This window comes from Enhydra lutris, unplaced genomic scaffold (assembly GCF_002288905.1).
Source record: "Enhydra lutris kenyoni isolate GAN:26980312 unplaced genomic scaffold, ASM228890v2 scaffoldscaffold2, whole genome shotgun sequence".
Lineage (NCBI taxonomy): Eukaryota > Metazoa > Chordata > Mammalia > Carnivora > Mustelidae > Enhydra > Enhydra lutris.
In genome coordinates this window covers 64,265,011-64,337,099 of record NW_019154086.1, presented here as the reverse complement: position 1 = coordinate 64,337,099, position 72,089 = coordinate 64,265,011, and positions in this window count along the sequence as shown.

Sequence of the window (72,089 nt, the reverse complement as noted above, 5' to 3'; positions counted from 1 at the left end):
AAATGCTGGTGAGATTTAAAAGGAAGCAGAAAAGCCAAATCCTTGATTGGGGAAGGCTGGCCCTCATACAGGTAGAGGAACATCTTTATATAAATTTCTAGGAAAGATATACACTTTTACAAAAATAAGTCTTTCCATTCTAAATGCAATTTCTCATCTCCTTCTCTAGTTGCTTTCTATCTCCCTCCTTTTCAATTCCTCTGGTCAAAGATTTTACAAACCAATGTGCATTTTATAAGCTTTAGTCCAAGCAGATTGAAAGCAGCTAAAAATTATTGCTTAACAAGTATTTACCTAATCTGATCAATTCCATATCACATAACCATAGTTATTAAAGTTGGCATGGTTTTGCCACTACAAGAAGTTTGAGAATGAGGGATCTTCTAATTCTAGCCTAGACTAAGTACTGACCAACTATATTGCCTCTCATGTCAATTATTTAAAAAAGGAATCCAAACCAAGGAAGTAAAAATGATTATACAAATCAAAAAGTCATGGGGCGCCTGGGTGGCTCAGTGGGTTAAAGCCTCTGCCTTCGGCTCAGGTCATGATCCCGGGGTCCTGGAATCGAGCCCCGCATCGGTCTCTCTGCTCAGCAGGGAGCCTGCTTCCCTTCCTCTCTCTCTGCCTGCCTCTCTGCCTACCTGTGATCTCTGTCTGTCAAATAAACAAATAAATAAACTTAGAAAAAAATCAAAAAGTCATTTTAGAAGTGAGTTGGGGGAAATTGGAAGGTAAGACAAACCATGAGAGACTGTGAACACTGAGAAACAAATTGAGGGTTTTGGAGGGGAGGGGGGTGGGACATTGGGTGAGCCTGGTGGTAGGTATCAAGGAGGGCACATATAACATGAAGCACTGGGTGTAATGCCTAAACAATGAATCTTGGAACACTGAAAAAAAAAAAGGAAAATGAATGAATCATTCAAAAAAAAAAAAAAAAGAAAGAAAAAAAAATCATTTGAGGAAAAGTTAACCTCTGGTGAGAAGAACCCTAAGGGCAAACTTGATTACTATCTTTGAGCATCTGTAGGACGTTTTGTCAGGGAATGTTGATCAGTTATACTCTGTCCACAAGGAAATGGTCAAGAGAAAATAATCTTAAATTAATGGCAAGAGAGAGCTCTATTGGACATGGGAGGTACTTCTTGATCATCCAGGTGATAAAACACTGAAATTGCCTGCAGAGGAAAGCACTGCTGTCTTTATCCCTAGACATCTGATATACTTGATAATAGTCATAGTTGAATGAGAAATTTCTCTGAGATAGGAGGCTGGACCACATGTACCTTCAAACTCCCATGCAACTCATGATATTGGGCTGACCCTTTTATGTAAAGGGCAAGCATTTATTGAGTATCTACTATATTAGTTTCCTGTGCTGCCATAACAAATGACCACAAGCTTAGTGGCTTAAAATAACAAATTTGTTACCTTACAGTTCTATTGGTCAGAAATCCAGAGGCATCTCACTTATTGGTAGACTGTGTTCTTTTCCAAGGCTCTAGGAGAGGCTCTGTTTCCTTTGTCTCCTGAGATTTTGGTAGACTTGGATTCCTTGTGCCTGTCACCTGAGGGCTATTCCCACCTATTTTTTTTCCTCCATCTCCAAAACCATCTACACAGGATTGAGTTCTCCTCACATTTTCTCTCTCTGACATTCCTCTGCTTTCTTCTACTTCTAAGACCTTCTTTGATGAGATTGGACCAACCTTAATAATCCAGAATAATTTCCCTATTTTAAAGTAATTGAGGTATTAGATACAAGGTTAATTATGGAAGTAAGGTAATAGGACCTTAATTTTATTTGTAAACTTAATTCTCTTTTCCCATGTAACCTAACATATTTATAAGATATAGGGATTAGAACATGGACATCTTTCAGGGGAGGGGCATTATTCTGCATATCACAACTACTATGATATCAGCACTGACTGGTTTTTGCATTGGAGAAGAATGAACCTTTAAGAAGTTATCCTACCATACTTGGAGTTTACAAATAATTAATTCAAAATATCGGTGAGTACCGAGCATGCCAGACACTGTTTTAGGGGATGCTGTCCTTGCCCTAAAGATAATATAGGCTACTAGAGATATCTCTATATAAAGAAATGAATGGTAACACTTAATGAGCACTATAATAGAATATAATAGAGTGGTGAAACAATCAACTATTTTTTAAAGTTGAAGTCTGGGAAAGCACAGAGATGTTTAAGTTAAATCATTTAGGATGAATAGAGGAAAGTATTCTAAACCAAGGGAACAACATGGAGAAGGGAAGTGCATGGCATAGCCAGGACTATAAATATAGAGGGCATGTGTGAGTGTAGCAGGAAATTCTAGAGCGATCTGAGGAACTCGGAGTTTATACTCTTGGCACTGGGAAAAATTTGAGAAGTTCTAAACTAGGATGTGATGATCTGACTTTCATTCCAGAGACATCATTGAAGTAACACAAGTTATAGCAGTAGAGATAAGAATATCTGTCTCTCTTACATAACTAATCTTCACTTATTTTACTTCCTAATCATTTATGTACATGCCCTAGCTTCCTTATAGATTGAAAATCCTTTAAGGCAAAAATATGCATTTGATTCATCTTTGCATTCAGTCAATGCTCATAAAATTATCTTTAAAAAGAAATGTAGATAAATATTTGTTTGATAAATAATGCCAAACATATAATGAATGAATGTAAACTCTCATAAAGTATTTCAATAATTATAATATAAATAAATAAAACATTCTTCTAAGACAAATACTATCATAATATTTGATTAGGATAAAGGCCAACATTCATATTCAGGAAGGCACTATGCTAAGTGCTGAATAGTCAATGAGGTACAGAGCAAAGTTCCTTTAATCTAGGAGTTTTTAGATATACCTGGATGACAAGACATGCACATAAATTACCTCACAGTAGTCAGGAATATATGCTAAACCACAATAGAACGTTATACTCAATGAACGTTTCTAGAAGTAAATTTTTGGACAATTATCATGAGATGGTTATAGGTTTGGGACATAGACTTTCCCTTTAGACAGATCTGGGTTTGAGCTTTGACTCTGTCTAGTTCTGTGACCTTGGGCAAATTATTTAATTTGTCTGTTACTTAATTTTCTGATCTATGAATTAAGATAATTAGGATACTTCTTACTTCACTGGGAGGTTGTGAAGATTAAACAAGATGTATATGTATCTTATATCTAATAATATATATTTATATATAATATGCATCTTATATCTAATATATATATATATAAGCTAAAATATTTATTTCTTTAAGATTTTATTTAATTTGTCAGAGAGAGAGAGAAAGAGCATGAAAACACAAGCAGGGGGAGTGGCAGGCAGAGGGAAAAGCAGGTTCCCAGCTGAGCAGAGAGCCCAGTGTGGGGATCTCAGGGATCATGACCTGAGCTGAAGGCAGATGCTATAAGACTGAGCCACCCAGGCATACTTAAGTTAAAATACTTATATACAATAAATGTATTTACTAAAACATAAATAAGATTATGATCTTATTTAATTAAAGATTATCTACTGATTTACCTTTAAAGGATAGTGTTTGGCTCATAGTAAAATCTTATAAAAATTTTTTTAATCTTTTTTTTTAATTTATTTTCGGCATAACAGTATTCATTGTTTTTGTACCACACCCAGTGCTCCATGCAATCCATGCACTCTCTAATACCCACCACCTGGTTCCCCCAACCTCCCACCCCCCCACCTCTTCAAACCCTTCAGATTGTTTTTCAGAGTCCATAGTCTCTCATTGTTCACCTCCCCTTCTTATAAAATTTTATCATTATTTATGTACAAAGAAGATTGGAAACTCTTCCTGGAGAAGATGAGATTTGGGTTGAACAAGGGAGAATAAGGGAGACTTTTGTGGAAAGGGAAAGGCAGGGAGAGGAGAGGAACTGAATTATAAAAGTAGAAATTCAGCCTTCAGTGCTCTTCTTTCTTTCTTTCTTTCTTCCTGACAACCTTCAAAAAGTAAAGTGCTTTTAGTTCGGGAAGGCTAAGGAAATGTAAGAGAATACCTGAAATTATTCTTCTAATATGACTGGTAATGTATTTAAAGATGGCTTTAGCTGTGTCATAGGACTTTTAACAAGAGCAATAGCCATCAGAAAATGGATATCAATAGAATTAGAAGGTCTTTTTTTAGAAGAAATCCATAGCGTATGAAGAGCATTCGGATCTTGTAGGTTGACCCATTCTGAAATAAAGTGCTGAGGTTGAGTCACGGTAGCAGACCAGGTGACTTAGCTAACCTGTCACTTCTGACTCTACACTCCAAGACTTTAGTAAGTTCTATGTCCTGTTTCAGGAGAGGAGCCCGTGCGGAAACATGAATTTTCCCCTTATTCCCTGGAACCACCTGGGCAAATGAAAACCCCCTCCAGCTATGAGAAGTGGTGCAGAGAAAGGTGGGTGGGGGGAAGTGCATCTTGCTGCCACATTTCTTAGGAGAAAACGGAAGGATAACTTCCATTCTATGAATGCAAAGTGAAACTTCTGACAAATGCCTGGGGCTGTGAGGTCAGAGATGTAGTGTGCTACAGCATTACAAAGCATACACTTTGCACCAGTCATGGGTGAATCAAATCATGTCATGCCTTACCACCTAAATGACAATGATTGAAATGGAAGGTATGGGCTGAAGTCATTTAAAAAACTATCTATATATCATATTGCTTGGATTCAAAAACTGGGATAGTATTAGCAAATTGGTGTAATTGGTAACCATAAAGCCCTAGCCGTGTGATCTTGATTCAATCTTTCTTTTGTGCTGAGTTTCCCCTTCTATGAAATGTAATTATAATATTGCTCACCTTTTATGCTGTATAATATTTTTTACCAGATCCCAGGACATAGTAAAGCACTAATAATTATCAACTAGGTGCATGGGTTAGTTTCCTATGACTGCTGAAACAAATTACCACACACAAGGTGGCTTAAAACAATAAGCAAAGGTTGGGGTGCACAGGAAGTCCAAAATGAATTTTATTGGGCTCAAATCAAGATATTGGCAGGGATGCACTCCCTTTGGAGGTTCTTCCAGCTTGTAGTGGCCACTGGCATTCCTTGCCTTGTGGCTACATCACTCCTATCTCTGCCTAGCCTATATATCATCTCGTATCTACGTGGTATAGCCTCTCTCTGCCTTTCTTATAAGGACACTTGTGATTGCATCAAGGGCCAACCTGAATAATGCGAGACACAATCTCCTCATTTTAAGATTCCTAACCACATATGCAAAGAAGCTCTTTCCAGATAAGGTAAGGTTTAAAGGTTCCTGGGATTAAGACCTACTGATAATTTTGTGGGCCAGTATTTAGCCTACAACAGTGTATTATTAACTTTCTGACCTTCATCACTTTTTTTTTTTTTTTTTGTAAAATAGGCCCAAATATCTGCCTCACAGTCTTGTAGCAGTGATCAAAGGAGATAAGAGCTGAGCATATAGTAGGTGCTCACTACAGATTAAGTTTTTTTTCCTTATTCCTTTCTCCAGTGGGTGGCTGAAAACAACTTTACTGCCTCACAGTTTTGGAGACTAAATGTCTGAAATTAATGTGTCAGCAGGACCATGGTTTCTTTGAAAACGTCAGGAAGAATCATTTCTTAACCCTTCTACCTTCTGGTGTTTACTTGCACTCCTTGCTGTTCCTTGTTTGTAAATGCATCACTGCAGTCTCTGGCCACCTTCTCTGTGTGTCTGTGTCCAGATTTCACTCTTATTAGGAAGACATGAGTCATGTTGGATTAGGGTCCATCCCAATGACCTCATTTTAATTTGGTCACATCTTTAAAAAAGCTTATTTCCATTTAAGATTGCATTCACGGGTTCTGGGGGCTAAAGCTTCAACAAATTTTTGGGGGAGACACAACATATGTTTGTGGGTAGACAATATACATTCTTGGGGGAGAAACCAAATACAATCTCTTGATTTTCTTTGGAGGAACCATTATACTCTCAGTTCTCAGGCCTGAGTTTTGAACAGGATTGAACTGACCAAGTCTCAGTTTCAAGGAAGAACTATAACTGGTTTAGGCAGAGAATCCTGCCTCATCTCTCTGGTCCCTCTGCTTGGTTCTGGGTGTGTTTATCTTTCATTCATAACTGTTGAGACACTAGGAGACATTTGCTAGCATTCTTGGAAAAGAAAGAGGCTTGTTTCTTTGTTTAATTTTTGGATACTAAGTACGATATAAGGATTTGAAGTCCACTAAAGCCATCTCACTACCATTAGGGGCATTAAAAATCAGATAAAGCCACCTTCAGAAGGAAGGATACCAAGAGATAAAGAGAGGTGTGCCCTGATGACTTGTATCTCAGCCAATCAGTACCTGAAACCATTCCATTGTTAGAGTTTGCTAAGAGGAAAGAAAAAACAAACAAGCAAAAAACAACTTTGTTTCTTTTCATCTAAGCTAGTATGTTGGAGTTTCTATTCTTGCAGCAAAAGTATCCTAACTCTACTGTGCTGAGATTAGAGAGATAGCCCTTCTATTTATGGCAAGAATTTGAACAATAATAATAGTTAAGATAACAGATTTGAATGATTACTGTGTTCCCAGCTTGGCTCTTTGTATAGCTTAGGTCATTTAATAGCTACAATGACCCTAGGAACTTTTATTATCTTTATTTTATAAATGAGGAAGCTGAGACACAAATACTTTAATTTTCTTATTTGAGCTCAGTGATTAAGGGACAAAATAAGAATTTAAACTTTATAGCTTGACTCCAGGGTCCCTTCTCTTAGCCACTTTGATACTGCATTCTCTTTGCTATCAGGGTCTGTGCAAAGGCAGCTTACACAAACCCCAAATATTTCATATATATAAAACAGGGAGCTCATTAACACTGTAGAAGATCCCAACCATTCTCCCCCCACTCTGTATTAGTTTGCTATTGCTGTGTAGCAAATTAATGCAAACTTAGCAACTTAAAACAGTGTCCATTTATTATCTTCTGAGTAGAGTCCCAACTGGGATCTCAGGGTCTCACGAGGTTAAAATCAAGATGTTAGCTGAGCTGTGTTTCTTTCTGGAGCTTGAGATTCTCTGCTGAATTAATGTGATTATTGTCAGAATTCAGTTCCTTGCAATTGTAGGCTGAGGCCCTCAGCTCCTAGAGATCATCCATCTTTCCCTGCCTTGTGACCTTCTCCCCAACATGCCAGCTTGGCTCTTTAAGTCCAGCAGGAGTGACAGTCCCACCACTATTCGAGGGAGAAACTGTGTCATCATATTCACAGGCATCACTGGCACTCAAGTGGAAAGAATTACACAAGGTATGTACACTTTAGGGTGGAAATCTTGGAAGTCACTTAGAATTCAGGCTTCTGTAGCCCCTGCCTTCATCCATAGTGCAAGGAGCCATACACAGTGTAGCATGCCACGAGAGCTACCACATGTGCTTTTTGCCTTAGGCTTGTAAATGGTCTTCCAAAGAGAATAGAACACAAATTTCCTCTTCCTCATTGACATGTTGTAGGGAAACATGACAATCACCTAGAGCCTTATGAGATTAGAAGACCTGAAAAATGATTGAGTGTTTTTAAAATGAAAGAAGACTTCTCAGGGTCACCTGTCCTAAAAGTATTACCTCCATGAATGTGGTTAAATTGGGCAGAAACTACCTTGCAAAATGGTTATTACACTTAGTTGCAGTTCATTAGGACTGTTCTGTGAGTAACTCTTAGTGTTTCTGAATCCCCATTGCTTGTGGGGTCTGTCCCACTAAATTTGCCCCACCACAATAATAAATCTTTCAGTAAAAATCTATTTGGACTACCACTACTTAGAATCAACCTGATTTATTAGACTGAATTCAAAGAGGATTCTTAATTTGAAATCTGTTTAAAAATGAATATTAGTTAAAATGGTTTATTTTTCATTAAGAGAACATTTCCATGAAAGACTAACCTTAAATTACCATTCTTATTTAGCTAGAGTCTGCCTAAGAGAATGGGAGGTAAATAAACATATTGGGTTATTGAGCAATTTTTATCTTCTTTTATATTAAGTAGGCGCAGCAAGACTATCATTACTGCAAAGAAAACGTGTTATTCTATTGCTCGCTTTTAAGCTTTGAAAGAGAAACTAATGTAAGCTTTTAAGCTATGATATTCAAACATACATTTCTGAAGAAAACTGATTGGTCATTTAGGGTTTTTTCAATCACTAACTATGGTCATTTTTTTCCCCCCTGTTTTGATTTTCTTTCATCTCTTCTGTATGGAATGAAGCCTCTAGGAGTTGTGTGAAGTTGATCTTATGAAAAAGTCTTAAAATTACTATTGATCATTTTTAGTGGACTTAATTTATTTAAATGTAATTTCAGATATCCAGTTATGCTGACTTTCTTTTGATGTTGATTACATTGCTATAGATTAAAAACTGAGTGCCTACCTCCCTCCTTCTGCCTTCTTCATTTCCCATTCTACCTCTGCCAAGGCTCTGATTTTCTCACTCATTCTAGTTGACTATAGTTGCTTGCACTGAGAACCCTGTTTGTAGCTTCTTCAAGCTTCCCTGACTTCACATAGAAAGGAATTGTTATCATAGTAATGATTCTGGCTCCAGAAATCACTGGGGGGAGAGGCATTATGATAATGGAAATGGCCTTTTATTTTTTATTTTATTTTTTTTTTACTGCCGTATACACCCTCAACAACATCCTTGTGAGTTTCTGAGGACCACCCCCTTTTTTGTGGCAGATACTCAGAATTCTTTTCATTTGTTGTTGACCTTTTTTTTTTTTTTTTCCCAATCCAAACCTTTCAAATATTTTTGCCTGTATAATTCAAACGTTAAACCTCTTTCTGGCAATCTTTGATTCAGTGATCCTTTTTGATCAGCTCTCTTTAAAGACTGATTTGTTTTACTCCTCAGAGTCCTAACAAGCTGGCTGCCTCAGGTAGGAACCCACTAATTTGGTTCCATGGGGCCGACCTACTGTAACAGGAAAGGTTAGCCATAATCCCTGAAAGAAGGGAGAACAGATGCCAGAAACCAGGAGAGATGATTCGGGAGATACCACTAGCTGGCATAATGCAAGTGTTCACCCACCTAGTCCCTGATGGAAGACAATTTCTTAGGGACTGAAGTCATTCTTTGAGGGCACTTAGTAAAAACAGCTCTGACACTGGAAGGATTGTACTCAGTGATAGCTGCACTAATGGCTACAGTAAGTTTTCTCGTGAAATTCTACAGGATCATTTGATTCTTGTAGTTACAGTCTAAGTATTTTTCGATTTGGGGAATTTAGTTATATTCTACTGCTAACTCAGGTCCAGGCTGAGCCCAGTTATCTCATGACTTAGATTAGATTCCCTGGAGACAGTCCCAGAAACTGAGAATTGCATACATATTTATTTGGGGCTGCTCTCAGGAGATATACCTGCAAGACTGGGCAGAAAGAAAAGCTGACCCATAATGAAGTAACTAATGAGACATTAGCCAGCCAATTTGTTGCAAACTCTGGAATGGGGATGGTCCTTAGAGTCATCCTAAATGGAGGCAAAGGGTAAGGACTTCTTACCTCTTTGTAATCTAATCATTCACATCTTTGAGTGCAGCAGCACAGTATCCACTATAGTGCATTGTTACATAAAGAAACAGTGCACAGTTAACTGATATAGCAATATTTGACTTATAGTCAAGCAACATGCTTGCAAATATCTCCTATCCTTAAGTATCATCAAGTGCACAGGCTGTTAGCACTTATTGCCAGTGTCTTGGAAAAAGACAGCTCATCATTTGAACCATCTGGAGTGACTTCTGTCTATTAGAGTAGAACTTCAAAGATGTAGGTGGGTCAGGGGATATATAGGGATAATGGGGCACACAGAGACTAACAACGGTAGAGTGCTATTAATTCCCCTGAAGTTGAAAGGACAAGAGAAGTAATGAGACATATAGAAACCCAGTGAAAGTTGGAGAGACAGAGGAAGGTCTACACTAGAAAGAGCCCTAGTCCTGGAGATACACAACTACTAACACAGAGGTGGTGCTTGAAGCCCTTAATTACACATTGGTGACTTCCTATTGGCCAACCCATCTGGAAGTCACCTAACAAGTAAGTCTCAGAAATGCAGTGCACAAAGGGTAGTCTCCTGTGGCAAAGAATAGGATGAGAAGAGCAAAGAATGGTAAGAACCGGCAAACGGAGAATAGTCAGCACAATTTCCAAATAAAACAGATTGCTTTTCTATCCAAAAAGCAAGCCATTTTCTCTAACATATTTGACAAGTAATCCCTAGGTAAAGCACTTAATAAAAAGACTCTTTAGGCTAAAATTCCCAAGTCTAAAGACAGAACTTCATCTACTCATTTAATTTTTTCTCTTTAGAAGAAACCCTCAGTAATGAAATGTTGAAAGAAATTTCTGTTGTAACCACCAGTCCATTTTACTTGTTGGGCAGATGCCATACAACAAATGCTGTTTTTGAGAATGTGGCAATTATAGATACTAGAGAAGCCACCAGGAGAATAACTAAGAGAAATAATTATTACTGAATGCTCACTGTGGTATATGTGGCTTTTGCAGTACCATGCCCATTAAGTGAGAGTCACATGGTTCAACCTTATACATATTTTTTCCCCAAATTTACCCCCTAAGGGGCAAATTACCAGCACAGTTCTGAATAACATTATTGTAGCTGTTAGTCTTTGTGTGCATAATTCCCCATCCATGATGTTTACAATTTTCTCCTCAGTGTTGCTTTGAAAAGTGGTACAATTACAATACTCTCATTATACTATAGCTTACACAGATAATTAAACAAATAAATATGCTCTTACACAATTCATTTTAAACATTCCCAGTCCTTATAAAACACCCTCATTTTGAAAGAATAAAGACATTAGAGTATGTGTGATTTTTATTTTCTTTTAAAAAGACATCACCTGAAAATTTAATAAAACTCATCAACTTAAGGTAAAACCTTAACTCTCCTTATAATCAGAAACTAAACTAGTGTAAAATAGTAACCACCTTACAGCTTTTGCATGAGAATAGTAAGAATAGTATATTTCCATGTTGAAGAGATTAAAAATGTATTTCTTACAGCTCATTGACTTTATCATTGAGGTAGTAGTTCAGTAAATTATGTGTTTAGTACATTTACTAAGATAAATTAAAATCTTGAAATTTGGGGGTTTTAGCATATACCATTTGTTGAAGTGCTAAATCTAATAAAAAATGGTACTTAGCTACAGTAAACAACTTTCAAAAAAAAAAATCTAGACCTTATTTTCCAAGTAATAGAGTAATTTGGATAAATGGGCTTATTTTGCCAATAAAGAAACCAAGTCTCAGAAATATTAAATGGCTTTCCAAGGTCTCACAGCTGGTTACTGCCAGAAGCAGAATTATAAGAGGCAGTCTCCTCAGTAAGACCACTGTGTCCTTTCTCCTGTTCAGCATGTCCCTTCCAAAGGTCTTTATAGTTTCTCTTTCAATAAACATTTATGGGCCTTTACTCTAAGCCAAGTCCCACTTGTGATGTCAGAGACTGGCAGGTGAATAAGACATGGTTCCAGCCCTTATAGAAACTCACAAATTAATGAGGGAGACAGGTAAGTAGATGCATAATTATTGTATCTATCATAATTATTGTAACTCTGCATTGTAATACATGTTTTGACATCACATAGGAAGGAGTGTTTAGTTCTGTCTTAACCTGGCTTTGAGAGTTAATTTCTTGGTTTCAGTTGATACAGTCCTTGGATCTTTGAACACATCAAGTTCTTAATAGGCATGGTCCTAGTTTCTTGCACACTGCTTCTGTTGGCCTTTGTGTCTTCCTGCCATTCTCACTGTCCTTCCTTCTGACTTATTACTCATGCAATAGTTGCTGCTTTTGTGCTATTGTTTCTGATTTTGAAAGTTTGAAACCATCTGCAGCAGATGGTTTCCTGAAGAAAACCATCTTCTGCTCTCCTGAAGAAAAGGGAATACTCACAGTGATTTCTACTTCTTCATTTTGCTTCTTGAATGCTTGCCTTGTTCTTTGTATTTCTTCTTTTCCCCCTACCTCTAGTACCTCTTACCCCCAAACTGGAGAATGGACTTTCAGTGACACTGTCTGAGCGTTATATCCTAATTGACTCACTGCACTTGACTGGTGATATTCATAAGCATGACATGCCTCATGGCTGTACCAAGGATTGTGTACTCCAGACACACAAGGCATATACTTTTTTTTTTTTTCTTTTTCACATTCATAGGAAAGCCCATAGGGGGAAAAAGGAATGGGATTGTTGTAAAAGAAATGAATACCTCTTAAATGTTGATGTAAAGTTATGAAGTCAACTATGAGCAAAACCACTGTTCTAAAACCTGCTTCCTCAGTAATAATTAGTATCCAGGATCAAGCCTAGAGCACTGAATGCTCTCTTCCTCAATAAGGTTTCTCCTTTCCAAAACGATTTCATTTCTTCTCTCTGTCCTTCATAAGTCTATAATCCTAGGGCTGATCTTAGGAGGCTAAATCATTTTCCCGGTTTCTCCAGGAAATCTCTCATATACCCAATCACTCAGTGGGGATCAAAAGGGAGGCATAGAAAGTGAGCTAGTCGCAGCATCCTGGCTATAAAGAACTACTTTGCAATGTCTGCACTACCTGGCCAGACCATTAGGCTAGGTCCTACCTTCTGTGCTATTCCAAGAGGCAGATATTGTCTTTGTGCAAGTATCCTATTGATTCTGTAGCTCCATACTACTTGGTATGTTGCCCAAATAAAGCTTAAATTGCCCACTATTACCAGCCAAGTACTTTCTGGTTAACTCCTAGTATGTGATTAACATTTGCCCTAAAAATTAACACTAATGCCCCTGAAAACTTTAAATTTTACTTCTCTCAATTAATTATGGTTATGTACACTTTCACATAGTGATATTTACTGATGGCTATTGAAATATCTACCATGTGATTTCATGTTTGATTCGTTAGAAGTATGTGAAAGAAATAAATGTGCATTTTTTTGGCAGAAAGGTGGAATTTTTAAGTATTATATGTGATTGTATAAGATTGTGGAATATGGGGTGCCTGGGTGGCTCAGTGGGTTAAAGCCTCTGCCTCCGGCTCAGGTTATGATCCCGGGGTCCTGGGATTGAGCCCCACATCGGGCTCTCTGCTCAGTGGGGAGCCTGCTTCCTTTTCTCTCTCTCTGCCTGCCTCTGTCCCTACTTGTGATCTCTGTCAAATAAATAAATAAAATCTTAAAAAAAAAAAGATTGTGGAATATACACTTTAGAAGATTTATTATAAATAACTTCAATTCTAATTTTGAGCCTAAGGGAAAATGTTGTGTGTTTGAAATGACAGACATTGGGCTTCACTTGCGAAATCTCTGTGTCTTACTGCCACAGGTTCATGCAATAGAAATGCTAAGATCTGTCTAATAGGTTCAATGCTCTCCTCACTGAGGATGGGATGTAAATCTATGCTAAGTAAGTGATCCATGGCTTTTCCTATTTCAAAACCCTTTTCTATTGAGGATGGATGTCTTAGAAGAAGTCCCATCTGTGTCCTGACTTCCTTAATACCAGCATGCTGCTTCTACCAGCATGCTGCTATGCACCCAGTCCTATTTGCTCACTCAAGGGAGAATGCAGCAGCTTTTTGGTCATGCCTGAACTCCCTATGAAGATAATAGGATTTATATGTACATACAGAAGGATAAATCAGCCTTTTGTTAAACTGTTACATAAACTGTTCTCTCATTTTCCCTGAAATTAAATTCTGTGATCATCCCCTCCAGTTCTGTGACTTTACACTGTTGGCCTAATTTAACTATCTTTGCTTTTGGATAGAAGTCCCCTATGATGCCTAAATGTAAAATAAATGTTTGATGATAGAAACTTTGTGTTCATTTAATATGTGCATTATATTCCTCCTTACCTTTTTAATAGATGAGCTCTGTGCCATCTGGAGCATCTTCATTTCTAGTTTCACCCACTGATGTTCTCCTTTCTTCCTTCTTGGTCTCTTGCCTTCCTGATATTAGAAATACTTTGTGAAGTTGCATTTAGTATTATTTTGTATGTTTAGTGTCTTCCTCTGACATTAGTTAGTATTTTGGTTGTTCTTCTGAATATATTTCTTTACATAAGATTTTTTTTAAATTTAAGAAAGTTTCAAACTCATTTCCTTTTTAATTTCTTATTTCCCCTTTCTTCACTTATAAGCAGCTTTCATTATACACAGTAGAAAATTTAAATTAATTGCAATTCCATAATTATTTCCTTTGACATCTGAATCTACTCGATTTAAAATTTTTGTCTTAAGGCAGGGCAGAAAAGGATAATCTTGACCTTTTAAAAAATGACTAATTCACAAATTATACTTAAGTGGCCTCATGCAGGGCAAATATTGGGTATCAGGAGACCCAATCTCAAGTCATAGCTTTACTTCTAACAAGCGTGTATCTTGTTGGGCAAGTTACTTATACTCTGAGTTTGTCCTTTATATGGGCTGGGGGTGGGGGAGGAGGGTGATGAATTGATTTTCAGTTCTTTTCAGCTTTTTAATTTTGTGAGATAAGGCCTCTTTGGTTTTACTCTAATGTACCAACTGAGAAGGCAGGGGAGAGGAAAAAGTTAAGAATTTTTTTGGATATAATATTGAATTGTAAGTCGTATGAATGCTTTGATCAAGATGCCACCTCCCTGAAGGTTGTGTTTGAGATAAAGAGAATAAATCTCCACGAGCTCTATATAGTTCTTTCCTCTTTCACTTCATTCTCTGTACTTCCAACAGGAGTGAAAATCCATTACATCATTTGAAAGGTCTGCAGTGAGGGTGAGGAGGGAAGATTAGCAAAGTCCTTTGCTGCATATTGGGAAGAAGGGATAACTAAATAATGGTGTATTTCTCCCACTAAAATTGCCTCCATAACCTTCACCAGAAATAGCATTTGAGACTGGAAGAGAATTAATGTTCAGTAATTTTTGGATCCTTATTTAAATGTGACTTTCAAACATCTTTCCCAAGAGGAGCACTTAAAAAGATCCATCAAAGCACTCATGGCAATAATCTGCCATGGGACCTGGGCAGTAGGTTAAGAGAATAACCTCTCATTAATTAAGTGAAAGATTCACAAAATGTTAGGAGTGCACCTGAGCCCAGTATTCATTTTCAGAAGAGTGATCTATCCATGAATGAAATTATATTGGAATTATCAAACATTTAAGCCAAAGGGAGGAGAGGGGAGCAATATATATATATATATATATTAATCTAGAAGTCATAAATGGGAAGATGTGATGTTGTTTTCCATGTAATTGGATTAAAAGGGTATTTGCAATGGAATCATTTTGGCATTCACTAGAAAACAGAGAATGTCTTTGTGTTTAATTGTGTGTATGTGCATTGGAAATGGAAATCCAAGTGGGAATAAGGGATCAGTTCCTGAGGGAACATGGTCCCAGCAGACCAGGACTTCCATTTCCAGGCCCCACACCACCACTTCAACTTTGCTCTGCAACACCCATGAGTCACCAATAAAATCTTCCAAAGTTACCTTGCAAAGGTGGTCCTCCAAGCAATTCAAGCACTTCAGCGAGGTAATGGGAATTATTTAAGCCTATGGCTTAATCTATTGATTCATTCAATCACTTGTAGAGGTGGAGGGAAGGGGAGGGGTAGCATGGGGAGCAGCTAAAAACAATAGGACTCCTGTTCTTGGGCCCTGAGGAAGTCAGGCCTTATCTTTTTCAGGATCAAAACTATTTGTCAGAGACATTATCATCTTTCACAGTGAGCTGGAGCAAAATGATTAACCCACCATACCCAAACCCCCGAACTTTTGTTTTTGGCTATTCCATTACTGACAGATGTAGAGAAGAATAAATTCTGGCTTTGCAGAAATTACTCTTCGTAGACTCTGAAAAATACATAGGATAGAGTGAAGGGCTAAGTTCAACAACATTATTTTGAAAGATATTTATGAATAAGTCACGTATAAAACTTTGGTCATTAAAAAGAAGGTATGTAATGGAGACTGAATGCAATAAGAAATGAAATGACCCAAATTGCATTTCTTCTCTGATGAAGTTCTAGAACCTAGGTGAGGTTCAGTGGGCTGAGGTCTGGAGCCGATGACCAAGAAAGAATTCTTGAGACATCTTTGGTGCAAAATGGTGGTTTATTAAAGCACGGGGACAGGACCCGTGGGCAGAAAGAGCTACTGCCCCAGGTTGTGAGGGATGGCAGGTTTTGTACCCTGCGGTTCAACGGAGCTTTCATATGCTAAAGAAGGCCTACAAGGTGCAGGGATACCAGAGGTCTCATGGCTTGATCAATGTTGTCTTTTGGCAAGTCATTAACATCAAGATAGTTGGGAGATTCCTGGTGGGATGTCACAATCCTGCTATCAAGCGTCTTTGTTAGTGAGATTTAGGTATAGAAGATACTTAACTTTATTTACATTTCCTTCTACCTCAGCCTCCTTTAGTTTTGTTTATGGAGGGGAGGGTGACATTACGGCTTGAGGGACTGAGTTGTTCCTCTCTGGGAATTGGGCTATTGATAAGATAGCTTCTTTGTTTGTAGATCTCTAGGACATTTGTAAACTAAAGGAGACTCCTGTCTTGCAGGATTGTGATCTCTGCAAGTTAACTATTAGTTTTTCATTTATGGCAGTCAGGGGGGCCTGAGGAATGTCACATATATTACCGAGGGGAGGGGAGCGGGTGGAGAGGGGGTGCAAGGTGCCATCTTTTGCTTTGTCCTCAGCCAGCCTCCTGCTCCCTCATCATTCTCCACTCTAAGAATTGTTCCACTTTGTTGAGAGCCTCCACTCTTCCTTCCCAAATCCCCTTCCTCTTCACTGTGTCACCTCCAGTTACCTGAGACTCTTTAAGTACACAAAGGGCCTTTATTTTAGCAGGAAGGAATGAAAGAATACATTAAGGTCATTTGGGTACTTTTAATGTTCCTTATGTTCTGTGGAGAGATCAGATCAGTGTGAAACTAGAAGATAAGAGTAACACAAGTGACACCAGTAACCACAACAAATAACCTCAATTATCTAACAAGACAGTGTGGCCATGATGATGGAGGTGTCTCTGAGTAAGAAGTCAGCGGGTCTGCAGCAGTGGTTTCCTATGTCAATTTAAACTGGCTTGTGTTCATGCAAAATCAATTCACACTTCTCCCAAAGAACCAGCCTTTGTGGTGGTCTGTGATCTTAATTAGCAATCACAGGATCCTTCTACTTTTTGTCAAATACATCTAAAATAGGATTGTACTGACTTTAAGGATTTTACAGTGAACATGGCTTGGGAACCTTTAATTTCTTTTGTATTCCTACAGCCAGACTTGCCTGTTAACATTTTGAGACTGAGGCAGAAATGGACATGAGAATAAATAAGAGGTTCATCACCTTGTTTATAAAAGATAAGAAATCTTACCCTTGACCTCTCAAAACCCCAACAATCTCTTCTGTGTCAAGTCAGCAACACTAGACACCAGGAATCCAAGTTGAGCAATTCTTCTAGCCATATTATATATCTTCACATAAAAATGACAGTGTTGAATTTTCCCCAAACCCTGTGCTTCTGGTAAATAGTGAAGTTGATAGGAATCCCTATCCTTATCTGCAATGAAAAAAAAAAATCCTCCCCCCCAAAAAAACAAAAAACCCATACAACAACTTACTGAAAAGAACCACTCTTCCCCATACTTAGATATATTTAGATAAAGCTCTGAGATGCCTCCACCTCCCCTGTTTACCTGTGACAAGTCCAGACCCTCCAAATTCCCTTTCCTTTCCTCATAAATAATTACCTGCCCTGCTTGTCCCCACAAGTCAGAACAAAGTGCATCCTAACCAAATTTTGGTTAGAGTTCTTTCCTTCCCTCAAGTCCCTGAACTCTGCCCCACCCTCAGCCTGATCCTGCCTAGAATCCTTCCGAAGGACTCCTCCTGGGAAACAGGAAAATGGGCCGGCTAAAGAAAGAAGCCAATGACATTTTCTCTGATCCACTATCTGATCCACTTTTCACCACTTTCCCACATCTCATCCTCTATCTTGTCATTTCCTCTCTACAAAAGAAAAGTCCTTTCTGCCTAATTCTTGAGACTCTTGCAGATCTTATGGTCCCAGATTATTCCTGTGGCAATACCTCCCTTTTCCTATTCTGATAGTCCCTCTCACAGCTTACAATTATCCTTTTGAATAAGGTCTCTCCTTACCAAGGTCCAGAAATTTTTTTTTTTTGATGAAGGTTTACAACTTTGTTCCAGAAATATTTTTTTATTATTTTTATTTGTGGTTTGTAAGGGAGATTGCTTTCTCTATGCTCCAAGTGCCGTTGTAAATACCTGTTTCATAGATCAATGAACTCTGTGTTGATGTTGAGAAAAGAGACCATGGCGTAGGTCCCTCTGGGATTTGCCTGTTTCCTGTAATAGGAACTGCCTTCTGAAGTGACTGGGCAAGAGAAGGAGCACGTGTTCTTTAAAAGACTCTTCAGAGCTTTGGAAAACCAGACAAAGGCCTCGCTAAAAGTGGGCAGACTGCTCAATATATTTCTAAATCTTTTGAACACCAGACATGACTTTGGGTTGAGAGATGATCTGTGATTACATTGCTGGATATGGGATACCATTCCCTCCTAAAGAAAGAGGAAGAAAACATTACTTATTTAGGTCATTCAGAACCAGGGATTTTGAGGAGAGAAAATGACACAGGAGTACTTCCTGAGACAGTTGCCAAGTTTTGGTAAATTTTACAGTAGTGAGGTTTCATTTGTAACTGTTTTCATTAAACAGCAAGAGACTCTTTGAGTCTTGGCTCGGAGTAATTCTAAGATAAAAGACTGAAGAGAACATGATATGTAAATGCATAGTGGCTTGGCTCCTTAACTCAATCACCAAGTATCTTTTTTGCTGTTGAGTACAATTACTGCCTAGAAAAACCAGCATTCCCACCAAGTCGCAGTCCTTGAGTTTTTAGTCAACATGTTAAATCCTAGTGATTGGCTGTTTTTACTGTTGGCCTCCCTACTGAGTCCCCAGAGAAACAGAAGTTGAGTGTCCAGCTATGCCTGGAGCAAGACGTTGATTATTGCACAGTCAGAAGCAAAATAAACTATCTGAAGATGGATCAGAGAACAAAAAGTTTGGCTTTGGAACAATGGGGAAAAATTGCAATTAGGTTTTTTTCTTCCTTTTTTCAAAGGTATACTTTGGCTTGCATTATGTATTTTGTATCTTTGTCTATTGGCCTTTTGGCTAATCACAGTGCTTTCTACATTTTGATAGAGTGGTAATACAAGGACAAACTTATTTATTACTTTTGTCTCTTAATTGAATGTCAATCATTTCCATTCAAAAAGAAATGACCTTCTTTGTAATTGAGAACCTCACTGATCTTTTCCTATTCTGCTCTAATATTTTAGTACATACATTTCCTTTTATTTTACTATTTATAAAGTCATTATAAATCAAACCAATTGCAGTATAACAGGAGATGGTTGGCATTTTCTATCTCAAAGACTCATTCATAATTTCCCAATTACATGTAGTTTAAATACATAGTATCCAATCTGCAGTCTTTGAAATGGTGCCAAATTCCATCTGCTTTCCTGAATATTGTTACAGTTATTTCTGAGCATGACATGAGAGGGGGCTTCTGAGAACTCTCACTTGAACACAAACTTCCCTCAATAGAACCTTACTGTTAATCTTGCAATTTTCTGTTCAATACCCTTCTCTTACATAAATGCATAGTTTTATTGATTTCCATATCCGGCCGCTTAATGACCTCCACTAGCAACCTATCAGCATTTCTTTTCCATTCGGACCAGGGGGAGCTGATACCTCTTCCAGCATTGCCTCAAATTCATAAAAGGTCGATTCTAATGGAATGCAAATAGAATTGCCATATGTAAACGCTGCCGGAAGGCTAGATTTTTTCCGATGCAATTCTTAGGTTTCATCTCCAAATTCTACCCAAAAGTTTAAAGAATTTAAATTACCCTTTGAGAGGGCAAGTTCAAAATTTGTTCTACATAGTGTCACTAGTCAACTATCTTTTATTATTTTAGCTTTTCCTTAAGATTCCTTGTTTTCTTTCCTAGTGATACCATTTAGTTTACTGAGTACTTGTGGCATTATACATAATGTATGCATAAGTTTTTAAAAATCGGCACATTGAGTTGACAGAATTTAACATTCCTCTGGAAAATTATAAATATCCCAGTGCTAAAGTCTGCTATCCCACAGGCACACTGAACAGCTGAAACAAATGGAAAAAAAAAAAAAAATCTTGTTCTTTATGCATTAGGCTGACGTCATGATAGATTTATTACATAATCTCTAACACATTCTATCTTGGATTCCCAGCAAAAGTACTGTCATTCCTCTAAAAATTAGGCATGTTGTTGCAGAAGTACTTCAGTATTTTCTCATTCTTTTTTTTTTTTAAATTTTGTTTACTTTGTACTAATTTTTATTAAAATACTGAAAGAAATATTAAATTTTGATAGCACATACTGCCTGTGTGATTATTTCCATTTTTAGATGAACTCTCAAATGTTGGCTCATTCAGTTGGGTCTCTGTTATTCTTCTGCTTGGATGAGTATTTTTATGGCTTCTACAAGTCGTTTGGACTTGCCAGAACATTTTCTGTCTCTCATTTCTCTAGCAATATCAAGCTCTCTCCACTGCAGTGTTTTCTGTGGCAGACTGAAACTTTCTGTCCATCAGTGTTAGCAACAATTTTTATTCTTTTTAAAGATTTATTTATTTATTTGAGAGAGAGAGAAAGAGAGTGAGAGAGAACATGAGCAGGGGGAGGGGCAGAGTCAGACTTCCCTGCTGAGGAGAGAGCCCAATGTGGGACTCAATCCCAGGAGCCTGGGATCATGACCTGAGCCTAAGGCAAATTCTATGGGTGCCACCCAGGCACCCATAGAAACAATTTTTTTTTTTAAGATTTTATTTATTTATTTGACAGAAAGAGAGATCACAAGTAGGCAGAGAGGCAGGCAGAGAGAGGGGGAAGCAGGCTCACCGCTGAGCAGAGAGCCTGATGTGGGGCTCAATCCCAGGACCTTGGGATCATGACCTGAGCTGAAGGCAGAGGTTTAACCCACTGAGCCACCCAGGCGCCCCCCATAGAAACAATTTTTAAATATGGTGTGAAAGTTTCTTGGTGTATTCCATACTGGTGAGAGAGGTTACACAGTAACAACTTTCCATTTCTTAGCTAGTCTCACGTAGATGTCAACCAGGTATAGACCGGAGGCCAGAAACATAGATTTATAGGAAATACTGTATTTATCCATTGTCCGTGACTTAACATCATTTTGATGCCAAGCCCTCATCCTGCAGGCTGGTGAGATATTCAGGTTTTGCTATACTTTGGGCTTTCCTCCCTGCCAAGGGAGTATTTGATGCAGTGCCACTGATTCTTAGTGGAGTGTGAGGGGGAACCCTCTGGTAATGGTTGTGTGATTACACTAGTAACTACCAGTATGTCCCCTGTACTTGCCTACACAGCCCACTCAGATCCCACTCCTCACCAGACAGAGTTATTTTCATGGGACTGGGTACTCTGACATCTGTGTTCCCTCTTTTTAGAAATACCACATAGATTCTTCTCTTGCTGTCTTCCAAGGCCAGCTCCATACTGATCTAGGATCTACAGTCCTCTTCCTTGCCATTCTAAAACCCTGGTCTCCACATCAGACTAAGATTTAAGAAATTAAGATTTAGAAATCTTAATTCTGGAAGTTCCATTGACTATTTCTGCTGCCCACCTTGCCAGAAATTCCCTTGCTGGCACAGAGAAACAGTGGGCAGATGGGGATGGGGAAAAATCTGTATCTCAAAACCCACCCAAACCCACATTAAATATCTTCTGCCTCTGTTTCTGCAGTAAATGCTGTGCTGGTAAGCCAGATCTGCCTCTGGCACTGAGAAACCTCTTTCAGTTACTGGGATTGCTTCCCACAAATAGTCCTCAGCTGTCTAATATTTCCAGGAATTTGTCTTAGCTGAAGAGACCCATATTGCCCAAGGTCACACACCTTCCCAGGGTCAGTCTGCAGCCCAGTTAGGGTCTCAGACCTAGACTTTTTTGCTCCAACTCAGAGCAACTTTGAAGGGTTAGTCCATTTTAGAGGTGCTAGGGAATTGGCTGAGCCCTTTCTGTGACTGCATGGGGCCTTACAGCTCCCTCTACCCAGTCCTGTTTCCTTCCATTTCATGCAGATATTGATCCTAAAAAAATTCCCCATTAAACTTGCAGGAGGGAGATTTCCTCTCACCCTGCTTTCAAGGAACTACACTGAAAAAACTTTGCCCCTCCTGGATCAGTATCCTGCCTATTACCTCCCATTAAAGGTATAGGGTATGAAAGCATAGAATGCCTGAGAGAGTGATTGCAGGTAATCTAAAGATTTATTACTCACTTAGACATAGACAAAATAAGGGAGGACCCCGGCTAAGGTAGTCCATTGGCAAAGAGTTTCCTGAAATCCACGTAGCAAGAGACAAAGAAAGAGATAAAAAGAGGGTGATTGGGGGGGCAGTGCAGGGATAAGGGGAAAGGGAGCAGGAAAGCACACAAGCCTCGTTCTTGGTATAAATAATATAGATATAGGTGATACCAGCCCATCTATATCTATACGTAAAATAGAGAAGCCTACTGGCAGGATTTTTTAAAAAATGAATTTATTTATTTATTTGAGAGAGAAAGATTGAGTGACTGAATGTGAGAGAGCACAAACCAGAGGGAGCAGCAGCAGAGGGAGAGGGAGAAGCAGACTCGCCACTGAGCCGAGAGCCAGATGCAGGGTTTGATTCCAGGGCTCTGAGATCGTGACTTGAGCCAAAGGCAGATGCTGAACAGACTGAGCCACCCAGGCACCCTAGGATTTTTTTTTTTTTTAATGCCACAGGCAAATTTTGAGTGAGTAGTCTTGGTGGGAGGAATTAAAGGATAGGATAGGTTGCCTTGCATGTAGGGATTTATGGAGCAGAAGTGAGTAGAACAAGACATCTGATGGTTTCCCTCCTGGCAGGGCTTAAAAAGATTTAGTTAAATGGTGGGACTTAATTCTGGTTAACTTTATTTCTCTATGCAACTTCTCTTTCTCTTTTCAGACTTTTCAAAGTCTTGATACTTGAACCCTTTAGAGTTTCTGGCGAATACGATACCCTAGTTAGTTTGGGCTGCTATAATAAAATAACATAAACAGGGCAGTTTATCAACAAGAAACATTTATTTGTTACAGTTCTGGAGGTAGAAATCCAAGATCATGGTGCCGGCATGGTTGGGTTCTGGTAAATTTCCTCTTCCAGGTTGCAGACAGCTCCATTTATTGAGCTCGCTCTCTGCTCTCTTCTTATAAGGGCACTAAACCCATTCCTGAGAGTTTTTCCCCTGTGACCTAATTACCTCCCCAAGGCTCCATTTCAAATTCATGACATTGGGATTGGATTTCCAACATATGAATTTTGGGGAGAAAATAAACATTCAAGTCCATAACATATAAATACCTTCATTCCCTAATCCATTTAGAAGTCTCTAATTATTTCTAAAAAAAAAAAGAGAGCTCTTTTTTTCCCCTCTACTTCAGTGTTTTTTACTTATTTTCAAGTCACCATACCTTACATGCCTATTCAACTGATGTCTTTTGTGTTCTCCTCCTTGGTTCTCCCTATCCTTCAGCAGTCTTTTCCTGGTCATGGGCTCCTGTGGAACATTCATCATGGGTCTGTGTGTCTGGCCAGCAACATGGAGCAAATGAAATGAGGGTCTCATTCTTATGAAAATAGACTTGGCTGTTGAATTTGATGATAGAAGTGTACCTAAGAAGGCAAGGTGTGTCAATAAGTTTCAAGGAACCTGGGGGTCAGTTTGCCAAGACAAAATAAAACAAGAAATGAAACAGAAACCATGTCATAATGGAAAAAAAAATGAGAGAAAGTCAGTTTCTCAAGCCTATGGGCATCTCTGAAACACACTGATCTGGTACCTGATTACCTGATTATAAGTCTTAGGGTGACATCAGAGTCTTCTTCAGAGTAGGGAAGTCCTGAGGTAGAAGCATGATCTATGTTTAAAGTCTGACTCATAGGGTAGTCTGAGAAATGTCTGTCAGATTTGGCTCAGGACTTAGGACATGACTTGTTTTCAGGAAGGAGATTATAGATTGTATTCTCCTAGTGGTAGAACAAGGGCCCCAAACCATATATATGGTTCATATGAAGACTGGCACAAAATTCTTGAATTTATTCCCATTCTCTTCTTGTGTCAAGGAATGTATTAGAGTTGACTGGTTCATGATGGTTTCCATATTGGTAGGCCAGTTGCTTAGAACAGAAGTTTACAAAATCAAGGACTGGTTGTAATTTCTTCTCAGTTTCAAATCCTCCAGCCCCACTTATGCCCCCATTCAGTCACAGAAGCATTCCAATAGCAAATTCTAGTTCTTACTTCCCTTCAGCTTTCTGATGTGTGCCAGTGTCTTAAACACAACCTATATTGTTCTTTTCCAGCTACTTCTAGCTTAGATGACACTTGGTCTCCCTCTGTCTGCACTGTTTCCTTCTAGATTTTTACAACCAATTCTATTTTTCTTTTTCCTGGGCATTGACATCTTCCTCCAGTGAATTCATAGGATTATACTTCTCAAGTAATTTCACCTATTTAAGATAGTCTGCATTTTTTTTTTACCAAAAGTAAAATTTCTCTTACAAGACTGCAATGTTCCATTGTGGGAGAAAAATTTGAATGTGGCAAAGTGGGGTGGGATTTCTTTTAAAACAAACAGAAGTTCCTGAGTCTTTATAACCATCTTTGCAGGTTATTGATTTATAGGAGACAAAAACTGGTAGGCAGATGAAGAATCATGAGAGGGAAAAGTTGGGGATTTTGCAAAACGAGATTTAGAACACCTTAGGGAAGTAGAACTTGGGAGAGTTGTTCGCCTTAAAGTATTCTTAAGGAATGATCACAGAATCCAAGACGTAAGTCTTGATTAGTAAAATTTCAGGGTCTTTTGGGGAGAAACCTGTAGGCATGGTGCTTCTTAATATCACCTAAATCAAAATCTACTCCCTACGTGCATGTGACTAACTCAGAAAGGCTACTGTAGTTAAAAATTTATTTGATTCAGTGTCTACTGTTCTTTAGTACTTGTAAGGTACTTCATTCAACACCTGACCTTGCATACGTTATCAGCACAATAAATGGTAACTATTGCTTCACTTTTTTTATTCTCTTAGATGAACTTTAATATAATTTGATCACATTTGAAAAAAAAGGTCATTGCTGATATATTCAAATGAATTGCTGATTCAGCACATATAACAAGGTAAGTCTCTCAATCAAGCATGATAAAGAGAGAAATAACTGGCCTGGAAACGAACAATATGGAAAATAGAGACAAATAATATACTAAACTAGAAAACATTGTTTTTGAGGAAATCAATAGTATCGTCATGTAGCCTTCCCACATGAAAAAATATCTGAAAGGAACCTCAGACTCCTTCATGCCCAGGTTTTAAGGGCTGTTCCTTGAAACTGCAGTCCCATGGTTGCGGCAGACATGTAGGGTATTGTAGAGACACAAGGGAGAGATTTGGAGTAACACAATTTATCGTTGCACAGTGAACATGTGCAGGGTCACTTGTATGTGGATATTTTTCAACAAATACAGAGCAGTCCTGCAAACGTATTTTTTCTTATGATTTTCTCAATGACATTTTCTTTTCTTTAGCCTTACTTCATTGTAAGAATACAGTATGTAATACATACAACATACAAAATGTGTGTTAGTTATTTCTGTTTTTTTTTTTTTAAGATTTTATTTATTTATTTCACAGACAGAGATCACAAGTAGGCAGAGATGCAGGCAGAGAGAGAGGGAGGAAGCAGGCTCCCCGATAAGCAGAGAGCCCGATGCGGGGCTTGATCCCAGGACCCTGGGATCATAACCTGAGCCGAAGGCAGAGGCTTTAACCCACTGAGCCACCCAGGCACCCCAGTTATTCCTGTTTTTGATAAAGCTTTCAGTCAAGATTAGGCTATTAGAAGTTTGTGGGGAGTCAAAAGTTATATGTGGATTTTTGGGTGCACAGGGTGGGGGAAGTGAGTCTACACCCCCATGTTGTTTAAGGGTCCAGTATACCATTAGCTCTTCTTTTCAGACAAATTTGACAAATTAACATTCACAGATCAATTGACTCATTTGGACAAAACATGATGGTTTTCTAATTCAAGTGGAATAGAGGTGAATTACAGGCTTGGCAGAGTTAGGTGAGAGACATTTTATAACTGACCATGGGTACCAACTCCTGATTTTTTGTTTCTTTGTTTTGTTTCTTCTTTTAGTTCTTTTTTAAAATTCAATTCAATTTAATTTATTTATTTGATGGACAGAGATCACAAGTAGGCAGAGGCAGGCAGAGAGATAGAGAGGAGGAAGCAGGTTCTATCCCAAGACCCCGGGATCATGACCTGAGCCGAAGGCAGAGGCTTTAACCCATTGAGCCACCCAGGCGCCCCTCTTCTTTAGTTCTGATCCAACATAATCCATTAGACTGTCACATTCACACTTGCTTGTTACTTATTTAGTGAGCTCTATTGAGTGCTTGAAGACTTGTGGGCAAAGCTTCTTTACTTGAAGAACTGTGTTACTAAGGGCAGAGGTGTTAATATAGATTTTGGCCCCTCAACCAGGAAAGCACTTAACGAGAAGCCACCACTAAATGATTCAATTAGTCTAACCTCTCACCTGGCCTTTCTAAGGCGAGAGACTCTTCTGCCACAGCAATAGCCCAAGACCATCCCCTCTGTCATTACTCTGCAAGGAATGGAGTTGTTTTTCTAAGTCAAAAGCTTTTGTGGGACAGATCTAAGGATACAAGAAAGAATAAAGTGTTGTTGGTAATCTGAGGCCAGTATTTCATGAAATGACTTGAACTATCTGTTCCTACAGTACTAGTTTATAAAGTGTTAACTACAACAACAACAAAGCTGGCATGAGTATAAGTGATTTGACAGCTTTCATGATAAGAATTGGGTTTACTAACAAATTGTAGATTTCTAGTCCTCTATACTACACAGTAATTTCCAGGCATTTTAAAACCACTTCTGGCCTGCCCGCTCTACTTGAATGTACTGCTGATCTAAAAGCCTTCTTGATTCTCTTGTGCTTTTTACAGATTCTTTTGCCATTTGAAGAATCAATACTAAATGCAGGCATACAAAGACAGCATTTTATACTTGGTATTTGGAACAACAGTAGGGTGTCATTTATCAGTACTTTTTCAGGCACCAGAAAATTATAGGGCAAAATAAATTTATAGAATAAACAGTTTTCCAGTCATAGAGATTATGGTACATCAGTTTCTAATGAGATATCCATACTCAGGTAGACATAGAAAGCCTTCATGGAAGTGTAGAAACCCTTTGAAATGAATGAGCATTGTTAGTATTGTAAAACTGGGGAAAATATTTTGCCTGCTTTACTCAAAAACTTTTAAAGAAACCTAGCAGCAAGAGATGCTTGAAAAGTAACACTATGGGATGCCATTTCCAAATTTTCTTGTTGAAAAGAAGAGTGGGATAGTGATTTACCCTCTTAAAGTTTTATATTTGGGGCACATTTTGGGAAATTCACTTTCGTACTGAATATGAGACACTGATAAGACTTATAAAATGTTTCCATTTTTATACTCTCGACTCAAACAATATTTATCTATACTTTCCATAACCTGTCACTCAGCAAGGCACTGGAAACACAAATGATCTCATTAAAATACTCCTTTCAAAATGTTTTCCTGAATAGAAGTTGGAAGAGGTTTCCAGCTGAACTGAAAAAAGAATAAAGAGATGGAATAACAAAACATTGAACTTGGAAATGTCTTATTGTAGTTTTAATTTTGGATTTACTGTATCCATTAGATGTCAATCGAATCTGCTTTCTGTATGTTTCTAAATCATGTCTGTTAAGTATATCCTAAATGAAAAATTACTTTTTTAAAAACAATCATCTAGGTCTTGTTCTTGCACCTATATAGAGATTAAATTTAAGATGAAAGGATCTGAAATTGTATGTTTTATCCCCACTCTACACCAATGTATTGTATATTCCTTTGATCAAATGTTCTAAAAAATAGTTACAGATTTAAGAAGGGGAAATGAGAATTTCATAAAGTCGTGCCATGTACTAGGCCACATGTGAAGTCCTTTCAGTATTTTATATTATTTAAATCTTTAGCCACATGAATTAGTTTGAACTGCTCATTTTGCAGTGAGGACACTAAGGCCCAGAGTCATGAGGTAACCTGCTCCAGGTCCTACGCTAAGAGATGAAGTAGATAGCCAAGGCCAGGATTTTGATACTAAATACTTCCTTGGATTCAAAATGCATTTTTGAGAAACAAGTTGTACTGTGTCCTTAAGTGGATAGCCAACCAGGAGGATAAGCATCATTTATTCAGAAAGTGCACTTTTATTTGTATTACAGGTTATTTTATAAATACAATTTAGCAAAAAACAGTGCCCATCTAATAAGTGCCTTGATGTTGTTGGAGCATCACACTGATTCTTTCAATCCAATCACTGTTTCCTCTACCATAGACCTTTCAAGTCTCTCTAGATAGCTTAGACAACATTTAAGAGATTTAGCTTTTTCAGTGTGTTTCCTCAATTGCCTTGTGGGGTTAAAAGAAGAGTATTCTCATTCAAGGAAAATCAAATGACATCTTAGCAGGAGATGCTACTGTGAGCACTGAATAATACCTACACAGTCAGCTCTAGGATTGCTGATCTACACTAAATTATACAAACATGTATTCCTAAAACCCCAGTAAACCAATTTTCTCTCCCATGTGATATGAATAATTTCTGTACTTAAACCTGTGTTTCATAACTAAATAAGGTGAATACGATTTTACTTTAACCATATACCAGGCACTAAACATCTATGAAGACAACTATGACTACCACTGCTAATTATTAACACATCATCACTTTACTACTGCTACCAGTCTGAGGACTTAGCATACAACAGACACTGTCGAAAAGACTCTACCTGACTCAATCTCATTGTGTCTTCATAATAACTCTAGAGAGAAATTAGGACCCTTATTTTATAAATGAAGCCAAGCCTTAGAAGGTTTGGAAAATGTGTCTCTGGTAAAGGAGGTATAATTGTCTACCCGTATATAAAATAGTTTTTCTCAAGAAAATTAACCAGGGGATGCTTGTTAATGATTTCAGTTCTGTATGGATCTTCTTATACTGGAATACCCCTTTTACTGTAGACTCTCCAAGGCATATTTAAATGTCAGAGATAATTCCTACTGCAAGGCCTCACCTGATTTTACTAATTCTACACAAAATCTCAGCAAAACCTATAGTTACATTTCAATTGCCCTTAGGGAGTGACCCTTACAGTAATTCTGTGGCAGTTACACTAAAATATTATTTTTATTTTAAAAGGAGAAGCATAATATAACCACATTTTTATTATCCTGAAAAGTAGAATGTGAGACTGTTATCTATAATTTTTATATTTTTACCCCATGTTTCCCTGAGTTTTACTTGTATCGTAATGAATCTATAATTTTGCATTTGGCTCTTTCACTTAATAGTATGTAAAAAATTTCAATTCATTATTTAGTTCTCTATATTTTACCTCCTAAATATATTTTGCCTGTGGTCCTTTCCTCTCCAGCTTTTCTGACACCATCTAATCCAAGCTACCAGCTTCTCTCTCCTGGACTTTAATAATATCTTTCTTAGCAGTTCTACATTCTGGTTCACCTCCCTTCTTCAGTTAAGATGTTCTCAGAAAATGTGAATTTAATCATATGATCATTCTTAAAACATTTCACAAGTTTTTTTTACTGATCTTGATATAAAGGCAAATCTTCTGCAGAGTGATGGCCATCTGCTCTTACAGCTTCATCCAGGACCAAATTCTACATCTTTCTATTGATTTTAGTCACATTGCTTGGGCTGCCATAATGAAATACAACAAACTAATGTCTTTAAAAAAGGAAATTATGGACTCCTGGGTGGCTCAGTTGGTTAAGCCACAGACTCTTGATTTTGGCACAGATCATGATCTCAGGGTCGTGGGATTGAACCCTAAATTGGGCTCTGCACTCAGCTTGGAGTCTGCTTGAGATTCTTTTTCCCTCTCCTTCTCCCAGCACATGTGTGTGAGTGTGTATGCATGTATGCTCAAGCACATTGTCTCTCTAAATAAAATTTAAATAAAATCTTTAATTTTTTAAAAGATTTTGTTTAAATTCTAGTTAGTTAACATATAGTGTGATATTAGTTTCAGGTGTATAATATAAGGATTCAACACTTGCATACAACACCCAGGGCTCATCACAGCAGGTATACTTATTCCCCATCACATATGTAACCCATGTCCCACCCACTTTCTCACTGGTAATCATCTGTTTGTTATAGTTAAAAGTCTGTTTTAGAGTTTGTCTCTTTTTTTCTTTCTTCATTTGTTTGTTTTTTAAAAATTCCACATATGAGTGAAATCAGGGCACCAGGGTGCCTCAGTCAGTTAAGCATCTGACTCTTGATTTGGCTCAGGTCATGATTTCAGCATTGTGAGTTTGACCCCCGCATTGAGCTTCATGCTGAGCATGGAACCTGCTGAAGATTCTCTCTCTCCCTTTTCCTTTGCCCCATCTGCTCATGCTCACTCTCCCAGTGTGTCTCTAAAAATAAAATAAAATCTTAAAAAAAAAATCATATGGTATTTGTCTTTCTCTTACCAACTTATTTCACTTAGCATTATACCCTCCATATTCATCCATGTTGTTGCAAATGGCATGATTTTATTTTTTTTATGGCTGAGTAATATTTTATGGCATATATATACCACTTTGTCTTTATCATTTATCTATGAATGGATGCTTTGATTGTTTCCATATTTTGGCTATTATAAATAATGCTGCAATAAACATAGGGGTGCATATATCCTTTTGAATTAGTGTTTCATATTCTTTGGGTAAATACCCAGTAGTGTGATTATTGGATCATATGGTAATTCTACTTTTAATTTTTTGAGGTGTTTCTATATTGTTTTCCACAGTGGCTACACAAGTTTGCCTATCAACAGTGCATGAATGTTCCATTTTTCTCCACATCCTTACCAATACTTGTTGTTTCTTGTATTTTTGATTTTAGCCATTCTGACAGGTGTGAGATGATATTTCATTGTAGCTTTAAATTACATGTCCCTGGCTATAAGTGATGTTGGGCATCTTTTTATGAGTCTGTTGTTCATTTGCACATTTTTTTTGGAGAAATGTCTGTTCATGTCTTCTGTCCATTTTTAAATTGGATTATTTGTGGGTTTTGTGTTGAGTTATATAACTTCTTATATATCTTGAATGCTAACCCTTTATCCGATATTTCACTGGCAAATATCTTCTCCCATTCAGTAGGTTGTCTTTTATTTCTGTTGATTGTTTCATTTGCTGTGCAGAACCTTTTTATTTTTATGTGGTCCCAGTAGTTTATTTTTGCTTTTGTTTCCTTTGCCTCAGGAGACATATCTAGAAAAATGTTGCCACGGCCAGTGCCAAAAAAAAAATCATTGCCTGTGCTCTCTTCTAGGATTTTTATAGTTTCAGGTCTCACATTTAGGTCTTTAATCCATCTTGAGTTTATTTTTGTGTATGGGATGAAAATGTGCTCAAGGTTCATTCTTTTGCATGTAGCTGTCCAGTTTTCTCAACACCATTTTTTGAAGAGACTGCATTTTTTCCATTGTGTGTTCTTGCTACCTTTGTCAATGGTAAATTGACCATATAATTATGGGTTTATTCTGGATTTTCTATTCTGTTCCATTGACCTATGTGTCTATTTTTATGCCAGTACCATACTGTTTTGATCACTACAGCTTTGTAGTATAACTTGATGTCTAGAATTATGATATTGCCAGTTTTGTTTTTCTTTTTCAAGATAGCTTTGGCTATTTGGGGCCTTTTGTGGTTCCATACAAATTTTAGGATTGTTCATTTTAGTTCTGTAAAAAAATGCTGTTGGCATTTTGATAGCAATTGCATTAAATGCCTGGATTGTTTTAGGTAGTATAGACATTTTAACAATAATTGTTCTTCCAACCCATGAGCATGGAATGTCTTTCCATTTCTCTGTGTCTTCTTTAATTTCTTTCATCAATATTTTGTAGTTTTCAGAGTACAAGTCTTTCAATCTTTCAATCTTTGGTTAAGTTTATTCTTAGACATTTTATTATTTTTAGTGTAATGGTAAATGGGATTGATTCTTAATTTCTCCTTCTGCTACTTCATTATAGGAGTTTGTAAATACAATAGATTTCTGTACATTGATTTTGTATTCTGCAAATTTTGTATTCTGCAAATTCTGTAAACTAAATTTGTTTACCAGTTGTAGCAGTTTTTTAGGTTTTCCATATACAGTATCGTATCATCTTCAAATAGTGAAAATCTTACTTCTTCCTTGCTGATTTAGATGCATTTGATTTTTTGTTGTTGTTGTCTGATTCCTATAGCTAGGACTTCCAATATTGTCTTGAATAAAAGTGATGAGAATGTCTTTCTCCTGACAGTAGAGTAAAGCTCTCAGTTTTTCTCCGTTTAGGATAATGTCAACTGTGGGTTTTTCATATACAGCTTTTATTAAGTTGAGATATATTCCCTCTAAACCTAGTTTGTTCGGGGTTTTTAATCATCAATGGATATTGTACTTTGTCAAATGCTTTTTCTGTATCTATTGAAATGAACATACAGTTTTTATCCTTTCTTTTATTAAAGTGGTGTAGCACGTTGAATGATTTGTGCATATTGTACCACCCTTGCAACCCAGGAATGAATCCCATTTGATCGTGGTGAATGACTTTTTTAATTTATTGTTTAGAATTAGGTAGCTTAGCTACTATTTTGTTGAGGATTTTTGCATCTATGTTTATCAGAGATATTAACCTATAGTTCTCTTTTATTGTGATGTCTTTATCTGGTTTTGGTATCAGGGTAATGCTGGGTTCATAGAATAAATTTGGAAGATTTCCTTCCTCTTCTATATTTTGGAATAGTTTGAGAAGAATAGCTATTATCTATTCTTTAGATATTTGGTAGAATTCACCTGTGAAGCTGTCTGACTTTGGACTTTTGTTTGTTGAGAGTTTTTTGATTAATGATTCAAATTCTTTGCTGGTGGCTGGTCTGTTCAAATTTTCTATTTCTTCCTGTTTCAGTTTTGGTGATTTATATATTTCTAGGAATTAATCAATTTCTTCTAGATTATCTAACTTGTTAGCATATAGTTTTTCATACTATTGTCCTATAATCCTTTACATTTGGTTGTGTTGTTTGTTCTTTCTCCTCATTTGTGATTTTCTTCATTTGGGTCATTTCCCTTTTCTCTTTGATAAGATCTGGCTAGAAATTTATCAATTTTATTAATTTTTTCAAAGAACCAGCTCCTAGTTTCATTGATCCCTTCTACTGTTTTTTCAGTTTCTCTATCACTTATTTCCTTTCTAATCTTTATTATTTCCTTCCCTCTGGTGTTTTACTTTTGTTTGTTGTTCTTTTCTAGATCTTTTAGGTGTAAGGTGAGGTTGTTTATTGGAGATTGTTCTTGCTTCTTAAGGTAGCCTTGTATTGATATATACTTCCGTCTTAAAACAACTTTTGCTGCATCCAAAGGGTTTTAGACACTTGTGTTTTCATTTTCATTTGTTTTCATGAATTTTTTAATTTCTTCTTTGATTTCCTAACTCATTCACTCTTTAGTGTGATGTTCTTTAATCTTTATATACTTGGACTCTCTCCAGATTTTTTCTTGTGGTTGATTTCTAATTTCATAGTGTTATAGTCAGAAATGGTGCACAGTATGATTTCAGTCTTCTTGAATTTGTTGAGACCTATTTTGTGGCCTATCATGTGATCTATTTTCTAGAGGATATTCCATGTGAACTTGAAAAGAATGTATATTCTGCTGTTTTAGTTTGAAATATCCTGAATATATCTATTTAGTCTATCTGGTTCAGTGTGTCATTCAAAGCCATTTTTTTTCCTTGGTGATTTTCTATTTAGATGATTAGTACATTGATGTAAGTGGGGTGTTAAAATCCCCTACTATCATTGTATTATTATCAACTAGTTCCTTTATGTTTGGTATTAATTGTTTTATGTATTTGGATGCTCCCATATTGGGTCAATAAATATTTACAATTATTATAACTTCTTGTTGGATTGTCCTCCTTATTATTATATAGTCCCCTTCTTTGTCTCTTGTTATAGTCTTTGTTTCAAAGTCTAATTTCTTTTCAAAATCATTTGCATGATAAATGTTTCTCCATCCCCTCATTTTCAATCTATACATGTCTTTAAGTCTAAAATGCATCTATTGTAGACAGCATATAGATGGGTTTTGTGTTTTTATCCATTCTGACACCCTTTGTCTTTTGATTGGAGCATTTAGTGCATTTACATTCAAAGTAATTATTGGTAGGTATATATTTATTGCCATTTTATTACCTTTTTGTAGTTGTTTCTGGAGGTTTCCTCTTATCCTTTCTTGTCTTTCTCTCTTTCATGTTTTTCTGATTTTCTTTAGTGATATATTTGGATTATTTTCTCTTCATTCTTTGCATGTTTATTAGTGGTTTTGATATACGGTCACCATTACATTTGTATATAACCTCTTCTTCATATAGCAGTCTATATTAAGTTGATGGTCATTTAAATTTGAACCCATTCTTTCTCCTCTCTTCTCCATGATTTGGGTATATGTTATTTTATTTTATTTCTCTTTTTTTGTGTATGTGAGTTCTTTGACTGATTTTTTCACAGAAATATTCATTTTTACTGTTTTTGTGTTCTCTCTCTTTATACCATCACTTTTTTTTCTCTCCTTTCCACTCAAAAAATCCCCTTAAATATTTCTTGTAGGTCTGGGCAGTGATCATGAACTCCTTTAGTTTTTGTTTGTCCCCTGTTCTTAGTGATAGCCTTGCTGCATGGAATATTCTTGGCTATACATTTTCCCCATTCAGCACTTTGAATATGTCATGCTATTCTCTTTTGGTTTAACAAATTGCTGCTGGAAAAAATCTACTAATCTTACAGATTTTCCTTTGTTAGTTAATGACTCCTTTTGTCTTGCTGCTTTCAAGATTTTTTTTCTTTATTACTATATTTTGTGAATTTAATTGCAATATGTCTTGGTGTAGGCCTGCTTTTGTTGATTTTTTTTAAGATTTTATTTATTTATTTGACATACAGAGATCACAAGTAGGCAGAGAGGCAGGCAGGGGGCGGGGAGCAGGCTCCCTGCTGAGCAGAGAGCCCAATGTGGGGCTCGATTCCAGGACCCTGGGACCACAACCTGGCAGAAGGCAGAGGCTTTAACCCACCGAGCCACCCAGGTGCCCCTGCTTTAGTTGATTTTGATGTGAGTTCTTTGTGCCTTCTGGATTTGGATGTCTGTTTCCTTCCCCAGATTAAGGAAGTTTAGAGTTATTATTTCTTCAAATAAATTTTCTGTCCCCCTTTTCTCTCTCTTCTTCTGGGACTCTTATGGTATGAATGTTACTAAATTTGATGGAGTCACTAATTTCTCTAAGTCTCTTCTCATTTAGCATTATTCTTCCTCTCTTTGGTTCACCTTCATTGCTTTCCATTACTTTGTCTTCTAGTTGATTAATTCATTCCTCTGATTCTTCCAGCCTGCTGTTCATTGCCTTGAGCATGTTTCTAATTTCATTTATTGCATTCTTCATCTCTCTCCATTTTTTTTTTTAATGGATCAGTTATTTAATTAGGTTCTTTGTAAGAAATTCAAACACCAATTTGTGAGGATAAACTCCACTTGTGAGAGAAAACACAGAGGTAGCCCTGAAACTGAGGAACAGCTTTGATTTGGGGCACTATTTGTGAGTCCATAGCTTTCTGACCAACCTTGCACTGCTCTGTAATTTCATATTTCTCTTTGTTAAAGATCTCACCTTCCTGGTATCTGGATTCAGCTTCTTCTTCTTGAAATAAGCATCAGTGAGATGTTTGGAGATTTTCACACTGCTGTGAATTTTAGTGGAGATGGTAATGACAAATTTCTGGTTTGTTCTATGCAGAAGAACTCAGTTGAGGGCCAGACATCCAGTCACAAATAGCAAGCCCTTATCTTCAGTAGGATAATACCTAGGCATTTTGTGTAGTTTAACCATTCATGAACTACCTTGTCAACACCAACTGGTTTTGTGACAGGGGTGAGGCTTAATGTAATCAAGTTAGGCAGTCAGGGACCTTGTTGCACTGCTTCCTGCAGGAGGCTCTGTGTTTATGCTGAGGAACAGGGGAGGGAAATGGGGAAATAACACTGGCAAGCTTTTTTGTTCCTAGAGAGGTTTCTCTGTGAATGCTGCCTCTTAGGAACATTCCGAAAAGAGTAAATAATGTCCTCACTTTGTGCCCCAGGTTCTCTTCAGATCACTATTTTCACACTGTCTGACCCTGCGTTGTTTGCCTTCTCTCCAAGAGCAGCCCAGTGCTTTCCAGGCTGTGTCCCAGCCAAGCCCACTGATCTTTAAAACTCCAGGTTTTAAACCTGCTAGTTGCAAGAACTCACAAAATTCAGCCCCTCTCATTTTCTAAGCCAATGGCTATGAGGAAACATTTTCCTTATGCATTCCCTTTTATGTTCCTCTCTCTCACCCTTCTCTGCAACCATGGCTCCCTCCCCTCCACAGCAGCCAGGATCTGTTTCTCCCCTAAATCACATCTCCACACTTCCTGCCTTCTTTGATATGGCCTCCTTTCTCCCTTTAGTTGTGGAGTTTGTTCTGCCAGTCTTCAGGTTGATTTCTGGGGTATTTGGAGTGATTGATAGTTATCTGGTTGTATTTGTGGGATGAGGTGAGCCTTGGATTTTGCCACTCTACCACCATCTTCCTGTATCTCTTAATGACCATTACTTTAAATTCTCTCAGGCATATTACTTATTAACATTTCATTTAGGTCCCTTGATGTGATTTTGTCCTGTTCTTTGTTTGGGACATATTTCTCTGCTCATTTTACCTAACTCCCTTCATCTATTTCGATGCATTAAGAAAGACAGCTTCATCTACTTCTTTTGAAAATAGTGGCCTTATGAAAAAGAGGTCCTATGGTGCCCTGCAATGCAATGTCTCCCATTCTCCAAAACCTGGTGCTTCAGTGATGTCTCTTATGTGTGTTGCATGTGCCCTATTGTGGTGAAGCCACCTTTACCTTCAGTCCAGTCACCTTCAATGACTTTCTTTGCCTGCCTGTGGGCAAAGGGTTTGACCATTTCATTTTTAGTGGACCAGTCTGGGGCTGCCTTAGGCTTGACTTCAGACTAGACTTATGCCAGAGCTGCAGTAGCATAGAACTGCAGGGCACTTTCCTTGTGTTGTCTCCTGAGAAGCTTTTATTGGTGGGTAGGATCTGCAGTCAGATCAGATGTCTTCCCCCAGCCCACTGCTGGGGCTGCACTTGGACTGGTATTTATGGTTATCTTTCCCTCTCCCCAGGTAGGAGTCATTTTGGAGTGATGTTGGACACTATCTGGGCTGCTTGCATACTCTCAGGCCAGCAGCACCACTTTGGATGGGTTCTGGCCAAGGTTGTATTGGAGCAGGCAGGTCTGCGGGAGAATGTGGGGGTTGGGCACATGGTTTAGCAAGGTTTGTGCAGTTTTGCTGTGGGAGAGGATCTGGAACCAAGTCCTGGCTGGAGGGGGCATGTCAATAGAAAAAGGGGGGCAGGGCATACTGCTAGCAAGCTGGGTGGAGAGTGTGGGCACTGAACTGTTTTTCACAGCTTTCTGTGTATCTAGGCAGGGGTGGGGAATGAAAGTGGTACCCTCCAACTCTTTAGTTCTTGAAGTCTCCCAAAGTTCCCTGTCCTTCAGCATACACTCTGAGATTATTAAATAAATCTCCTTCCCATATATCCCAGACATTTTTCAAACTACTGCTTCTGTGCTGCATCTCCATGGAGATGTTTGTTGCACTGTCTCTTTAAGGGTGGAGATTCAGTTTTCTGCCTCCCTCCCAGCTCTCCTAGAGCAGAATCCTTTGTTTTTATAAAGTTCCACATGTTAAGCCTCACTGATTGTAAAAACTCCTAAAGCCAGTCCTCTCTGGCCTTCAAAACCAAATGTTATGAGGATTTGTCTTCCTGGTGTGAGCCCCCACTGCATGGGGTGCCCCACACAGGTCCCTCTCCTCTCTCTCCACCCCAGTGTCCTCCCTCCTGTGGATAGTGCTGGGTACCTGTTTGGCTCCCGACTGTTTCTTTAACTTTCTTACCCTTTTTATGTATCATTCTACATTTAGCTGTAAAAAGTCTGTTCTGTCCATTTTCTGATTTATTTACACTAATGTGAGTGTTATCTGGTTGTATCCATGGGATAACATGAGTTCAGGATCCTCCAACTCTGCCATTTTCCCTGGAAGTCTTTTGGTATCTTTTTTTCTTCTAATACGATCTCTGCCCCTTTTTTTCTCTCTTCTTCTGGGAGCCCTATTATGCAAATTTTAGTCCATTGTTGTTGCCATATATATTCCTTAAACTGTGTTCACATTTATTTATTTATTTGTTTGTTTCTTTTTCTTTTCACCACTTTGACTGGGTGAGTCCCCCCACCTTATCTTCAAGTTGACTTATCCTTTCTTTTGCATCATCTAGTTTGTTGTTGACACACTCTAGTGTATTTTCAGGTTAGTTATTGCATTCTTTAGCTCTGTGACTTCTATTTGATAGTTTCTTATATTTTCCATCTCTTTGTTGAAGTTCTTACCTTCTTCATTCATCTTCTCCCTAGTTGAGTGAGGATCTTTATGACCATTACTTTGAACTCTTTATTAGGTAAATTCATTTCATTATGGTTCTCCCTTCCCTTTCCCTGGAGTTTTATCTTGTTCTTTCATTTGTACCATAGTCCTCTGTTTCATTATTTTGCTTTATTCTCTATTGGTTTCTATACAATAGATAAAACAGCTATCTCTCCTAGTCTTGAAAGAGTAGACTTGTGTAGGAGATGGAACTTTCATTCAGCCCTGCCCCAGTTGCTGGTCATCTCTCAAACTGCTGTGCATGTCCAAGCAGTCTATTGTACTTTGAATAGCTCACAGTAGTTGAAGATATACCAATATCTGTCAGTGTTCCACAGAATCAGGGTGACTAGAAACCAGGCCCTCAGGCAGCAGCTTTTAAAAATAGGCAGATATATGTAGTCCTGAGAGTCCACAGCATAAGCCCTCCTGGCCCCTAGAGGTCAGCAATCATGAGGGGTGCCTGGATGGCAGTTATAAAAATTTGGGCTACAAATGAGTGTATAAGTTTCTGTCTAAGAGAAACCAGAAAGCTGGAGAAAAACCAAAAAGAGAAAGTACCAAGATGGTATCCATAGCTGATGTTCCTTGAGAGCAGCTCCATAGGCCACTAAGAGTGTACCAAACCTGAAGCTTGCCCCTCAGTCTGAAACCCCAGGACAAACAAAGTGGCTTACTTTAACAGAATGACTGGGGAAGGGGTGTCTCAGATTACTGTCTTTGCAGTGATCTGGGGGTACCAAGAACCATCCCTCCAATTGCCACAGTCCCATGGGGTCCAGAAATGCAAGGCCCTCTGGCCACCAGAGCCAGGTGACCAAGGGTTATCCCCTGGGCATTGGCTGCAAAAACCAGGCACTAGATGCATGTAAAGTTTCCCTCCAGGAGACAATGGCACAGAAAATCTGAGCTCTAGGTCTGCTGCCTTTTTCTGTGCCCTGAGGGTAGTAGCTGTTTAAAGATTCTTTCTCCATTGATTATAGCCCTGTGGGACCCATGAGCAAAAGTTAGCCTCTATGGCCTCTAGAGACAGGCAATGTAGAGATGTACCATGACAGCAGTAAAAGAAAAAAAAAATCATGGTACCAGAGAGGGCTATGAGCTCCTCCTGGGTTATACTCATTATAACAGTCTCATGTGACCAGGCATGTAGGCTCTACTTGCCTCTAGACCCAGGCAATCAAGAGGCACTCCCTGGTTATCAGATATTTGTAAAGGTTCCCTTCTGGGAGACAGTGGTACTTTGGACCACATCAAAGGTATAGTGCAAAGACAAGAGTCCACCAGTCTCCATCCCTGGAGAGGGATCCTGTAGGTTCCTAGGTGGGTGTGTGTGTGTGTGTGTGTGTGTGTGTGTTAAAATACGTGCCTGGGGTGGCCTGGGTGCTTAGTTGGTTAAGCATTGGACTCTTGATTTCAGCTTAGGTCATGATCTCACGGTCATGAGATCCAGCCTCATGTTAGACTCCTGGAGCCTGCTTAAGATTTTCTCTCTCCCTCTCCATTCACTCTTTCTCTTAAAAAAAAAAAAAAAAAAAAAAAGTTGTCTGCCCTCTGGCTGAGATTTTAATATAAGCAGGTGAGCTGGTCCCTGAAAGGGTGAGTCCAAGCACACAAGTCCTTTAAGAGGCAATTCTTTGAGTCTTGGGATGACAGCCCTATTGGTTTTCAAAATTAGATATTTGGGCGTTCATCTCTCAAGTGCATGTCTTAAAAGTTGGTGTGCCCAATTTGGGGTTTGAACCCTTTCCTCCTCAGAGAGAAGCTCTGGGGTTTGAGTTCCCTTCCAGTTGTGAGTCACCACTACTGAGATTGTTTCCCAGCCTCTCCTACCCACTTTTTCTTCTTTACCCAATGTATAGTCATCAGATAGCCAGTCTTTAATTTTTTTAACAGGAAATTGTTCCATATATAGTTGTAGACTCAGTGTGTCTGTGGGAGGAGGTGAATACATGTCACCATCTTTCTATGTCACCATCTGTCAGACCTCAGAGGAAAGCTGGCCTCTCCATACTATACTTAATGCAAAGATACTTAATTGCAGTTTCTGAAAGGAGTTGCTGTCCCTTCATTTTTTGACTAAGTAATAATTTCCAATTCCATTAATTACAATTAGAGTATCTTATTTGCATTTCTATTTTTTTGAAAATTTTAAGGTCTTTTTGAACTAATATTGGACAGTTTTTCATAATTACATAATTACATGTGTGTATGGAAAAATACATTTTTTTCATAAGAAACAATTCAATTTATTTATCTATTAGGCTTACATATTGTGTGTCTTTCTTAGGTCTTCTATATTCTTATTGGTATTTTTGTCCTCTTGATCTATGTAGATCTGAGAAGTATGTTAAACTCTCTTATTAGTGTCAGTGTACATCTCTGTTAGTTCTTCTATTTCTTGTAGTTTTGCTTTATGAAAGTTGTTGCTATAAATTTGTTATGGAGATCTTAACAACATTATGAAGTGTCCTTCTTTGTTGCATTTAGTAATTTTGGTCCTGAATATTATCTTGTTTGACATTAAGACTACACTTTATCAGAATATGTTATTTGCATTTACATGATATATTTTTTTTTCCCAATTCTCTTCATATTTGCTTTGCAAATAAATTTGGTTTATGTGGGCCTTTGTAAACATAAAAATCCAACTCCATGGTTATGAACCAATATGGAAAGTCTCAGTTTCATCAGTAAATAATCCTTACTTCATCTTTTTTTGTTTATTAACCTAAATTATATATTTGTATTTAGCTTCAGTTGTTTCATGTTTTTCTATATTATAAATAATGAATTTTTCACTACATGCCTTATTTTACTGTTTTTGCTTTGTTTTTGGAATGTAGGAAGATTTCTATTTCTTTATAGTCATATACTTCTATTAATATCTCCTCTTTGAACTCTTAGTTCTCCAAGCAATAAAAGAATTTTTCTTTATTCCTTCCTGTCTTCTGCTTTCCAATTTTATATTATTATTTTTTGTTTTAATATATATGATATTAACTGTACTTAATTTATTTTACTTGTTTGTTAGCTTCAAGTGACAACATTTACTCACAGATAATACCCATAAATCTATCAGCATGCTTTATTGCCTATGGATTTTATTTTTTCCTTTTCCTCCCAATTTTATCACTTATATTATGTTCATACCCTGTGTCTTAATATTAGTTTGTTACAATTATCAACACCTTCTAATATTGGTTTTATAGCTAAATATATCTAGTGTTAAACTGCAAATCTTAGGTTGACTCTTCCAAAATTATTCTATAGCTGTCTACAGCTTATTTTCTATTGTATTTCATAGGTAAGTCTCTTGGGATCAACATTCCTAAGATTTTACATGTTAATAACTGTCTCTGGCCTTTATACTTGAAGGACAGGTTAGCTGGATATAAAATACTGACTTACATTTTTCTTTCTTTAAAAATATTTTTGTTGAGAACTCTAATAGAAATCCAATTTTCTTTTCCTTATTAGTAAATTGAATTTTTATCTTATATATTTAAAGAACTTCTTTCTTTAGCTTAAAGTCCAACACTTTCTCTAAGTTTGACCTTGGTGTTGTTCCTTTGGGGTCCAAGTTCACAAGTATACAGTGTGCCCTTTCTATGGTAGCCTTTATTTCAGGATTTATTCCTCCAGCAACTTTTCAAACATGAACAAACATTTACATTATTACCTGATAATATAAGGTAATGGAAAAAAACACAAATGACATCGTTTAAGAAATATGTATCAGTTCATTGCTTGTTTGTTCCATATATCTAGTTATAGTAATGTTAAGATGGGTCTGGTAGTCAGTATCGCGTACTATTATAATGCACAGACACTAGAGTTAAACTGCTTGTATTTAGATACTAGCCCTGCTGTTTTATTAGCTGTGAAATCTTGGGCAATTTTCTTAAACTTTTTCTCTGCTTCAATTTTGTTATTTATAAAATGGAGAAAACAGTGCATTTTCCTAACATTTTTGTGAAATTAAATGAGATAACACACAGTGCTTAAACATTAATAAGCCTCATACCAAAATGCTAAAAGGGACTGAAGTATTCATTTTCATTTCAGATTTTAATGAGTGCCATAGGTTATAGTCATCAGATAATTTTGTTCTTCCAATTGTTTTGTGTAATCACAAAACCCTTTGTATAAAAGATATAAGATAGTGGAAAGTAAATGAACCAGTACAGAGGAAATACGACTTCCAATCCTGGAGTTACTATGTGCTTAAATCCATCTATTGATTATTTGTCAAATGGGCATAATATTTGCACAGAGCTCTTGGCTCCATCTTTCCCAGGAGCCTAAGTTATCCTCTTTGCCTGGCTGCCATGTTCTTATTATTAAAAGAATGAGGCTGATTTCTACCTACTTTGCTGGGGTAGGACCCTCTCAGTGTGCAGTAAGGGCTCACAGGACATCCTTACTAACTTCTAGTTTAATTATTATTGTATTCTCTGACAGTTTTCTGATTCCATGGATGTTTCCCCCAGAAGCAACTTAAAGGCAAAGAGTATATTTCTATACTAGTTTTGATAATGCCTAAGTTTTTTTGGTTGAGCAATATGTTTTTGTCAAATTTACATTCCCTAAAGAATGATTGTAAGGGTAAAATGGAAAAATATAGATGAAGTTTTCCTAGAAATGCATTAAGTGTAAATGTTTAACAATTATAAATAAATGGGACCTAGCTTTAAGATTTAAATTGAAGGAATTATGCCATTCAAAAACTAAATAAATTCACCACAGTAAATAGGAAAACCAAGGACATCCACTTTATTTTAATATGCCTTTTCAAACCAAACAACATGACTAGTATATTAAATAGCTTTAAAAGATGTGTTACCTTTTTAAGAAGTAGGCACATCTCTAAGTGTTGGTTTATCATGTTTTCATTTGTTTGAGGAGCAAACAATAGGCTGTTCATTTTACCTTCCTCTGTGATATGTATAAACACTCCTGAAAGCCTACAGCTTATCTCTGAGCACCTCAGTGCTGTCCAATTATAAACACAGTTGTAAATATATCTGACCTGTTAACAAAAATGCAACACCATTTCTTATCCTATTAATGTAGGGTATAAAATTTCCATTAGTAATCTTATGCTTATGGTAAAAAGAGAAAAATATGAAAGCATTATGGATAAAGGTTAAAAGCTGTGCAGATGGAAAGTATTTAGAAAATATTAGTGTCAAAAATGTGAAATTTATCATTAAAATTTCCACATCTCATTTAGGTATCTTGCCCATCTCCATCGCATCTATAATCATCATTCTAGTGATGTCCTAGTTTGAAGAGATGAGTCTTAGAGAACAATTAGGAGATTATAATAGTTTGATTTGCATCAGCTCCCACAATGGCTCCCTACTCCTTAATAAATAAAGCATAGGTTATTTAATAATTCAAGGATTATTTGCATACTTTGAAATTTTTTCTGCTGTATTATCCTTGCAAGCTCAATATTTATTAAATGTTTATCCATTCTTTATGATACAGGTCCATGATTCTTCCCCTTCACTTTTGGCTTATGATTTTCTAAAATTATTTCTGCCTTATCTCCTGTGTAACAACTGTGTAACAACTGTTACTCATTCATTCATTTATGAAACACATATTTATTGGGATTCCTATATGTAATGTACAGTGCTCTGTACTGGGGATTCTATTTGGTAAGTAGAAATACATAGTCCCTGATAACTGATGTGTTCTAGTGAAGTAGTAAGCAGTCAAAAGAAGTTAGGTTTTCTCCATTTCTGATTTTATACTAGACCATGCAAAAAATTTTTACTCTTTACCACCTCTCTGTCTCCACTCTATCTTCTTAAAGAGTCTGCATTTACCCTTTTTGAAGAAGTCCACAACCAAAACAACTGCTAAGTAGACAGTGGACTAGTGGACTCCATAATATAGCCATTGAACCAGACTTATAGTCTCAATCCAAGCTCAGACAACCCATTTTCTTTTCCATAATCTTGGAATTTGAAATCTGAATTTATTTAGCTTTTTTTGGTACTTAAATTACAGATTGATAAACAGTAGGAAACCTATGTGGCTAGTCTCTGCTATGTTAATTGAAGAATCAAGGGGAAAGGTCATTGTTGAAAGAGAGGAGATGAGCAGAGGCTTGCAGAAAGAAATAGAGAATCGAAGAAGGTAATTTTGGTTCCCAAATGATTACACTCTTTGGGAGGCTTGGCTACATTTCTGGTATTCTGATACATTTTCCCATTTGCTTAAGTTAAGTGAATGTGTGTGCCTTGCTACCAAATGTAACTTGACAGAAATTTATCAGACAGAAAAAAGATGTAGAATATTAGTGACAGTGAAACTTCTTTATTCAAAGCAGAGGAATCATTTTACTTATGGGTGGATGGTGAAACACTTAATAAACTGTCTCCCATATTTTCTTGGCATACAATAAGACTGAATCTTTTGGGAAAGGCAGTGTACCACCCCCAAAAAGAAGGTTATAGCACTAAAAATATTAAAATCCTTCATGAAAAACTCTGTCCTTCTGTAAATGATCCTAAATTCTGAAATTTGTATATTCAGAACAAGAAATCAATTGAATGGTATTTTGAATTGCAGCTGGTGAATTCTCTGCCACATCTATCACTAAACTCCACAGTTCAGCAAAAAGCCAGGATTCTGACTTTTGGGATGATATGAGGGACAAGCTGAAGATAATAGAAGACCTCAATTATACTAGATTATTGGGTTTTTTTTGTGGACATCTCATGCTAAATAAGGTTGATATGACTTCCCAAAATATGGTGTCCTCAATAAATTCAGTATGAGTCTTGGGGGAAGTGGCATTCTTCACATATTTTGAGAAAAAAATTGTAGAACAGTACATTATTTTCTTGTCTCTGTTCACTGTATTCATTGACCTCTTCATTCATGAGTCTTTGTGGTATCTTGGTATTCTTCTGAACATAGACCATGCAACAGTGAATAGAACAAAGTTTCTCCCCAAAGGGCTTATATTCTAATGGGAGAGAAATTTCAGATACAATGAAGAAAATAAAATAATGGACTAGAAAGGAATTATGGAGAAGAGAACATATTATCTAGAGTAATCAGGGAACTTGTCTCTTACAATGGTATAATTGAGCTGAGACCCAGATAAAAAGAAAAGGTCAACTATGCAAAGATTTGAGCAAGGAGTTTTCTTTTTTTGTTTTTTTTTTAATAATTAAGTCCAATTTACCTGTGGGTTTTTTTTTTTTTTTAGATTTTTTATTTATTTATTTGACAGAGAGTGAGAGAGATCACAAGTGGGCAGAAAGGCAGGCAGAGAGAGAGAGGGGGGGAAGCAGGCTCCCTGCTGAACGGAGAGCCCGATGTGGGGCTTGATCCCAGGATCCTGAGATCATGACCTGAGCTGAAGGCAGAGGCTTAGCTCACTGAGCCACCCAGGTGCCCCTGTGCAAGGAGTTTTCAAAGAAAAAGAAACGGCCAGTGAAGACCTTGAGATAGGAACATACTTGGTGTGTTCTACAGGTAGAAAGAGGTTCAGAATAGCTAGAGCCCAGTAAAAGATGATGCATATTGTGAAAAGTTAGATGAAAGATATTACCAAAGTCACATAAAATATAGCCTAATAGACCATGTTAAGGCAGTTGGATTATATTGCAATTGTGATTGCCAAGGTATTAAAAAGTTGCAAACAGAACTCATTTGAGTATAAAAAGGACAATGTCTATACTTTGAGCAAGAAACATTGAAGTTGTTTGCCTTCTTTCACTATTACGTTTGTGAAATTTATCACTGTGGCGTATAGCTGTAGTCCATTTTGATTGTTGCATAGTATTCTATTGTATGAATACACTTAAGTTTTTGTATCTTAAAAAAAAATTGTAGTGGGGAATGGGAAAAAGTAGGTTTTGTGATAATCTGAGAGACATGAGAATGGCTGGGCTGTAGTGAAGATGCTGAAAAGTGACTAGTAGAACACATTGGATGTGGGGATGGTGAGCGGAGTGACTGATGACATTTAGGTCTGTGGTCTGAGCATTTGGGTCAATATGAAGCCAAAATTGAGATTGTAAAGGATGAAAGAAGACCAGATGGAAATCAAGAAGTAGATTTTAGTTGTGCAAGACTTAGGCTGCCTATTCACAATCTGAGTGTAAAGGATTGAGGAGACAACTGTATTTATGGATTGGGAGCCCATTGATGCATTTTGGGTCCAGCAATAAATAATGGAGTCATCAGTATTTAAAGCCAAGAGGAGGAAGTAATGATTGAGTGAAGTTCAGGTGAGAGAGGATAGATAAAGGGGTCTAGGATTGTGCTCTTGGTAGCCGAAACATTTTAGTGTGGAAGAAAAGGAGAACCCAGCAAAAGACACTGGGAGGTATTATATAGTCAGAAAGACTAGGGAAAAGCATATTACAAGAGGTGAGTGGTCAGTCATATCAAGTATTGCCAAGAGATTGAATAAGAGGAGTAGAATCACTCATATAATTCCTCAAGATGAAGGCCATAGTGACTTGAACAGAGGTAAGCCCAACTTGAGTGATCTTTAGGAGAAAATAGGAAGAGAGAAATGGTGATAGTAATTATAGTAATTATAGTTAAGAAATCTTCTGAGGAATTGTGTGCTGAAGAGTTACAGAGAAATGCAGAGAAAAATCAAAAGAGGTTCTTATTTAAAAAAAAAAATAGAATAAAAAGGTAAACTTGTGTGCTAGCAAGAATGATCCAGGAATGAGAGGCCAGCTGATATCATTGGAAAGACAGGGGGATGATGGCAGAGGTGAAGACATTGGGTAGGTAAGTGGGGATAGGATATGGAGCAACACAGTCCAATAAAAATATAATGTGAGCCATGTATGTAATTTAAAAATGTTTTAGTAGTCACATTAAATTCCTAAAAAGATATAAGTGAAATTAATTAATTTTAATAATATATTTAACCCCAAATATCAAAATATTATTTCAATATGTATTAATATTAAATAATGGAGATATTTTTTAAATTAAAATTTAATTTTAAATTTAAATTTAATTTAAAATTAAAAATATCTCCATCATTTTATTATCATATTAAGTCTGAAATTTAGTGTGCATCTTATATTTACTGCACATATCAATTTTGATTGGTCACAGGTTAAGTGCTCAATAGCTACATAAAACTAGGGGCTACCTTATTGGGCAGTGTAGATATATAGTATAGCTAGAGATTTTGCATGAGATAAATGTATGGAAGTTTCATCTATTGTAATATAAAGAAAGAATAGCTATGTTTGGTGGTGGGAATTGCAAGTAGTTCTCATCTGATTGTATATATTTTTAAGTTATGTAGAAGAAGTGTTAAAAACTTTAAAAGAAAAGGACAAAGAGGGATTGTCAAATGATCATTTTAGAGAGTGGAAAGATGAGCCTGTTGAGCTCATTAGCTCCAGAACATGGGAAATGGGTAAAGTCCTAGTTGAAGTTTTTGCTTAGCCCCACAAGCCTCAGAGCAGTGGCCATATTTGACTGTTTTTTCCTACGAGCAGCATGTAATGGAGCAGTAGAACCTAATTAGATTTCAAGCATTTGCAGGTCAGTACTGGAAACTGCTGAGCAATATACTGTTCAAAAAAAAAAAAAAAAAATCAGTATAATGAAGAGGCGCCAGCGCTTAAACTCAAGTCACCATAGCCTCTCTATTTATCCCGTGGGTCTAGTATGAGGTGTAATGGAACAAATTGGAAAAGGACAGCAATTTTCCACTATGTGAACAGTAAAATGGAAGAACCTTCTTTGCAGAAAGAATGAATGAAGCATGTGTAGAAAAAAGCAGAAATGAAAGACCAACAACCCCAGAGAGATTTGAGAGAATAACTGTTCCAGTTACTAGTTCCAATCCCTTTTCAAGTTCACTGCTTTCCTTGGATTTTGGGTTCCAAGACATAGCACCCATCCTGCTATGAAATAGATCATTCTCCTTTTATTATCCTAGCTTAGTGATTTCTGGGATTTGCAGTCCTGCCTCCCTCATATGTAGGGATAATGAAGTCTGAATTTATATGGATTTAGCGGGTCAGTTGTAAAGAATTGTATCGTAAGGGATTGATTGAGTGGAGATACCTGATGTGTGGTCATTGAACACAGAGAACTCATGATGCCTACCATTTGATCTTATTTTTAAAAATATATACATATTTTTATTGACAAATTGTATAGTTCAACATACATCTCTTATAAAAAAGACAAAATGCCAAAGAAAAAGTAAGAAAAAGAGCCCACCTATAACTCTAATAAACGTAAGTCACTACTGTTTTGTTTCATTTTTCATTTATTATTTACTGAATTGAATGCCAACATATCTGTAGTCATCATAATGGCTTTTTTCCCCCTACAAATGGCAGAGAAGAGAAACTTCCAATTATCATAGAAATGCATCCCTATAAAGAACACTCCTCATTCTCTTTGCCTCTTTAACTCCACTTGACCTCTTTCTTTATTTCATTTCCATAGAGAATTGTTAGTTAGCTTTTGCTCCTTGAAATTTCTTAATTGCAGCTCTTCACAATACCATGGAAATGCAGGCATGTTCTTGGAATCTCAGTGAGAACTTTCATTCAGGCTTTAGGTGGACCCTGCATGGAGATAGGGTGGCTGCTGTTGGGGAGATTTCTAGACTAATAGCGTTTTTAATTTCCTCAGCATTGTGCAATGCTTCCTTGGGAGCTCTTCTAATGCCTCAGCTTAGAGACAGACTATGGAACTGGAGGCTAGCTTAACAGAGCTGTCACTGCAATAGTAACAACCTACACAGAATCTTGGAAAAGAAGACAGAAAGCTGGTAGCATTTACACAGGGTTTCCGCAAAGGTTCTTCTTCTGGGTGAAGTAATTATTCTGGGGCATTACCTGTCAACAAAACAGCATCCCAAGAAGCTGGAGTTAAATGCCAGAGACTTCTGAAAACAGAAGGAAGACTATCCTCAATTTCAAGGTCTTTGCTTTTGGCAGCTCCCTTAGTTATGTAATGGGAGAAGGAATTTTCCTTAGACTTCACACTATGAGAAGCATGGACTGTGAGATCCTTTTTGAATAAGTCAATTTTCTACTACTAAAATGAGCTAAATATGCAGCCTATTCACCAGCCCAGAGAGGTATTTGATTTTGTTTTTATAATACTGAAAACTCTCTTGATACTCACAGTGAGTCTGTAGGGGAGCAGTAACACAATGTGTATCTGCTTTTTCAATTTAGGAAATCTTGTTGAATATATAATGGGGCGACTGGGATAAGGTTTTACAGAAGCCACATAGACACATAAATCCAGGCATGTTTTTTTCACCTACCTCTTTTATTGGCTAGCTTTCTTACTCTGTCAAACACATCTGTACTGTGTCAAAATAGTACAATTATGCCAAATTATCCACATTTGTTTTCAATTTAGTGAAGACCTACCTACATGCAGGTGGTAGATTATAGCATATAATATTTTCTTTCCTATTACCCTGAGTTCATTTCTTATTCCTTTAACAAATAAAATATTAGTTGGGATTTATTGAGCATGCATGTATATATTATATTATCTACTAGAATGTTTCATGAGGTCAGGGCCCATCTCTGCTTGTTCACCCCTGAACCAACAACACTTGTGGCAGTAGTTAGCCTATGTTGTCTCATCAACAGAATGAAAGTGTTTATTGAATGAACGAATTGTCTATATTCACATGTTAAAACACCCTTGTAAAAATAGGTATTATTACTGCCTTAGTTTTATAAAAGGAGAAATTTCTCAGATAAGTTACCACTTAAAATTTACACAATGAATGAGTAAGAAAAGAGCTGGGATTCAAAGCCAGGTTTGGTCTTCCCTATGATCCTTCCTCTTTACTTGGCCATGCTTCCTCAAACATAGCTTTGAAGTGAACATCTACCATTTTTCTGACAGGATCATTGTTAATTCCATGCTTTGTTGCCTTTAAGGAGGCTGAGCACAAAGTTTCTTCCAAAATGATTCAGAGTAAGTTACTTGCTGATTTTTCTCATTTTATTTCTCAGACATGCAAAGGCAGTTTTTTTTTTTTTAAGATTTTATTTATTTATTTGACAGAGAGAAATCACAAGTAGGCAGAGAGGCAGGCAGAGAGAGAGGAGGAAGCAGGCACCCTGCTGAGCAGAAAGCCCGATGTGGGGCTTGAACCCAGGACCTGGGATCATGACCTGAGCCGAAGGCAGCGGCTTAACCCATTGAGCCACCCAGGTCCCCTGCAAAGGCAGTTTTATGTTAACATGTTAACTCAGTTGTTTTGGGTTCAGGTTTGCTTTAGAGACTGAGCTAGCTACTCTTTTCCCCCCTGTTTTTCCAGTAAGCCTGTCTTGTTGCTATACTCATCACATTCTACTCTAAAGACCCACTTTCTGGGGAATTATGTGGGTGGGAGACCTCCATACTATAACTACACCACATGATACCATATAGTAACAGGAATTGGTTGGCAGTCTGTTATGCAAGTTAATCTGAAAAAGTTCCATCTTTTAATAAGCAAAAGTTGGTCTGATTAAGCTTCTTTATTCACTTTAATTTCATAAAATGTTTGTCTTGAAAAGTAACAGTAAGAATATACCAAGACACCTAGATATAAGAGCCCTCCCTCACTTCCATTTAGTTACTACATTCATTTTTTTCTGTTGAATTCCTATATTGCTTGAATTTTAAATTCTGTTTCACTTTAGGCCATTTGAATTTCTCTAGTATCACGTCTTTGTATCCTCCTTTCTTAGTCCCACCTTAATGTCATTTGATAGTTTTTGATTTATTCATTTTTGCCACCTCCCTTCTCTCTGCTTCTGTAATTTTTTGCTTCTATAGAAGACATATTGAGTTCTCTTTTCTTCTTTATATATTTACCTTACTGCTTAGAGAATATCTTTGGTAGGAAGAAAAGGCTGCTGGCTATTTATTCATTTACACTAGAAAAAAAAAAAACAAAAGCAAAACAACCACTCTACCAACACACACACACACACACACACACACACACACACACATGCCAATTTCATGTGGAAAAGAGATCTGCGGACATGTATGTATGGTTTCTTAGGTGTCTTGTTTTTCTTCCATTTACATCCCCATTTTTGGCTACTGCATCACCTATCATGTCATTTCTTTTTTTTTTTTTCTTTTTTTTTGGTAATGCTTTTATCACTCTCATTCATTTCTCCCATGACACCTTAGACTATCCAAAGTGTATAGATCATATTAAAAACATTAGGATTCTACTGCATTTTATTTCCTCAGGAGACAGGAAGAAAACTGCTTGCTATTCTGGTATTTTCATTAAGGTAAACACGCCAAGCTGAGAGAGCAATATTAATGCCAATAGTCTAGTTTCTATATGCCTGATGACATGTTCTGACTTTATCTCACCTTTCCTGATATCACTTTTTTGGCAAAGAGCATATGAGGGTATGGAGATTCTGAGGGCTGGGAAAATTAAATAACTAATTTGCCCATTTGATGAGTGGTATGAATATCAGTGCTTCTCACTTTTGGCACTATGGATATTTTTGAATACCAGTCCAAATACATTCAGCTGTTGGGTATTAGCTATGTCTGCTCAGGAAGATTGCCAGTTGCAGAATGGAGCAAAAACTTTGAACTTGGGGTACATCATATTATTCTGATGGAAAAATCCACTACACAGGGATTGATATAGTCATTAACATGGATCCAAAGATCTATTGAGAAGAGATTTAGGACATCTGGAGCTTCCCAAGTCCCTTCTTCAGCTTTCCCTGAATCCCACTACATACGTCCAGCAACTGGGCTTAGGTAGATCCTATTCTCATTACCTCTCATTTGGCACTTTATATTGCTATTTATGCTTTAGACACACATGCATATGGGACAAAAATGTCCTCTCTTTGAAATAGAAGAATACAGTTCTTTAATTATCTCTATCCAATATCTTACTCATAATTCATCCTCAACCATAATTTTTAATGATGATGGTCACTCAGTTTCCTCTTGTTTTACATTTAAGCTTAGGCTATGTGATCTCTTCTTGCCTAGCTTTTAAACTATTTCCTAATTTTTTATCACTACTTTTTTTCTTTGTTCAAATCTTTGAAAGTGTGAATTTTAAATCTGATTTTGAGGAGCTCAAGGGAAATAGATTCCAATATGAAAATGGCTAATTGTTCAGGGAAGTCTGAGGAATGATTTGTGAAAAAATAGTGATGAGCGTGAAGCTGAGGGCAGAAGAATTATGAAAAGTGAAAGTTAGATGGTTAAGTGAAGACACTGGACAAAGGTATCACTGTCATCCTAGTTTTGGAAACAGGAAACTAGAAATTATTCCTGCCTCTTCATAACTTTATTCCCATCTATTTCTTTCTTTTTTTTATTTTATTTTATTTATGTATTTGTCAGAGAAAGAGAGCGAGCACAAGCTGGGGGAGTGGTAGATAGAGGGAGAAGCAGGCTCCCTGCTGAGCAAGGAGTCTGATGTGGGACTCAGTCCCAGGTTGCTGGGATCATAACCCAATCCAAAGGCAGGCACCTAACTGACTGAGCCACCCAGGTGCCCCATTCCCATCACTTTCAATGACTTGTCAATTTTACTTGTAAATGTCTCTTGAATTTGTCCAATTATCTTTATGTCTGCTATCTCTACTCTTGTTAAAACCCCTACATTAACTTTGTGGGATCCTATAATAACATCATTTTTATCATTCATTTATTCATTCGTTTATTGTGTCATTAAAAATTATTGAATATCAGCAAAGAAATACAGTAATGCATAAAAGATGCTTTCTCTACCTTAATGAATTATATAGTTTAGTAGGGGGAAAATCTCTTAAAAAATAAGCCAAACAAAGTGACATAGAAAACATCAGGCTGGCTCTTTCTAGTTGTAACTTGTCTGTATCACATCCAGGGTAATTATCTTAAAATGCAGACATATATGTTATTCCTGTGATTAAAATGGGTCATCATTGCCCTTCAGGTGAATGCAGAACTCTTTAATTTTGCCTCAGGACCTTCCATGTTCTGGCCTCTGCTTACTTCTCTTGCCTCTTCTCATCTCTCTACATATTTCCTTCAGGTTTTCTCTTATTTTACCATTTCTTACCTCAAGACCTTTTCAAATGTCCTCCTCTCTTCCTGAATATCACCTCTCCAACCTCCTTTACTTCTCTTCTTAGATCTCAGTTTAGATTTTATATCCCCTGGAAAGCATTCCCTCATCTCCTTTGTGAGTTTGGAGGCCTTGTGCTTTGTTCCCATAGTAACCCCTGTTACCCCATCATAGCACTTGCCTCTTACTGGAAAACTTTGTTTTAAGTTTTGTCTTACCTGTTAGGCTATGTGTTCTATGTCTGTTCGAGTTGGTTGTATCCCTAGGAACAAATACAGTGCCTAAGTAAAGTGCAAAATAAATAAATAATTCCATCCCATTTAATGTAAGTGTTATGTGGCCATTCTTCCTCCTGAACATTTCAAATTAGTCCTTTCCTTTCACTCCTTTCCCCATCTCTGGTTCAGGCTTTGATTATAACAAGACTCTCCAAAGCACTCATTTTACCTTTAGCTGGCATGACTCCATACGTTTCAGCAGGAGTGATCTTACTAAGAGGCAACCATGATCATACTATTCCTTTGCTTTAAGAAAACATCTGGGGTTTCCTATTGCCTAGCATAGACCCCAAATTATTGAGTAGCATTATAGCCCTCTAATTTTTCCTTGGTGTTCTCTAATCCTGCTGTTTCATACTGTTTCATATCTCATTACTATCACTCTGCAACTGTCTGGGAAATTTCTATTCATCTGAACTTTGTCAACCATAACCTTTTGTTCTAAGACCCTCCCCTAAAGCTAAAGAAAGTTTCCCCTCCTTTGTACTACCAGTGTGCATTGCACGTATCTCTATTAAAGTGTTTTGCATGTGCTGTTTCAAATATTCATATAGCTTTTACTTCTCTACTACTGAGCCATTCTCTTATTCTTATTGTTAAAAACAAGAGCAACAAAAGCACAAATAAACTTTTTGGGACTTCATCAAGATCAAAAGCTTCTGCACAGCAAAGGAAACAGTCAACAAAACAAAGAGGCAACCATGGAATGGGAGAAGATATTTGCACATGACAGTACAGACAAAAGGTTGATATCCAGGATCTATAAAGAACTTCTTAAACTCAACACACACAAAACAGATGATCATGTCAAAAAATGGGCAGAAGATATGAACAGACACTTCTCCAATGAAGACATACAAATGGCTAACAGACACATGAAAAAATGTTCATCATCACTAGCCATCAGGGAGATTCAAATCAAAACCACATTGAGATACCACCTTACACCAGTTAGAATGGCCAAAATTAGCAAGACAGGAAACAACATGTGTTGGAGAGGATGTGGAGAAAGGGGAACCCTCTTACACTGTTGGTGGGAATGCAAGTTGGTGCAGCCACTTTGGAGAAAAGTGTGGCGATTCCTCAAGAAATTAAAAATAGAGCTTCCCTATGACCCTGTAATTGCACTACTAGGTATTTACCCCAAAGACACAGATGTAGTGAAAAGAAGGGCCATCTGTACCCCAATGTTTATAGCAGCAATGGCCACGGTCACCAAACTGGAAAGAACCAAGATACCCTTCAACGGACGAATGGATAAGGAAGATGTGGTCCATATACACTATGGGGTATTATGCCTCCATCAGAAAGGATGGATACCCAACTTTTGTAGCAACATGGACGGGACTGGAAGAGATTATGCTGAGTGAAATAAGTCAAGCAGAGAAAGCCAATTATCATATGGTTTCACTTATTTGTGGAGCATAACAAATAACATGGAGGACATGGGGAGATGGAGAGGAGAAGGGAGTTGAGAGAAATTGGAAGGGGAGGTGAACCATGAGAGACTATGGACACTGAAAAACAACCTGAGGGTTTTGAAGGGGCGGGGGGTGGGAGGTTGGGGGAACCAGGTGGTGGGTATTTGAGAGGGGACGGATTGCATGGAGCACTGGGTGAGGTGCAAAAACAATGAATACTGTTACCCTGAAAAGAAATTAAAAAAAAAAAAAAGAGGGTTCTGATAGGGTTAGAGTTAAAATAATTCTGCCAAACATGCCAGCAGCCAGGCAGATTTTGAAATTGTTAGCTTGAGTCATTTTCTATCACTTTTAAAAGTTCGAAAGATTTGACTTAGTACAAGAACTGAGGAAATCTCAGATTGCCCCTTAGTGTAGTTCAACAATCACTGAGGCTTCTCATCTTAGAAATTTCAGAACACTTTTCTTTCTAACGATGAAAAAAACATAGAGATCATATATTAAAAATTCTCTTTTTCAGATGAACTTAGAGATATGCAAAGAATTTTAAAACTGGTAAGTTACACAACTACAACTAAATACATATATGTAACCAGATTCTCTGAATTGAAGTATTTCTCCTATTCTTAGACATGTTTGCATCACAAAAATAAATCATTAGTTAATATTAAGGGATTTTAAATAATTTAGATAAAGACTGAACTGTACTGTGTCTTGTTTAGAAAATCCTTTCCTTATAGGTAGAGAAATCCTTTCTTTATAGGTAGAGAAATAGGCAGTTCTTGTCTACTATTTTTGGCTGAAACTATTGAAATATCCCAAATGTTTAAAGAAAAAAAACTTAACATGAATTCTGGAACTTAGTGATAATTGTTTTCCATATAGACAAATCATTTTATTTTATTACCTAATAAAAAAGTTAGTTTTAAACTTTATTATATTTTAAAAATAAAACTATTGTTCTTCATATTATTCAGACTACTAATAATTTTTTAACTCATGATTCTTTTTTCCCTAACTAGAAATATTTCATTGTACTCTAGATTCATAAAATCTTTTTACCCAAGGGTTTCCAAATATTTTATAAGCTTTGATCTCACCATGGCTTGGTTTAAAAACTAAACAAAACAAAAACAGTATGGTGCACTCAAATTTAGCACTTTCTTAGCACTTAAATTTATGCTTCTTTGCCTAGTGCCATCCTCTATGAACATGGACATCTCACTGTATTCTTTTTACCTAGAAAATTGCATTTAGAAAACACCTTTACATAGAGCTTCACATGTGGTTTCTTAAAAGGACACAAGGTTTTATAGGAAACAGTCTTTTTCTCAAGGAGCTAACAGTTTTTAAGAAGATAAGCCATGAATTAAAATTTAAAAATATACTAGGAAGTATGTGTTAGGTATGTGTGGATAAATAAAGTATTATTAGGGGATCAGAGAGGACTTCATGGAATAAATGACTTTGTGTTTGAGCTTGGAAGGTTACATAGGTGGAGATCAAGAAGGGAGTATTATAGTGTAAGATATCCTATGTTAGAAGTATTGAAGATTAGAAAGTATAAAGTATGGCTAGTTCCATTTTGTGAAAAGGCAGTTGAGAAGAGGTACTTAAAAAAAAAAAGTTTATTTATTTACTTTACAAAGAGAGAGAGAATATGAGCTGGAGAGGCAGAGGGAAAGAGAATCTCAAGCAGACCATGTGCTGAGCATGGAGTCTGACATGAAGCTCAATTTCATGACCCCCAAGGTCATGACTTGGGCTGAAACCAAGAATTGGACTCTTAACTAACTGTGCCACCAAGGCACCCCAAGATGAGGCACTTTTCAATCCCAAACCTAAGATCTAAGTAAGAGGTGTCCTGTGCTTTTTTTTCTAAAATGACAACTTAAATGATTCGCTGTTCACATGTTCTCCAATATATTTCAAGTTTGTCTTCTCTCTGGGTATTTATAAAATTCTGTAATTAAAGGGAATTCACTGTCCCATGAGGGAAGAACCAAACCTCTCCCTTGGTGAGAATTTTCTAGCAAAAGGAACGGATAGCACCACATCACTATAAAGCAGTGCTCTGAACAATTTAAAAAGTATTGGAAGCCAATCCACTTAAGATAAGTATACAAATTGAGAGTAAGAATTTAGAGATTATTTTGGCAATATCATGTTGCCACAGCATCCAAGCCCAAGGCTGGTGGACTTGTTTTGTTGAGCAGGGTGTAGCACAGTTTGGAATATCGAACTCATGTGCTGATTCATGAGTGACACAAGCTGCATTTTGATCATATTCAGGGAACCATGTAACAGTCTGTGATGGGCTAGAAATGAAAAAAAAAAGTTTCTTCACTATAGAGAAGCACTACAATAAAGAGTTGAAGGGAACATATATTCACCTTTTCTCTTTAGCAAATATTTATCTTATGCCTACTACATGTTATTTTCTTTCTAAAGTAGTGTTTCACTCACAGGGTTTGCTGAGAAAATCATGTTCACCTTTTCCTCCCAAATTCAGCTACTTTTCTCCTGACCATGGAAACTAGGGATCAGGTGCTATTATTGTCCTAATAAGTAAGACAGAAATATGCTAATAATGCTAAAAGTTTGAAACTATGTGTCATTGTGATGGGCATTCCAAGTAGTTCACAAATATCCACTTATTGCGTATCATGGTCCAGTCAGAAAAATAATAACCACAGTAAGTATTCAGGTAGGGGAAATTTAGGAAATTGGTTATATAGGTTTTGGAGAGTTGAAATAATAGCCATATGAAGCAGCTATGTGAGTTCTGCTCCCCACAGCTGGAAGGACAACAGAAACAGGGTTTACTAGAATCTGGTAAATCACAGGAGGGTACGCAGACTTTTGGTGAGAGGGTCACTTGTCTGCATTCAACATCTTATGGATTTTAGAAACAGCCTCATACAGCCTATGTTTCATTCTCTGCAACAATGGCATGGACAGACAATTGCTTATATCTCTAAAAGGGCAAGTGTTTTGAAATAAGCTGGAAACTCAGACAAACTGGTAATAATATTGCTGACAAAAACAGCAAGAAACAGGAAGAAGTCCATTCTTCTTCCTTCTACTTTTCAGTCTACCACTTGTGACTCCTGTTGGTAGAAACTAACTAGCAAAGGAGTCTGAGAGATGTAGTTTGTAGTATCCCTTCTCAGCATCAGCGATCAGAGGTTAGAAGAGTAGATCTGGGCTAAGAGACAAAAGGCAAATTATAGGCATAATGATTTAATGTCATACAATCCTATGAGGTAAGTGCTGCTATTACCCCAGTATTCAAATGAATAAAACAAGGGTCAGAGATTCTTATTTAGTTGTCTAATACCAATTGGCGGCAGAAGTGGGTATGAATCAAGGCAGTCTGACTTAAGCCACTATGCTTGCTCTTTATGCTATACTGTTTCTTTGTTAGACTGGGTGGTAAGTCTATCAAAGAAATTAGCTGGTAAACATTGTGTAGTTACATATAACTATCACGATTTCTCTAATTTTATTATCCCTGTTAAAGTTTTTCATTTTGAAGTGAGAATATTTTTAATCATTTTAGAACATCTAAAGGATTCTGCCATTATTCTATCTATACAGAAAAGAAGAAAATAAGAGAAGCTTTATATTTCTGGTGAAGCCTTTATGTTTAATCAGATCTATGTATACGTGCCTAGAGCAGTAATAGGTGATGGGGATGGTGTTAGAAGGGTTTACTCATTCATTTTATTTAGCATATACTTATCGAGTTATTGATTTATTTCACATATTGTAGGTGATGTTGAAATACCAAGGAGCAAGACAGACATGGTCTTAGCTTTCACAGAACTTACATTTTATTTGTCCCACAAAGTAGAATAGTGAATTAGTGAAAGCCAACAGTGAATTTCAATATCTTGGTAGCTTGCTTATCTATCTATCTCTCTCTCTCTCTCTCTATTTTTCTAAATGAGTAACTGGACCAAGCACATATGTTGGTATAAGATGTAGGCTTAATTCTCCCTGTCTTTGCATCCAAACCAAGTTCAGGGGAGTAGGCTAATGGCCAAGGTAGAAGTGACCATTTCTTTAGGACTTCAGGAGTTAAGAACACAGAGGTAGAGAAAGGGCTAGTAAATGGGAAAGGGCTACAAAAGTGATCAGAAAAATTCCATTGGAAATAAAGCCAAAGACTACTTGGTAATTCATTTTTTTTTTTCTGATAAAAGCAAATAACTCTCAGCAATATAAGTTCAAGATAAAAGAGCAAATAGTCGGGTTATTTATTGATGTTTCCTCATTAACGTTAGAGTTTTCAACCGGGGCCTAAAAATATTGGCATGCGCCTTAATTTATGGTAATCAAAATATGTGTACCCACCAAGACAGAAAATGAATTCAGCTAAATAGATTCTTGGTTTTTACCTCCCATGGATTTTTGCCATGTTTCTAGTTATGATGGGGAAATCAGATTGCATGTTTGAAATATTGATTTTCTGGAATGGTATTTTTATGAGCAATTAAGAGAATAATTAATATGGGGAATATAAACTCATGCATGGTATCCCCATTCTTCTTATAATGCTTATAGTATCACAACTAGCTATGCCTTTAACTCCAGGGATTTTTGTAGGTATGTTGAGGCAGAAGCTTAGGATAGAGACAAAAACATGAAAATGCACATTAATAAAGCTGAGATCCAGGCTGAGCTATAAATCGGGGATATCTCCTCCTCTAGTCACCCTATTGCAGGATAAGAAAGTCGAAAAGAAGGTCCTGAATCCAGGAGTCTGCCGGACAAAATACTGGAGCAGATTAGAAGTGCTACCAGTGCATATCCTAGGCTGGTTTGACCTGAGAAGTTCATTACCAGGATAAAGCATCATCCTGGTTTCATCTAAAGGTGAAATGCTATCATGTGTATCACCCTCTTCTTATTACCCACTTGTTTCATTGGGACACTTAAAAAATATTTCGCATTGTCAGATTCACCCATCTGCCTTAACTCTTCAACTTTAAGGAATGATTGATGCTTTCCTGGAAATTAGCCTTTAACTCTATTTCCTGGTTACTGATTTTACATCTTGCCTTTGGCATGTTGCTTCTAAGGATTAATCCTTTGGTGAGAAGTTGTTTGGCTCAGCTCTTAGGCTTCTCATGCATATTCATTGGCCTTACAGAGAGCCCTACAGGACTCTCCTGGGGTGTGTATCTGGGAAACCATCTCCTGGGATATCTCCAGGGTAACTATCTCCTGAGACTTGGACTGACGTAAAGAATGTCCAGTGCTGCTAGGCAATAGAGTAAGATTTGTCTATAACTGATATGTATCCTTTTAAGCTATCAAACTTTCTTTCACATTTTAAACTAGTTTTGATTTTTTTAAAAAATCCAAAAAATGTTTCACAAACTTTCTTGCTTTTATAAGCAGAATGTGATGAGCAAAAATTGAGCATTTCTCGATGATTCATTTTAATTTTGAAAATTAACTATGACACCACAATATAAAAGAGAGTAAAGGCACTACATTAAATGGTCCCAGACAGCTACATATTTTGCATCCTTATGTCATAAAAGAAAATACTGTTTGTTTTCCTGTTGTTAAACAATCCAATCTGCTTTTCTACAAGCTCCCTGACTTCTTTTGTAATATGTTGTTTGGGATTGGAAAACCAGGTAACCAAGCTGATTAAATGATGTCTCTCATAAACATAGTGTTCTCTGAGTGATGGCTGATAGACCTGCCTTTTGGCGAAATGTAAGACTGAATTCCTGAGCATTGACAAGGCTGTTAAGAGACCTTTTGGTTTTCAGCTGGATTTTGGAAAATTTAAGTCTCCAAACCCTCAGCAAGTGGTATAACATACTAATGTCTTCATGTTATAAATCATTAAAGAATCAGCATAATCATAATGGGACCAGCTGGGTTTGAGTCCTATGCAGTAGATTAGAATTCTATTTCTATTGCTTGCTAGCTTGAACAAGCCATGTAACACTTATGGGCTTCATGTTAGTCGCCTGCAGGGCAGTCATAATAATGGTCATCAGTGTCAAGGGTCTTGTAGAGTATGCATCAAATACCCTATGTGAGATCCTTGGTGCATACTAAGGGCTTAACACTCGTTAGTCACTCGCATGACTGTGGTGAGATGGGCTGTTGTTACATGAGGCCAAGACCAGCTTCACCACATATCTTGAAGAAAGAGACTACATGTAGCACCTGGGTTGGAATATACTGGTTCAGAGTTTATCTTTGCAAAACCAAGCAGCATATGCAAAGCCATATGTGAAAGTCATCTTTTTTTCAGTTTTAACTATCTTTATTGTTAGAATTCTTATTATGTAAATCTCTGTCCACTCTTTAGATCATCATGCTAGCGATGACCAGGTATCCAGGAGTCCAGGGCCAACCTCTTGTCACTGCTCCCCACCCCCGCCCAAGTGATTGTCTTTTCCAAAAGATAATTTCAGTGAGGCAAAGCCTGTCAGAGGCCAGGGAAAATAGCTTAATTAAATCCAGGAGGCTGGGGCAAGCAGGCCAGAATTAATACTATGAGCCTGAATGGTACTGGTTTAAAAGGCAGCATAAGGGGCGCCTGGGTGGCTCAGTGGGTTAGGCCGCTGCCTTCGGCTCAGGTCATGATCTCGGCGTCCTGGAATCGAGCCCCGCCTCAGGCTCCTTGCTCATTGGGGAGCCTGCTTCTCTCTCTGCCTCTGCCTGCCTCTCTGCCTGCTTGTGCTCTCGCGCTCTCTCTCTCTCTCTCTGTCAAATAAATAAATAAAATCTTTAAAAAAAAAAGAAAAAAAAGAAAAGGCAACATAAGCTCTTCGGTTGATGGAACCAATTACTTTGGTTCTATTTTGGAATAATCTTCTAGACCACTAAAGCGGCCCAAGCTGGTGACTCTAGTCCCTGGAGAGTGTAACTTCAGGAGCAGTACTTAAGCCATTCAGACACTCAGAACCTTGTCCTCTTACCTGGATTCATGATTATACACTAGCCTGCCCCAGGCTCTCTTTCCTAGCCTCTGAAAGTTGTTTATCCTCTTTTACCTCAGAGCAGAGGTCAGTAAACTACAGCCTATTGGGCCGCATGTGTTTTGTATGTCCAGCAAGTTTAATGGTGGCTGTTGTAATTTGAAATAGTTGAAAAATTTCAAGAGAGGAACAATATTTCCTAAGATGTGAAAAGTATTTAAAATTCAAATATTTATGTCAATAAATAAGGTTTATTGGAACACAGCCATGCTCATTCATTTATGTATTATCTGTGAGTGCTGTCACATGGCAGAATTGAGTAGTTATGAAAGAGAAGGCTCTCAGGCAAACCCTAAAATATTAATTATCTGGACAGTCACAGAAATGTAGCCGACTCCTGTAACAAGAGGTTTGCCTGAGTCTGTCACTTTCCCCCAGAAACATCCGTCTGCTTACTCTCTTTTAGTAAATAGGACATTTTGTAGCAACCATAACAGCTATACATTAATGTGGTTTAAAATAGTACATCTAATGAAAGATATTTAAACATGGTGCGATATTAATTGCTGAGTATTGAATCCCCTCATTTCAAATCAAGGCAGAGTTTAATCAAGGGCAAATGCCCAGGAAGCCTTCAGAAATAAAGTCCTTGTGGACACTGATGACTATATCAAAACTCTGAAAGCCACATTGTGGATTTAGTCAGTCTCCACTCCCTTGGGCATGCTTAGTAATGTACCTGTGCTAATATTTGTTATGGCTCAAGTCATTTTCTCACTTTATCCTGGGGAGAGGGAGTGGCAATAAGAAGGAGCACTACTCTCACACTGTGCACTGCCGGGAAAGGGGGAGAAACTATAATCATTCACTTCCTTTGTATGAGGCAGGAGTGAAGGGGTAACTAAGAAACAGATTTGTCAAGTGCTCTCCTGTGCAGAGTACCCCAAGCTTAATTTAGCTAAATACACATACACATAAGAGGCAAAACATTACTCTGGAGGAGCCTGAGCCTGAGATCAGAGCATGGAGGTTGGGTTGGCGTGTATTTCTGACTACAGAATGAAGCCCTCAGGCTGCTGCTCTGTATGGTCCTGTGAGCTCAGTCCTTCTCTCTTTTCCATTTCCACTTCCATGTTTTGCTGCTTCCGGAACACTATGGGGGGCCCTCAGGGCATCATGCTTGCCTCCAAACATCATGTTGAAACCTTACCAGGAGTATCCTATCTCCTCCATCTCTGTTAGACAAATTCTGTGTAAGACTCAAGAACTGAGAAATATTCCCACTATTTAAAGATATGTCAGCTTTATGTCTTCTAAACGCTGAATATTTTAATTAGCATTTTTTTAAGTAGATTCTATGCCCAGCACAGTGCCTGACTCGGGACTTGAATTCATCAGTGTGAGATCAAGATCTGGGGTGAGATCAAGAGTTGGATATTTAATAGACTGAGTCACCCAGGAGCTCCTTATTAGCATGTTAATTGTTGAACATAATTTCTTTATATATCCAGCTTATATTTTCTTTAAATATTTTATTTGTGTTAATCCTAATTGTTGAATTAAATGCAAATGCCCGAGGTCAATTACAGATTGCATCTTTGTTTCTAATTAAAAAACACATTCTACTATTTATAGTTATATACATACAGAGTTTATCTTCATTATTCACCGATTTTGTATTTGCGAATTCACTTATTTTCTAAAATTTTTTGGTAATTCCAAAACCAATACTCGTGGTGTTTTTGTGATCATTTGTGCACATGTACGGAGTCTCTAGAAAAACTGAGGCACCCAGCGTGCATGTTCTGCTCTCCTACTGTTAACAAGTTTTCTTTTTCAAGGTCCAATTAGTGCTATGTTTTTGGCTTCTTTGATGTTTCTTTTTTTTTTTTGTTGGTGGTTTCGCTATTTAAAATGCCCTCGAGCATAGTCCAGAAGTGCTGTCTAGCATTGGAAAGTGTGAGAAGGTATGATGTGCCTTACAGAGAATATGTATTAGATAAGCTTCATTCATACATTAGCTTTAGTGCTGTTGAGTGTGAGCTCAAAGTTAACGAATAACAATATATATTAAATAAGATATCTTTAAACGGAGACACACACATGAAATAAGGCTGTTTATTGGTCAGTTGGTGAAAACCTGTACTTCCCCTAGGATTGATTGTTTGCTATTCACTACCTCAGTGTCCACAGTGAGTTTATAGAACATAACTACTGTGAATAACCATATTGATGTGTGTGTGTGTGTTCTCAAGAAAGCTGGAATTAGTGGTGGCTTTTTGGACATTTGTCTGCACATCCCATGGACCCGTGAGCTTGCAATAACTAAGTCTTCAGTTGCTCATTTTCTGTTGCTGACATTGGATGAATAGTTAGACAAAAAAAATGAGATCAAAAGTAGTATGCCATTTTGGATATAGTGAAACGACGCCTCCTATCGGTTTTTTTCTCCATTTTAACATGAATCGACAGGCTGCTTTTACCTCGCTATCAGTAGCTATAGTGAAAGGAAAAATAGGTTTTAACTCAGAGATGACAAATATGCGGCCCACTAGCCACCTCTTGCTTCTCCTTGTTCATGGTTCATGCTACTAATTGCATGTGATACTCTTACTCTACACCCTGATGTGATTATTGCATTCTTCTCAGCTCAGTGCTGTAGGAGGCCATTAATACCAGGTTGGAGGGAAGATACTGATTGAAGCTGTTCCTCATAACAGTGAGCATAATATGTTCTCTTCTGCTTTGATAGATCTAAATTGTATGCACAGTGTGGATTTTGTGATACCCAATAAAAAAGTTCTAGGAAACAGCCCTGAATGGGCTGTATATTATCAAGTCATCATGTGTAATACAGGATTGTAGCATAAACTTGTACTGGCTCCTACTGTGGTTAGGCAACCTTCACAGTGATTGCAGGGAATGTGCTCACAATAACCAATAACCCCAGTCAACATTTCCAAGAAAGCAATTCATCCTGCTGCTTTTCACTGCAAAGCAGAGTGAAGGGAGATCAGAACAAAAACTTACTTATCATGCCCTATTTTTTCTCTCTCATTTCTCTTCCCTAAACCTGATTTCCATAATTGCTGTATGGTATCTCATTTGCAAGGAAGTTCAAAATGCAAACATTAATGCTTTTTTTTAAATATATTATAAACTCTAATTTTGAGTTTACTTAAATTTTCTATAAAATCTGGTGGGTAATAATGGAAGTTATAAGGATATTCTGAATGAATAAGTGAATGAGGAATGTTTTGAATAAATGAAATGCATATAGCAACTTTTGATGGGATATGTTTATTTTGCTAGTTTTTTAAAAAATGGCTTTTCTGCATTCAGGAAAGAGTTTTCATTTCTCCACTCTTGCCTTCAACAAATTGTGTTGAATCTCATTCCCCATATACTGATGATATCTTAGGCAGGTGACATAACTTTTCGGACATGAGGAACACTATCCTTTTCAGATTTAAGTAGTCCAGTTCCATCTAAAAAAAAAAAAAAGAAAGAAATTCTGTCCACTGTGCAGTTGCAAGCTCTGCCTCTCCCCAGGTAGAGGCTCGTGAGGGCTTCCCAGACCAGTGTGAGAGCAGGGACATGACTTCTGTTCTCAAAGTTTTTTCTTTATGTGGACTCCTCCCTTTTGTTCTTCTGTTTCAGACTCCTCTGGCTGGAGAGGAGAAGATGAAATATTGCTTTTCTGGCTCTGTTTATAATTCTTGATTGCTCATTTCATGGTTTCTACCAGGCAGATCTCTCTCTCAGGAGGGAGTTTTGTGGGTTCGTAAGCACTCCCCACTCTCAGTCTCTTACATCCATGCTGCAGACCCCTATCTTGGAACATAAAAATACCTCTCAGCTCTGGCCCAGAGATTCCCTCTGGTGTCCTCTCATGCCAACAAGACACCTTCAAGGGTAGAATCCTTTCATAAAGGATCTATCCCAGTTATCTTCGGCAGTGTCTACCTGGCTTTTAGGAAATTATATATGCTTGTTCTACCAAACTCTGGAAATATATATCATTCACAGAGCTCTTTTCTCTCCTTGTTTTCAGACAAGAATGATACACTGGTCTTCATGCTTCCCATATTCCAAGGGACATATGCCTAGTTTTCCAAAGGCCTCTTTCATTGCATATGTTCATGGTTCTATGGGGTTGTCTTTGTTCATTCAGTTTGCTATAACAAAACATCATAAACTATTGGCTTATAAAGAACAGGTATTTATGTCTCATAGTTCTGGAGACAAGGAAGTCCCACATCAGGGTGCTGGCAGATCTGGTATCTGGTTCATAAATAGCTGTCTTCTTGCTATGACCTCATATGGCAGAAAGGGCAAGGAAGCTCTCTGGGGTCTTGAAAAAGGGCGCTCATCCTAATCATGAAGGCTCCACTATTGTGATGTAATCTCTTCCCAAAAGTTCTACCTTTAATCATGACACTGGGGGTTAGGATTTCAACATATGAATTTGGGGGGACATAAACATTCAGGCTATAATAGGTGGCATCCAACTCAGAGTTCCAAAGTTCCAAAAATACTAAGTCTGGAGGTCAATATACCTTACTTGTGATTGATTCTCAGTTTCTATTTTAAAGGGAAGCTTATTGTCCTTCTCCCTTAGCTTAGAATTGGAGAAAAGACGTATCATCCTTCTGCTTGTATGAAGGATACACAGTCCTTTTTACTTCTATTAATTACCTCCTGTTATCCTTTCCTCTCTGATCAATCTTTCTTGAATTTCTTATATTTCTTACATAGGGCAGAAGTGGACTAGAGGCTAAGGGTTGCTGAGATGATTTTGCTCACCTCTTAGAATATCTGTGGGGAAACTGTGTTTACATATGTGATCCATTGTCCTCAGCTCTGGGTCTCAATAGAAAATAAGAAATCTAACATAACATACACAATTGTTACAGACTGAAGAATTTGTTCCCCTTAAATTCATATGTTGAAACCTTGCCCCCCAATGTGAAGTTATTAGGAAGTCTTTGGAAGATAATTAGGATTAGATGAGGTAATGAGGGTGGAGACCTCATAAATGGAACTGGTGTCCTTATAAATGCCATCAGAGAACATGCTTCCTTTTTTGGCTCTCCACCATGTAAAGATACAAGGAAAAGCCCAACAGTCTACAACCTGGAAAATTGTTCTCACAAGAACCAAACATGCTTACAACCCAATCTTGGACTTCCAGCTCCCAGAAAGTGAGGAATTAATTTCTGTTGTTTACAAGCTACCCAGCCTATGGTATTTTTGCTATAGTAGCCTGAATTAAGACAATGGTATACTTTTAAAGAAAACTAAGTCTGCCACAATTCAGGCTGGTTTTACATTACTTTTCATAGACTCCCAGAAGAGATAAGAATGTAGATGTCAGCTCACCACATGAAGGTTAAATTTACTCTGCAACATCCCTATCAATAATTCATTCGGTCTCAACACCCCCAGTCATGGTGATGACCCATTATTTTTGGGAACAGCTCTAGTTATAAGTCTGTCTGTGTATTAAGCCAAATTTGCTTGCTTCACTCTAATTTCTTTCCAAGATTTTTCTTTATTCTGTTCTTTGAAGCTGAACAGGACAAACTGTTCTCTCTCTCTCTCTTTTTTTATTTTTTACATGAAAATCTTTAAATATCTAAGGAGAACACGGATGTTTTTCTTCTTCTTTTCTCTCTTGAAGACTAAGTAATTCCATTGACTCTAGTTGTTCCATACAGAGAAACTTCCCTGTCAATAGAGAGGTCTCCTTTGGACACAGTTCATTTGCCCAGGGAGTTGGACTTACACCAAGTAGATTGGGAGAATTGTCTCCCTTATTTTTGGATACTCCACCCCTCCCAACCCTGAGCATCTTTTCCTGGTAGAATCCTATTCATTCTTTAGAATTTGGACATCTCCTCTCTGTCTACATCTGTTCTTAAATATCACTTTATATGTACACCTTTATTTTGGCACATATGACATTGAACAGTGATTTTATCTATTCAGTCATTCATTCATTATTTATTTTACAGCCCTTTTCCCTACTAAATGCTAAGCTCTTTGAGATAAGAACAATGTGTTGTTATTCATTACTGGATTCCCCTTAGGTCTGGCACAAACTAGAGACTTGACAAATGATGTTGAGTGAATGCATAAGTGACTGCGAACTAAGACTTGTCTTTTTAGCAGTTATGTGGTATGGTAGAATCATGTCGAGAATGTTGCCAACTTACATTTCTGAGACTTCACTTTTGCTCTGCTAAACCAGGCTTTCTCCAATACAACTACATTATACATGTACACTTTAACCCTATGTATACATTGCAAAATTAAGATCTGAAAAGTATAGATATATTTTAAAGATTTTCTTTATTCATTCATTTAAGAGAGAGTGAGAGAGCACCAGCAGAGGGGGAGGCGGAGGGGGGAGGGGCAGAGGAAGAGGGAGTAGCAGACTCCCTGCTGAGCAAGGATCCCAGTACCACGGGATCGTGACCTGAGCTGAAGGCAGAAGCTTAACTGACTGAGCCACCCAGGTACCCCTAAAAAGTATATTTTAATTTAAAATATTTCCATATTATTTTAAACTATTTATTAATCCAGAGTAGACCTTATATTAACTCACAGTACAACAGGTGCTTGAAAACAATGAAACTTAATATCTTTTAACCTGTCCTTCTTTCTTTCAGATTACCTTCTCCTGGGAGGTTTTATTAGCTGTTTATGTAAAACTGCCTGATGTAAGCTATCAGGTGTCTAAGAACCAACAAGGACAACAAGGTAAAGCAGAGTTTTGCGGTTTGCTTTTGTTCCTTTTTGATAGCATCACCCACTGTGGAGGAAGAAAGAGCTTTCTTGCTCCTTTTCCCAAATTCTGTGTTTTGGACAATGTGATCTATTTGTTTTCATGTCTGCAACATGTCCACTAGGTTCCTTTAAGTGTTTCTTTTTTTTTTTTTTTAAAGATTTTATTTACTTATTTGACGGAGAGAGAGATCACAAGTAGGCAGAGAGGCAGGCAGAGAGAGAGGGGGAGGCAGACTCCCCGCTGAACAGAGGGCCCGATGTGGGGCTCGATCCCAGGACCCTGGGATCATGACCTGAGCTGAAGGCAGAGGCTTAACCCACTGAGCCACCCAGGTGCCCCCTTTAAGTGTTTCTGTGTCTTTTCCTCCCTGAAGACCAGATCAACTTGCTCATTTTGACAGCAATCATTTGGCACAAAGTACCAAAACAACATATGAGCAACCAAAGGATGTTCTCAAGCAGACTTGAGTAGAATAGCAGACAGATAAAATAGAAACTCACTCCTCATCTGGAATTTCCTCTTCCTTTGAACTGTCCTTTACTTCCCCTTAACTTTTCATGTTTGTTTGTTTGTTTGTTTGTTTTAAAGCAAAAAAAAAAAAAAAAGATTAAATCGCTTTGTAATTTCTCTTGCACATTTACTAGGTTCATAGAGTTTATTATGACATGTCATATTGTAAAGTGTGTGGTGTGGGAGCTGTGTTTGGAAAAAAAAACCACTTGTAATTCTATTTTAACCATTTATCACAAAATTAGTATTTTTTCCACTAATCATGTCATTATTTACTGTATGCTCAAGTGTGCTTTATTCTCTTCTGGATCCACTTCCCACCTCGACTCCCCTTCTCCAGAGAAGAAATGCTTATAGTTACATAATGGATCTCCATGGAAAAATCAGCTCAGGTTATATTAAACTTATTGTACTTGGCTATTTGAAATTTTCATTGTAAGTGCCTGAGAACACAAGGAAGGATGAAAATGGAATGCGAGGAATCAGGTAAAGATTAGTGGACTACCTTGGGATGAGTCTCGAACATCTTTGTTGTGTAAACTTTTGCTTTCATATTTTTAGAGCAACTTATCTAAAAATCCTTTTTACAACCAAAGGCAATTTTTCCAACCCCTTGATGATTATGTTCACTAGAAACAGAAGTGTGTTCCAGTAATAGTCTGATTTCTATTTATATGTTATCAACATTTTAAGTAGTTTTCCTCTCTTTCTTCATTCCTGTAAACTCCCTAAATTCAAATTTTGCATTCTCTCCAACATTTAGCACATCATTGGTGCTCAATAAATGTTTAACAGTTGGGATACTTATGTTTAACAGCTGCAACATTGACTCCAAGGACAGCTGCATTTTAATGGTGTGTGAAGTGATTTATATGTAAGCTGCTAAAACTCATAACTAAAGCATTTAGCACTTTAGGCTCCTCTGGGACTAAAGGTGATAGATTAAGGTAAAATGATATTATTATTTAATTCCGAAAGAGGTAAATTACTCTGGCAAAATGCTATTTGATGTTGCTGGCAAACCACTGTGGTCTAATGCTACGCTGCCATCAGGAAACATGGCCCAGCGGTTAGAACTGTGGTGTAGGAGGCAGGAGTCCTGGGTACTATTTCTGGTTAATTCACTGACTTCCTGGGTGACCTTGGGCAACTCACTTAACCTCTCCATGCCTCAGTCTCCCTCCTTAGGAATTGAGGAGGGTAAAGATTTTCAACATTCTGTTCTGAAGGGACATTTTAAGAATAAAACTTCGAAATGCTTCATTTGTCATTTTTGCAGTAATGGATGATTTGTTTTTCTCCCAGCTGCATTGCCGGCTGTAGGAAAGCAGTGCATATTAATATGCCCTTAGCCGGAACGCACAAGTGAGTGCTTAGAACGGCCATGGGCTCAGGAGGCTGTATTTCAGAGCAGACACCTCTTCCCATAGCTCTGTCTCATGGCTTAGCTTGATTCCACACTTGTCTGTGCACAATTCTTCCCATTTTGCCTTCACTGTTTTTATAGATTCTGAAGAAAAGAAATAAGCACAAAAATCAACACATGGTGGTAAAAACAGTTTGGATGGTGAATCAAATCTGTCAATGACCAGAGAAGAGCCTGCTCATGTGTTTGGGAAAAATGACACACGAAACTCAAAACTTAAAGCTTCTGCAGTTTCTTAAGTTGAAGAAGGAGTAGAGGACAACAGAGGGTCCTTATCTCAGTCTGTTTCAGCCCAGAGAGCCTGCTGAATGAGTATGTCATATAATTGGAGCACGGAGCTTTTCAGATTTTATAGGACCGTATTTTGAATTTTAACCACTTTTCTTCCCTCTGAATTCCTGGAATGGCTACTTAGGCTGCTGTTCTTGGCAACGCTTAGGCAGGTAGCAATTCATCCACACTACCTGTCACATGTAAGTTCTTTCAGAAATTAGGAGGTACAAGGTAGGCAGCACACAGTGGAAAAAGAGAGAATAAGAGAGTATCACTATGTAAAATCTACTTAGTTTTTGTAAGCTATAGACTAAAATGTTTCACTAAAAATTTTTCCTTATGATTCTTTGTCACTGATGAAAATATATTGGGCTTTTCTTGGGAGTATGGAGACTGTCACTGGCTATGATCCTCATTTTAACTATCTTTAGAAAGACAGTAATTAGCACACACTTAAATAGTG